At 30.6% G+C, this 60,948-nt stretch overlaps 2 protein-coding genes across 3 annotated transcripts; both read left to right on the top strand.

Moving 5' to 3' along the window:
* The first annotated feature begins 4,000 nt into the window (after positions 1–4,000).
* Positions 4,001–8,553, top strand: LOC103578527 (uncharacterized). The gene is made up of 12 exons (XM_014439779.2): positions 4,001–4,084; positions 4,390–4,441; positions 4,521–4,623; positions 4,682–4,765; positions 4,831–4,996; positions 5,095–5,281; positions 5,367–5,455; positions 5,575–6,146; positions 6,251–6,440; positions 6,529–7,101; positions 7,161–7,897; positions 8,437–8,553. Exons 1-12 carry the CDS (start codon positions 4,051–4,053, stop codon positions 8,551–8,553), a joined length of 2,904 nt encoding a protein of 967 aa, XP_014295265.1. The 5' UTR covers positions 4,001–4,050.
* A 9,587-nt stretch (positions 8,554–18,140) lies between these two features.
* LOC103578526 (carbonic anhydrase-related protein 10) lies at positions 18,141–59,028 on the top strand. 2 transcript variants are annotated; one of them, XM_014439784.2, is made up of 10 exons: positions 18,141–18,623; positions 38,863–38,910; positions 45,491–45,627; positions 47,619–47,810; positions 51,802–51,897; positions 54,298–54,364; positions 57,034–57,188; positions 57,470–57,595; positions 58,463–58,511; positions 58,598–59,028. In XM_014439784.2, the coding sequence occupies exons 1-10, from the start codon at positions 18,521–18,523 to the stop codon at positions 58,657–58,659; spliced, it is 1,035 nt and encodes a 344-aa protein (XP_014295270.1). In that variant the 5' UTR covers positions 18,141–18,520; the 3' UTR covers positions 58,660–59,028. The 2 variants fall into 2 exon arrangements, with proteins under 2 accessions (XP_014295270.1, XP_014295271.1); XM_014439785.2 differs by having other exon boundaries at positions 58,616–59,028.
* The last annotated feature ends 1,920 nt before the right edge of the window (positions 59,029–60,948 follow it).

Consider the following 60,948-nt stretch of genomic DNA (forward strand, 5'->3'; position numbering starts at 1 on the left):
TATATATGGTATATATCAGTAAAGTAATATATTAAATGACACAGTTTAAGAGACTTTTTTTATTTTTGTTATAGCAGAAATTTAAACTCATCGGTATGAGAAGAATGGATTGACGGGTCGTGCTGGGTGCGTCGAGAGCGTCGAAAGCATCGAAAGCGTCGAAAGCGTCGAAAGCGTCGAGAGTTTGCTGGTTTGAAGAATGGCAGGGCATCCGGTTTCACGTCGAAGCAACGTGATGGATCGCAGATAAATGGAGAATATTGACTGGAAATATTATAGATATTAAAAAGGTACCGGTATATTCCCTTTTCCCTTTTACCGCCTAGTAGCTTGACGTTTTCAGCTCTCGTGTTTCCTCAACCATCTAAATTGAAATGCGACACCTTCTCTATAAATATTTTATATATTAATGAATAATACCAACCTCTAATTATCTCTAAGCTAATCAATATAATAAAACTCAATTTCGATCTCAAGTTTGTTGGAATAGAGGACATATACCATTACATAAGATAAAGTAGACTTTTCAAGCGAGTTATCGCTTTGTGAAGGGTGGTAGCGAGCAACATTTCGGCGGTAATCTTCCCGGTATGTTAGACGTTACTTTTTTTTTTCATTTTTTTTTTTTTATTTTTTTTATTTTTTCTTCTTTCCCTTTACGGCAGACCTCTAAAAACCCCTCGACATATTCGACATAGAGACGATCCACACCGACTACTCTCTGAGACTGTTACAGTTAGTAACGAGTGAGCGAGGGTGGAACGACGTAAAACGAGAGGGTAAAACATGAAGAAAGTGAGAAAACAGCCGAGCTAGCAAGATTGCCTCTTTTCTAATTTATAACTAGCCATGGTACCGCCTTAACAATTTACGCTTTACTCTATATACGTTTTTTTATACTCTAGTACCATACAACTATTCAACTATATACTTGAACAAAACGACAATCCAACACACGAGTCTTACTAACGCGTCGAAACACCAAATTGCCCTTCACCTATATCACTACAATACTACAATAATTTTTTTTTTTTTTTTTTTGTTTTTGTTTTTTACAGTCTACAGTCGTCCTGAATTAAAACTCGCTTGGTATTTATTTAATTTGATAACCCACCGTCACGGTTTACGCGAAAAACCTTAAAAATCTTAAAAACGTTAACTTTGAGATATAATCTTGCTCAGATAATCCAAAAGGGAGTACCACCGGCACTAGCGGGATTGCTGAGCAAAACCCAAGAGCGGCAACTTGTAACCGAGCGATCTTTATAACAACGTTACAGTTTTAAAGATTAAGATAACGCCTGCTAGTTATATAACAATATAACCCAAGATCGAGCCTGCTGCCTAGTCTGCTGCATTGATAATAAATTTTTATCACTATCACTATTACCACCACCACCACCACCGCAATCACGGTGTAGTAATTAAAAGCCAGTTAATTAAGCGAATATAAATATTTAAAATAATTGATATTATTTTTTATTCAGCTATTGAAAATTTATAACTCATTATTTTTTTATTTTTTTCTTTCTTTCTTTTTGTTTGTAATCATTATTGAAAAGAAAGTAACATTTATGTGAAGGTAAACGACGATCGAAATGCGGAAAAACGCTTCCACAAATTTGAATTGCAAATTTCATTTTCTTAATGGGGCCTCTGGTAGTGCCTGTGAAACCTTGAAATGCCTTATATTTTCTTCTTCAAATTCAACCTGAGAACTTTGTGGTTAACCATTCCATATAGGTCATATCGTTTAGTCATGATAAGAAAAAAAAAAAAAAAAAAAGAAAAAAAAAAACTAGATATATAATAATAATAGTGATAAATTTAAATAAAAGATAAAAGTAAATACAATATTAAGTTATATAGTTAAATTATTAATGAGCTGATTCTCGGGTTGTCTTGTTTGTTTCCAGAAGTCAAACTTAATAAATTATATTATTCGATATGGAGGTGAAACCGACGAGATGACTAAGTCGTAGAGTGGACTTCTGGACAGTTGGACAGTTTTAGACAAACTTGTGGCAACTCTGGAATAGATACCAAGACTTTGCCCAGACTCGTTTTCGCTTCCCCATTGTTCGGATGTCTTAGGAAATCAACTTTGTGACATCCACATCTTTATCTAATTATACTTTCTCTTCTCTACAAAACCTGATCAACTGCTAATGCATTTTTTTAATCCATTTGAATAAATTTATAAATATTTAAATTTTATTTGTATTAAAATTTTAAAGAAATGTCGAATATCTTTGAATTTGAATGATTACTTGAAAAAATAAAAATAAAAACAAGATGTTACTTTACTTTACGTAAAGATCGATCAACTGAATAAAAAATTATAGTTTAAAACAAGATGCCTGTAAATATTTCACTAAGAGTTAAATAATTAACTACTGATGCTTTTTTTTTTTTTTTTTTTTTTTTAACTTACAGAAAAAAATTTTTTATAAAATAGTAAACTTTATATTATATTATAAAAATTTATGCTATAAAAAAGTTGTCACAAGTTATACCGAAAGTATTGATGAGATAAAAATTTTTAAGGTAAATTTAATAATATGATTTTAGTGTTTTTCTTAGTCATTTAAAATTTAGTCATGACCCGAAAACTTTTAAAACTCGATAAAGCTTTAAATTAATTTAAACAACAGTTTTAAATAGTTAAAATTTGATGATATATAACCAGGATATTAATAATAGTAGTAAATTACTATTGACCGATAAATAAAAATAGATTAGAAAAAGATGTTGATTTAAAGTTTAATTTTATAAAAGTCTAAGGTAACATTGAACATTGAACATTGGGCAATGAGCATTGAACAGGTACATGCTCGAATCGATACTTGAATTCTAAAGCAGTGAACTGCTAGTTTGCTACAGCTGAAACTCTCTAGCCTCCGAAAGAATATGAGCATCTAGACTATCTAGACAATCTAGAGTTAGCCAGAACCCAGAATTGCCTCGCCAGTGAAAAAGTTTAATAAAATAAAAGAATCAACCAACACGCTCAATAACATTAATTTTAGTTTTATTTATTTTTTTTTAAAATAAAACTATTAAATAACTCTTTACTTTTTGTAATTAAAATACTTGGTAATAGAAATAAGAACGTCTTTATAATTTAAATGTATATATAAAATAATAATATTTTAAAAATTTAACAGTGAATAAAATATCTGTTTTATCGACTGCTGAATTATTAAGTTGCTATTAAAAAGTTATCGACATTAATAAAGAAATATAAAAGTGACAAGTGAGATAGAGAATAACCGTAGACCCATAGTCATAGCCCGTAACCATAAAACATAAAGGTGTTGTTTAATTACCTAAATAGTTATTGACCGAATTGACACCATTGACACCGTTGACACCAACAATTATTTATAAATCCAGAGCATGGTTCAGACAAACTCTGATATACGCTGTCAATTACTTCAGAGGAAAATATATATATATATTTTTTTTTTTTTATCTTTTTAGCAGGAAAATAAATTTTGCAAATATTTTTTATAAAATTTATGTGTAAGATTGGGAATATATATTTAATAAAATGTAAACATCTTCAAGTATCACAAAAGAGTTAAGACTGCTATACATAATTTCCGGGATGAAATAAACGCTATCTCCGGCCAGGAAGTCAACCAGACAACCTAAAAAATATATTTAAATATATTTAAACTTCTAATGTTATTAAAAAAGAAAAAACAAATAAACGTCAAATAAATTTAAAATACACAATTGTCCTTAATATAAAAATTTTATTATTATTTTACCCATAAAATTTATTTATACTAAACCTTTTGCAATAATTTAATTAACTAACATAATTTTTATTTTAATTAAATAAATTACTGAGTTGATTTACGTATTTTACCGGAATTATACCGATTTTTTTTTTATTACAACGTCGCTACTGTCGTTAATCTATCTTAAAAAATATATAAATATATGTATATATTGTACATTTACATGTCATCTGTAACCAGTTTAACGTAACATAATCCAATCAGAAAAGGAAAAAAAATATATTATAATTAAAACAAGAAAATGTCCCAAAATAATTCATTTAATAGCGATGACTGTAAGTTTATCATTAAATCCTTAAATCCTTAATTACAATAATCCTTAATTTATAAATATTATTTTAAATTTAAATAAAAATAATTATTATAATTACTGCGGTTAATGGCTTTAGTAATAATGGCGGTTTTCTATTAGTTAATTATTTAATTACTTATTAAACTTTAAAAATTACTTGTCTATAATTTATTTATTTTAAATATATCAGTTGATAATAAGTTTTTTTTTTTTTTTTTTTTTTTTTTTTTTTTTTTTTTTAACAATTTAATTATCGTTAATCAGGGATTTAATTTAATTTAATTTAAGGGGAAAGTGAATTTGATGAATTATCTCGACCTATTCCTGATCAAGTTTTGAGGTAATTATTTTATAAATATAATTTTAACAAAACAAATATATTCTTTAATTTAATTAAAATTATTTGTGATAATTAAAAGTGTGTATGAAGTGTACGTAAAAGGAGACAGTCCGCAAGATGAAAGGAGTAATATCTCTAATATGTCTGGCGTTTCTAGTGGAAGTGATCAATCATTGGTTCAGGTAAATAATATTTTTTTATAAATTTTTCAACTAATTGATGAATCAATATTTTTAAAAGGAATTTGATTCAACGGATGGAATTGATACCAATGTCATTAAAATTTTTGGAAAGAAAATAGATCCGCAATTGACCAGAAACAAAGTAATTATTTTTTAAATTTATATTAAGAAATAATAATAATTGATGGTTAAATATTTATGATTCAGATACAATCAGAAGAGAATAATGAGTCGGTTCCCTTGTCGGAAATTTCATCAAATGATTCAACTTCTACACGTCTGATTGATAAGGATGATCCACGATCACGACTTCATTTTGTAAAATATCTTAAACGTGACGGAAAGACTTTAAAAATATGGGAGTGCGGTATCTGTAAGTAATTTATTTTGCTTCCTTTATATTTATCGATAGTTTTATATATATATATATATATATATATATATATATATATTTTATTTTACTTTATATAGGTACTAAAGAATTTCGACACCAGTATACATTGATGAGACACTTGCCGACACATACAGATGAACGTAATTTTAAGTGCGAAGCTTGCGGTAAAGCTTTTCGTCAACTTTCGACTCTGAGTCAACACAAAGCTATTCACAGTGACGCAAGACCTTATGTGTGTGAATTTTGTAAAAAAACTTTCAACAGGTTTGTTTTCATTTTTTTTTTTTTTAAAAAGAAATCAATAAAAAATATTGTACCGGGAACTGTAAAATATAAAACTTTTTTCCAGAGTTTCAACATTGATATCCCACAGAAAAACTCATTCTGAGAATAAGCCTCACAAGTGTAATGTTTGCGGCAAGGGATTTCATCAAAAAGGTCTTTATTTAAAAGTCTTCATCTAAAGCGTTGATAAAAAAAAAAAAAAAAAACACCTTATTCATTCAATTCAGTTCAATTCAATTTTATTTATATTATTGTTATTTCTATAATGTCAGGTAACTTGAGAAATCACATATTTACACACACAAATGAACGTCCCTATAAATGTGATCTCTGCAACAAAGGCTTCAACCAAATGTCCAATCTCGTTTGTCATAAAGTCAAGTCACATGCTCATGTAGAAAAAATGCAATACTCATGTGGTATTTGTGGCAAAGAATTCCCAAGACGATTCGCTTTGCGTTCACATGAAGAAGCTAATCACGGAATTAAGTATCGAAATTCATCGTCTTCTCAATCACGTGTCAATCAATCAAAAAAAAATATACGGATCGTTGAATTGCCTAATGCTAATGCTAATGATATTGATAATGACAATAATACTAGCAATAGCAATAGCAATGACAATGATAATGACAGTTTGCTTGATAGTGATGATAGAGTTAATAAAAAAGTTAAAGACATTACTGGAGACGCGATGGGAATAGATAATATTTTGGTTGATAAAATAGATACTAAAGCTATGGAAAGTACTATTGTACAAGGACAAATACCTTTTGCTTTGTATAAACCGTCTGAAGGAATTCCCGTTCTTGTTAAAGTTACTCAAGCTGGACTTAATCATCATGTAAATAACAAAGTCCAATTAAAATTAGATTTTTTGTTTTTTTTTTCTTTTTATTTATTATATATTTTAATATTTATATAAAAAAAAATAATAAATTTATATAGATGCTAATACCAGCAAGTCCTGAAGATTTACGAGTAAGTGGTAAAATAAGTCCATCATTGAATTTAGAACTTGATAATAAATCTGTGCAAGTTAAAGTCCCAGTGGTCGCAACAGTGACACAAGTTATTGATGATCAAGGAAACTCGACATTTAAAGTAGAACCGCCTTCAGATTGTGATCAAGATCCAGGTAAAGTTTTATTTTTTTTTTTATTTTTTTTTTTATTTTTTTTTTTTTTTTATCGAGTTTTATTTAAAATGAAATTAATTGCATGCAGATGAAATATGTTCAACGGATAATTTATTAGCGCGATTGGATTCACAATTAAATAAAAATTTAGTTGGAGAATATGAGCAATACAGTGAACCAAGTCGCAGTAGCTCAATAAATGATTGCAATGAATTACTTGAACTTGCAGCCCAAGGTGGTATTCAATTTGTCCGGGCGACCGAGGACGGTCGTTATGAAGTTATGAGCAACACCGAGGCACGCGATCTAATGGAACAGAATTCGCACGACGTAACGATACTTGATGGTGCTGAGGCTGAAGCTATTAACATATTTAATGCACGAAATAACATTACCGATGATGATCAGATGATTGTTGATGATCATAACGATAATCAGATAATGGTTTTGGATGCTGGTACCACACAAAAACATATTTTAACTGATGATATTGAGATACATGATGACAAGAACATTAGAATACTTAAATCAAAGGGTTTTGATGAACGTTTTGTTACCGATATGCCTTATTTTTCGGGTAATAAATTAAATGATTTTATTGTTAGTAACAAATCCATGGGATTTGACTCGGGAATTTCAATGATAAACACCGACGACGATTGTAAGTTTATTTATTTAGTTTAATAATTATTTATTTAATAATTTAATAATTTATTCCAGTGATGGCTCCCCATCAAGATTTATCAAATATATTAGAGCACAGTGATATGTCAATCCCAATAAATTCACAGCCCATGTTGCCCCTATTGGCAAATAAAAATGATTCAATGTCAATATTTGAAACCCTGTCGTATTTAAAAACTGCTCGTGGAATTACAGATGACTACAGTACTCTAAATGTCGATGGTACATGTATGGATAATTCAATAGACAATTATGACGATAAGTTTGATTTCAATGATACGAGTCTTTTGTCAATGGCCCAAGATATGAAATTATTTAACGGACGAATTAATCAACCAACAAAAGTTGTTTTGCCAAGTTTTACAGAAATGAAACTTCTTGGATCAAAGTATCAAGAGTTTGAGGCTGCTACGCAGTTACACGATATAAAGATATTTGGAGGTTATGATCAGTACTTGAGGCCTGTCAATGGCTATCATCCTATTGATCATACCATCAATAACATAAATACCATAAATAACATCCCTTCTGTTAATTCGGTTAATCCTATTCTGCCAACGGCAACAATACACGAGTCAATAGATATGCGCAAAGATATTAAAGTATACCAGAACCAAGATGCTTGTTATGGAAACAAGTTATTGGATGATTTACAAGAAGAAATTTTTATAAAGGTAGAAAATGAAATAGTCCCAGTAAGTTCTTTATGGGACGAATATGAGATCGATATAAATAATTATTCTTACTCTCATACAACTGATTTATTTTATCCAGTTTTTGTTTAAAAGGCTTTCATTTTTTTTTTTTTTTTATTTTATTTTTATTTTATCACAAAAATTATGGTTATTAAATCTATACTTATTAGTTTTGTTTTTATTAAATTTTATTTTAAATATTTTTAACTACATAAAAAAAAATAATAATAAAAATTAAATATTTATTTATTTACTGATTTATTTATTTATCTTTAATTAAAGGTCCCATCCTTCTTTAAACACCCTTCCATGAGTTCCTCAACCATGATTCCCGATTATCCAAGTGAAACCAGACACGCGGACAAAAATATACCGGACACCTTTTTCCAAGTAAATAACCCAATTATTAAATAATTAAATAAATAATGATCATTTAAGTGAGGACGGCCGTTGGCTTCAGTAAGATTCTGTTCTCTCTTAATATAATTTTTTTTTTTTTTTTTTTTTTTTTTTTTTTTTTTGTCAAAAACTTAAATTATCAGTTTAAATAATAATAATAATAATAATAATAATAATAATAATATATTACAATACGTATTTTGTATTTTTACGTACAGGCCAGTACTTCTTTCTGCGATTCCGAGTATCTCAATTTCAAGGCACGGAACGTTGAGAGTCCTAACAGCCAAACAAACAAAGTATTTACCCTCGATAGTCTACCAGACCTAAATTGATCGCCGGCTATAGTAATTGCTTTCAGCTAGATCCCTCTTACTTTTATTTTTTTCATATATACATATATTTTTTTTTTTTTCGTTTTTTTTTTTTTTTTTCACGTTTTTATTTTATTAAAATTTTTTTAAAAACACGAATTATAGATTAAATATTACAACAAGCGTCCGCGTTAATTATTAAAATAAGTGTATAAAAATTCGTATCTATTGTTGGTAAAATAAATTGTTTTAAACCGACAATTATTGTAGTAACTTTCATTTTTTATTTTATTCAAACATAGCATGTATAAAAAAAAATATATCTATAAAGAAAGAAATTCTGATTAAGTAAGTTGTTGAGCTTGATCGTGTGCGAAATACTTTTAACCATAAAAACAAAAGGATTATTCATATGATGAGGAAGATTTGAAAAAAAGTATCAACATTGGTGTTATCTCATCTTTTTACCCATGGGATGCAACCGTTGGCATTTTCACCTCAATTTTTTCTTATTCTCTTATTTTTTATACTCGTGGCAAAAAAAAAAAAGTTCCAGATTGTCATGAAGAAAGGAAGGAAGAAAAAAATATATAACATATATTTCTTTGGATTATTATCTGGACTTATATTCTTCATTATTTAACTTTGTTTATTTATTTTTGTTTTTCTTTTTATTTTTTATGTTAACTTGATTTTATTTTAAAACTTGTTCTTTTTGTCCCGGGTAAGGATAAAAGTGTACCCGAACAAAGGTAGATCGAATTTTCTAAAATAGTCGCGAACGAGCATTGAATTCCTGACGAGATAATTCACAGTACCTCATTCTCTCTTGGGAACAACAAAAGAAAATTCATGTCGAGCACGTGCATTCTTGTGAAAGAAGTGATCAACTTACTTTTAACTTTATTTTATTTTTTTGTTTTTTATATTGTTTTTTTTTTTTTTTTTTTTTTTTTTTATTATGATAATCATCATCGATTTTTTTTCTATTCTTGATAAATTTTGATGGATCAAAGGGTCGAATAATAATAATAAAAAATAATAAAATTTCAGAATAATCACCGGATGAAAGGTGAGAAAGCATTTGAACAGAATCTAGAGTCTAGAGTTGTAGACAATCCGAGGATAATCTAAAGCTCTGACGAACTGGACGAACATAAAACTGTTTTGAGAAAAATAAAAGTTATTCACTCTGTTAGCAAACTAATAGAAGCAAGTAAGTGTAAGTAAGTCTAAGCGGATAACCAAAAAAATGCACAGAGAAGAAACAAAAAACAAATAAATTTAAGGGTGATTAAAGTGATAGCAGTAGCGGGAGTGAGGTTAAACCTTACTTTTTACTCTTTATTCTTATTGTTTTCTTTGTTATTCCCTATATAGTATACTCATAATGCTTTTAAATTTAGTGAGTTATCTTTTTTCATCTACTTTACATGGTATTATTTAAAACACACATCTACTCAACTGCTGAGTAGCATCCACTATAGGTTATTCTAAATACAGAAAGGGAGAATAGGAGAGAACGGAAGAAGATGTTCTTAGCATTCGTATTCAGAAGAACCGTGAGAACAATACCGTTAACAGCGATGAGTCTGTTTGTATACAAAAGGAGTAAAGATGTTGAGGGTAAGTAAGAAACTTTAATTCATCACTGTAAAATCGCTATTAAATGCTTCACACGGCTTTCACGGGTTTCTCAGAGCAGTATATAATAATATATAATATAAATAATTATGCAAAACATTTTTTAATAATACTTCCATCAAGTAAATTTCAACAGGATTCGGTCTTTTGGTTAGAATTATTATTATTATTATTATTATTATTATATTAATATTTAAAATATTTTTATAACATCTTAAATCATATAAATCTAGTTAAAGTAGCACATCTGACGGTCAAAGTTCGTAAGGGTAGAGTATAACGGACTTGAGCTGACCAAAGCCCTTTCTTGCCCGGGGATCCGGAAAAGCGTTTTTACGACTGACGAAGCTAACTGCCTTTGGTTAAATCCAGTCCAAGAAAATGCCCACTAGATATATATATATATAGGTATAAAGTAGAATAGAAAAGCGAGAAAAGCTAAGAGTAGAGAGAGGTTACTCGCGTTTTATCTTTCTTTTCCTCTACATATATATATATATATATATATATATATATATATATATATATATATATATATATATAGGTTATACTAGTTGGGACCCGTGCGAATCTATATATCTACAGACCAGCTGCTGACTTTAATAAGTCAAATTAAATTCATACTAAAGAGATATATATACTCTGTTATATCTATATATATTTTAGTTGAGATTATTCGTTGATCTTACTCAGACATTAACGCTTATTTTTATTAATTATCTTGTGCATTACTTTAACAGTTGTCATTGTAAAACTTTGTTAATCTTCGTGTTGTATAATTTATCTGGATACTCGACTGGAATAAAACCATTAGCGATTTATTTAATTAACAAATTATATAATTATAACTCAATTTAATAATAAATATATATAAATATTATTGTAAAATATCCATCAGTTTATGTGTTTATTGAGATTAATATTATTATTTAGTATTTTGTGTAGGTAATAGTTTGTCCGAGTGTATCAATCACATCATGAGAAACTGGTCAGTCGCCTCGAGCAATGCTACACTAAATTTTCCTGAAATTTCATACTAATATTGACTGGACATTTGATATATGTATATATCATTTTATTTGAGTGCAGATCCATTCAAGTGATGTCTAGAGTTAATTTTAATAGTAAAATTCTATTGGATTTGTATCCTGAATAAAAAATATTAGGACACTGAGTGTTCAGTGTAAATCTTGTCCAATTGATATCGGATAAAAAATGAATTGAAAATAAGGTTGGATATAAATGTATTGATAAAAAATAGCGCGTGTAACATGGTAGGTACGTGTGTGCTGGTATCTGTGTATTCGGTGTATACCGGAGCAGCACATCAGATAAATTTTCAATCGGGTAAATTCTAAAAGGGCGTCTTTCCTTGACGGCGAACAAGGTTAAAAATCGATGCCGCTTGCCTACTGGCAAGTTACAGTGCAGCTGAATAAAAAACCATTTGGAGGTTTAGGGTGAGAGAGAAAATTGTAAGACGAAATGTGTAGTGAGTTCGGGCTTCTCGGGCTTCTCGGGCTTTTTGGGCTTCTTGGGCGTTCAGGTAGGAGCCCATCAGTAGCTAGGCTCTGGGTTTTACTCGAGTTGCCGAAGGTGGAAGATGCCAAGCCAACAACTGTATGAGCTTTGCTACAAAATTTTATAAGAAAAATATATATATATATAAGAGTATGAGTATAACCAGGTATAAGGTTGTCGCGAATTTTAAATTCACCGCACGTCGACGCTAAAACGCCCCCATGATTCAATTCGCATCAGTTCCCCCTCTTACCTTTTTCTATGTAACCCCATTCTATTTTATTATATGTTTTTTTCTTTTTTCTACTTTTTCAACTTTACTTGACTAACCCGACACACAAGCTTCCCGCTCTACTCCCTCTAAGACGTTTCGGGCGAGCGTCAACTCGTCTACTACTAACTCAACTACGAATTTTCTTCATCCTACTTTATTGCGAATCAAATGTACGTACAGCGATCGCCGTAACCTTTTTTTCGTCTTTTTTTTTTTTTTTTTTTTTTTTTTTTTTTTTTTAATTCTATTTTTATTTATTATTGGAAAAAATAAGAAGAAGAAATGATGGTTGCGCGATTCGAATTGATTCGAGGACTCAATGAAAGCTGGGAACTCGTGAAAAGGATGAAAACGTAAACTTTTAAACTTTGGTGCAAAATTTTTCATTCGTCTTTACTCCCTTCCTTTAGCTGCGTCCGTTTATCTCCTTCTTATTCTTTTTATATTTTATTATACTTTTCTTCTTTTTTTTTTTTTTTTTTTTTTCTCATTCAACAATATTTCATAAGTTTCTTTTCATTCTCGATTCCAATAATCACTTGGATTCATCCAACAACACCAACTAGATTAACTTAATAATTAATTCAACTTGATACATTCATTAAAGAAATATATATTTTGTTTATTTTTTATTTAAAAAAAAATAATTTGATTAATTTATTATAGTTTTAATAATATTTTATCTTGATATAGAGTTAAAAAAAAATTTTTTTAGCACAATTTTAATGACTTTTCCTAAAAGCTCGTTCATTCAGCTGGAGTTTTTTTTTTTTTTATTTTTATAAATTCTTCGAGTCAATTTATTTGGATTTTATTGGACAATAAAACCTTAAAAATATAACTGTGTAAAAAAAAAATCGTAGTTTTAAAAATTTTATTTCAGCTAAAACTCTAAGCTTTCTAATATTTTTCATGGATTTGACCTACAACTTTTTTTCTCCAACTTACTCATCGACTTATAAATTTATGAATTTCAACCCGAGTTACAGTTTTTAAAAGTTTAATTGTGATGTAAAAAAAGAAAAGGGTTTATTTTATATTAATGGTGAGTTTAAGAAATGTAAATCGTAAAATAAAGTATAAGATGAGAGAAATTGATAAGATAAGAATCACAGAAATCAAGGTTACGTAATGCTCGATGTCTGGAGGAGTATAACCCAGTGGTATAAACCCATTTGATGGTAAATTTTATTGTTAAACCAACGAGCCATTCAAGTAATTCAAGTATTTAAAGTAGTGGCATGTATGGTATGGTATGGTATACTTTTGACATTGTCGTTTAGTGTTACGATATATCATAATCAATAATGTCGTCGAGCGTCAGTAAATTTTTCCAGTCACGTATCTGGCATAAGGGGCTGACCCATGACTAGTTTGACCACTCGCATTTTATCGCTACCGGATTGTAACATTCACAGCATTCACAGATTATGACTTGATCTTTTTAAACAACAATTATAAAGATTAAAATCTTATAGATTTATATATAAAGATAAAGATAAATATTTTTAAGGAAAAGTTTTAGATTTGAAATAGAGGTGGCGGGCAGTCCAATAAATTCCCATATCCACATGACCAGTAGCTATTTCACCACGTGTGACCTGGATGAATTCGGGCAAAGCTTAATAACGGTGGGAACGCTCGTTGGCTAACATTCCACCGCGACCACCGGTATACGCGCGGTTAGCACACCTGAGGGATTTTGAGTTATGGCCGGAACAACCTAACCGGTAGACAATCCTCCTCTCTATCCTCTCTATCCTCTCTATCCTTTCTATACTCTCTATATTACTGAGACGTTATACCTTATATGTTATATGCTATATAATATATAGAGAGAAGGGAAATAGTACAAGGAGATACCTACCACTGGTTCCCATAGTTCTAGTGGCTAATGTGTTAACACATAACGTCCGTTTTACTCGAAAATCTCCATTAATTATTTAATATCTAAAATTAAATTTTCTCTTGAGCCGAATTTTCTCTTCTACTGTCTGCTGTCTGCTCTCTGCTACCAAACCCTTTACCTTTTTTATTAACCACCAACCAAGCTAACACTCGCTCGGTCTATTCATCCAAAGTAGGATTATAATTATTATTTTTATATAAATGAGTAAATGTTTAGCCACATTAGACATATTTAGGTCACTGGCGACTTGGTGGTTGATTTTCCAAGCTCACATTGTGAGCATGAGGCCAAAGCGAATTGCCACTGTCTCCTGTCGTTCCCGTACCGGATAGGAAACAAACTTTCTCGGCAGAACATTTGGATCACCGCCAGGATCTAGACAAATTCATTGGATGAGAAATTGCGCGAACTACGTCGATTGTCAAATAGAATAAACTATTGAGATTATTTTTTACCTTTAGCATTAGCATTAGCTCTAGCACTCATAATGAGTATATTAATTATTATACATATATAAATATATTTATAAAATCAATAGAGTAAACAAATTAAACAAATTAAAAGTATTTTTAAACAAAATTAAATCGATTAAATAGTTATATTTAGAATTATCTAAATTAACAACTTGGGTATAACTAAAATTGATTTTTTGTTGTCAGTTATTTTAGGATGCAAGAGATGTATATCTGTCAGCTAGGTTTAATTATTTAAATTTATTTCTAGTATTTTATCAGTATATTTTTAAACATTTCCATAAAAAAAAAAATTTTTAAAAACAAAAATAACAGAAAAGAATAGTAATATAGTGTATGAAGATATTTATGTGGTTGGCAAGTTAACACACTGCAGTAGGTTTGGACGAGAAACACACATCGAGAAACGCATATCGACGTCCGCGAATACATTAGTTTTCAAGCCCCGCGGACAGGGAATCGCACGCTCGTGGAATTGAATTTGTGTCTCGTTGGGGGATGAGGCTTGAGGTTAAATGCGGAAAAGCGAGGGGAATTGTCGAGCGTTGGATAGAATAATATGCATATGGATAAAGGATATGAAACGTCCGGCAACCAAATGATATAACCATTAAAAAAAAAAAATATATATATATATATATATAACGCTTCAACATAACTCTATATATATTTAGATAAATAATTGTTGGATCAACAAAGTAACCCCAACGCAGTTTGTTTATCGCAGATATTAGTTTATTATATATAAAATTTAATTGCGTGGGATAAAAGTACTGAAGAATAAAAGTTTTAGAGCTCTATCTTGAGAGTTTTGTCTTGACGGGCGATCAAGTGAACAGCATACGAGTCTACCCTTTGCTGAGAACTACAAGTGACTAAGTGAAAAGTTTGTTGTATTTGGACAGTATATATGTATACATACCTTTTAACGTTACCCAGTAGTCAAGTCAATATCAAGTTATATATATATATATATATAAAACATTAATACTTGACTCGTAGGATAAATCCCTAGATTTATATGTGTATTGTAGAGAGTATCAGCAGAAATAGAGGAATGGAAATGGTTCAATTGACAAGTTCAATTCAGTGTAGCGGGACTGAGAGAACTCAAAACTTGGAAATCCGTGAATAAACCACAGCATTCACGGTTGACCGGTAATAAAGAGTCGACTTGCCTAATCTCCATGTGCAAGTCATTTCTGCATACCAGCCCATTGGATGCTGCTACTGCTGCTGGACTTTATGTGGGCTCTCATATACTCAACTGGTACTTGAGCGATGAATAAATATAACCGTACTATACCACTACTCGATATCTGTTCATACGCCGACCTAGACCGCAATCTCGTATAACTATTTTTTAAAAAAACATCCATAAAATTTTATCATTTTTTGTACATCAAACTAACAATTTTTAAAAATTTATTTTAACCAAGGATTCAAATAAATATTTGTTAAATAAATTGTTTACTTGGTAAAAAAAAACAAAAAGTTATTAAATAAAAAAAAATAGTTGGGGATTTAATTTTTTAAACTAATATTTGTATATTTAAAAGAGGAGGTTGGACATAATTCACTTGAAAACTAATTCGTTTATCGTGGTGTTGGCTCGTGGACATTTGCAATTTCGATTAAAGCAGATGTTTTATACACGAAACATATCCCCGAGCGGGATCCCATTCGAATCCAATGAGAGCTGGAAAGCCATATATGGAAAGAGGGGAGTAGTCATCGACCAAGTGGGATAATGCGAAATGCAATCGTCACAATAATCGTCCACGGGCGAGTATACACTGTGGCTGGATAAGCCGCTACAAGTACCTACCAGGTCTATTTGTGGGCAATGTTGCTGGTGTGGTCTACACCCAACCCAATACCACTACCAACCACTATCAATATATATATATATATATATGACCTAGCATACCGGGAACTCTGGCTAGGCCTCATGTAATTACTTTATCCGTCGATGACCTGCGAGCTTCCTATTTAAATATATTCATATAATTTTCTTTTCTGCTCTCTTCTCTTCTCTTGTCCATATCCATTCTGCTGAAATAGACTCTACCAAAATCTGTACCAACTACCAACTAACAGATATTGGATGTATATAGAGTATCAATATATACAAGTAACTCGTATAAATAATAGGATCTGTAGATATATATGAATTTATATTATTCCTCTCTCGGTCTCATTCTCGCTGGTGTTCAAAATGCGTTTACCAAAATCTCCATATGTGCAAATAAACAGGCTTGAGTATATGCACACACCCTTTGCATGGGTTGAATCCAGTCAACGACAAATTATCTGTGTTCCCAGTTTGCTTCGAGGATAATCCGCTTTTCCTCAAAATCCTGAGTATTCAAAAAAAACTATTAAACAAAGACCAAGCTTATTTTTTTTTTTTTTTTTTTTTTTATTAAGTAATTAGGCAGCTTTTTTTTTTTTTATTGACTTAATAAATTAAGCTGGCATGATGGCAATAAATTTAGCTAGTGAATTTTTCATCATCTATGGTATGGAAAAAAATTTTAGCTGGAATTTGATACAATAGTAATAATAATAATAATAATAATAATGTATATTGTTGTTATCTTGATAAAATTTTGGTGAAATGAAGGAAATGTTGAATGAGAATAGAAATCTTTCATTTCCACTTGTTGTTTTCTTGTACCAATTGATTATTGTTATTATTATTATTATCAAAAGTAATTGTTGTTGTTGTGGTTTATTTTATTTATAATTAAATTTCGTAATTATGTAATTTAATTAAAGTAAAACAAGATTTTGAGGTAAAATGATTCTTTAAGATTGCACAAGAGTTTGTCGTTATTTACGGGGCCCAGCATAAGTTTATTCCGAGAAGTAGGCATTTGGTCAGTTAACCACTCAAGAGCTTTGTTGCCCTTGTTGCTTGTAATATTAGCCTTGAGAATCTTAGTGTTAGTAAGGCGTTATACTAATTTCGCGACCACTCTCTAACGACTCCCCTTTGAGGTCATAACTTTTCCCGCAAGCTCACAGGATCTACACTCTGTTAACTCTCTCTCTCTCTCTCTCTCTCTCTCTTATTCTCCATTTTTCCTTCTCTCACCTTCAACCTCTACTCTCTACTCTCTACCCTACTCTACTCCACTCTCCACTCTACTTTACTCCATTCTATTCTATTCTATTCTACTCTACTCAACTTGATATGTATATATATATATATATATATATATGTTCACGCAATTACTCTTGTCCTTTGCGCAGGCTCTCTAACTATTTTCCTTTTAGGAGGAGGAAAAACGTGTTCGCGCGCTATTCTCTGCCCGTTCAGTGCAACCCGCAAGCTCACAGTAGTAAGATATACGTCGCTTACTTCCAAGTGCTGCCAGAAATTAAACTCGGTTTTTTATTAATTATATAATTATTAATATTTATATTTTTTTAATTATGGACAACTATCATGAATTAGGCTAACAAGTGATTTTTTTAGTGTTAGACTAGTGACGAACTCATTTATTAATTTTTTATACTTTATTTTAATTTTTAATGATTTTTATATTGATCCTGAAACTCTGATAATTTTTTTTTTAAAAATAAAAATAATTTGTGATGAGTGAATTAAATTAATTAGAGAATAAAAAAAAAATTTAATTTGGATAAATCTTTTTCTTTAAGGAATAAGTAGAGTGTAAAGTATAAGAGTCATATGAGTCTGAAAATCACGGATATATCGGTAAAGTCAGGATAGAAAAAGAGGGAGAGAAAGAGAGAGTAAAAAAAAAAAAAAAATATCTCGAACCGAAGGATTGTGGATACTCCCAGGAGTAAAACCGAGGAGAGGAAAAGAGAAAACGAGTAAAATAAGTGGAAACTTGGATCCCTCGGCTTATCCGAAAAGTGGATAAACGCTCTGGATTTGCTAGTGCCTGGATCTTGAGTTTAATACCATTAACCGATAATTAATTGAGCTTAATTATTAATTGATTTATCCAGTAATCAATTGTGCGAAATTAACAATTCATCGTTGTCAATTAGCTTTGAGCTTAATTAAATCTTCAATAGTAGATAATTATTATTATTTACTTGTGGCGTTCAATTGGTCTGTTGATATTAAATCAAGAGCCAACACACGTCATCCATGAAATCCTTTCAAGATCCACCGATCGTCCAAGGATGAGGATGGAAAATATTAAAATTTCTGTTTCTCTATTAAGGACGAGGATGCGCTTACAGAGGCTGCTTCTTTGTTTGCTTGGACTTTTTATTTTGCTTAATGGTAAGTTTATATATATATATATTGTCTATAAAAAGAAGCTCTGTCTGAATATATTTGCTATCACAAAAAAAAAAAAAAAAAAATAGTAATAACAAGTAGACTTGATATAAAAGTTTAGTTTGCAAACCTCGAAATGAAAAATCGTTTGATTAAACAAATAAAGTTGGATCAGGTCATGAGAGTTTATAAGTTCTGGCAAGCATGTGAGTTGAGATTCGTGCAATACCATTAAACTGACCCCCTCACCGTGAGAATTCACAAAGAATAATCCATTTGTTTGTTTCCTGTATCTAAAATATATAAGTATATTAAATATAGTGTTGGATAGGGGGAAAAGACAAGGAATGGAGGCACCAGACGGTGTCTTGGCGAGGCTTTGAATTTTTTATCACTAAAACTCTGAGGCATATCCGGCTCCACGGCTCTACGGCTCCAGAGTACCGTTGCACTTTTTCTTGTTTTTCTTTCACGACAAAACTACGTCTTGTCTTATTCGCTCTGTCCTTCGTTGTCTCAAACATTCAAATGAATAATAACAAGTTTATTTGTCCTCAACAAAGTACAATCTCAAACGTTTTGATTTATAAATTTTTTTCTTTTTCTTATTTTATCCGTGATATCATTGAACTAGAGTTAAATCCTTTGACATTATAAATATCCCATGAGCATTTACAACAAGGGTGTCAAGCACACTTAAACACACTTAAACCTTGTCTTTAATGGCTCGTGTACGTGCGTCGATGAATCGAACTAAAAGGGTGAATCAACACCTATATATATATATATATATATATACACAACATACCCTTTCGAAAAGGGGATGAGAGTACGTCAATCAATTTGATTGAGGGCTCCAAATGTGGTGAATAACAATTTACTTCAAATGACAGCCTGCACATTCTCATTTATTATTATTATTATTATTATTGTCATCGTTATCATTTATACAAATTATATCCATTAAAATGATGGTATTTCTATGGGTGTAATTACACGAAAATGTCCAGTAAAATATTTTTATATTTTTTATCTAAAATTTACTTTATATATAAATGTTTATTTTACGAATCATAACCTCATGAGGCAGGCATTGTTTCAACGGGGTAATAATAAAATGGGTTGTACTCTAAAATCTCAGTCAGAATCCAACACAAGCTCGGAAAGTTTTCCGTAGAATTAATCCCTTGTAGCTTACATACCTGGTTGAATTTTATAAGTACTATTACGTGAATTCAACAGCGACTGCATCGAAGCACGCACGTGAGTAATTTTGAAAGCTTTCTGCATTTAATACTTTGTTTTATTTTTTATGTTATACCAACACTTAAAGTAGTTAATGATGTTATTAGAGAAAAGATTTTTAGAAATTAAAGATTAACGTGACAATGGTTAATGAAATAATTATTATTACCTGAGGGTGTCATTCACTGGATACGTATACGTATATATATATATATATATATATATATATATATGTATGTATTATAAAGCTTGGTCGCTGTTCCTTTGTCCAATTGCTGGAGAATGATCCAGTTGGGCGGCCTGGAAGGCTACAGAGAATTGAGACATAGAGGAATAGAGTAAAGGTGTGGTTGGCTGAGACACCAAGGATATGGGATAATAAGGAGTAAGGACAAGAGCGTCGAGAGGACGTGACTAGAATCGAGTGTAATGAAAGCTCAAATTACTTTGACAAACTTACCGGCTTACTCTTACTCTTGAAACTCTTACTTTATAACTAACGCAGTGAGATTGTCGTCATAGTCGATTGTCCTATATAACAAATACTTGTTTAAATTACTAACGCAGAATTATTCCATACCTTTACTATCTATAAAAAAATTTTTTATTTACTTACTTACATAAAATTTCAGCTGAAACTCGATAAATAACTATCTAACCACTTACGATATCTTTCCTAACACTAAATTAATTGACTTATTTTTTTTTCTATTAACTAAATATTTAAGTAAAAGAGAATCCTATGTAATATTATAAGCGTAAGAAAAAAAGCCAGTTAATATTTTAAAATTAAATATGACATGACAGATGTACAGATTTATATCTATAAATTTAATAATTAACTAAATGATAATGGAATATATAATTTTATTAAAATTATTAATGTACTTGTCTACTTTGTAACAAAACCATATAGTATTTTTGATAATATATGTTAAAATAATAAATTAACCGTCTGATAATTTATAAATTTATATAATAGATAATACAGTTGAATTTATCATGATATGAATATAAAGTTGATATCGACATTAACCAGACCGAGTTTCTCTGGTTTTATATGGTCCTCTTTTGGCAATATAAAAGACGAACAGACAAACTCCGGGTATTGTTTAATAAAACTTTTTGGCAAACTTGTCTTCTGATGAAAAAGTTTAGGTCAGCTGATGATCAAGTCGAGCTAGCTAGACATCATTACAAGTAAAAATAAAAAAATAAAATAAAGAAAAAAAAACAGGAAATAAAGGATACGAGGAAGAGTAAAACTATGGGAGGAAAATTAAAGAGCTACGGTGACAATAACAGTCGGACGTCATGACGGTAACGGCGATAAAACTGTTTGTGTGGTAGCACAACGGCAACGGGAACAGGAGCAGGAACGGGAACGGGAACGGGAACGAGAACGCAAGACGAAATGAGTTGGCAGTAAAACTCAGCGAACCCTACGATGCATATAAGTTTCCATTTGTTTCAATTTGCGTTGCCTCTACGGTCTGCTGGCTTTTTTCATGGCTTTTGCTTTTTATCAACTTAAACTCGTAAATCTCATGATGATAAAATATAATATATATCAAAAGTCAAATATTAAATTTAACAATCAATAATTTACAGTAAATTCAATTTTATTTACCATTTTTTTTTTATATATATATTATTTGAAATAAATTTAGTATTTACTTTTTTAGTCATTTTTTTTTTCTTTTTTTTTTTTTTTTTTATTCGTAAAAATCAACTGATGCTGACGTTGTCTCCGGTTAAATGTACTTGCACATTTAGCACTTTTTCCTTCAACACAACTATGTCCTCAAACTATGTTCTCTTTAATTTTATCCATTCTATCCATTCTCTTAACACAGAGCTCTGGAGTCTATGTGTGTCGAGTCAAAAAAAAAAAATAAAGAAAATAAAAGGAAATACTGGTAGATTAAAATTTAAACAAGTGTAAAAAGGTAAACAACATAAATGCCAGAGTAATAATTTATAAAACCGCGAGAAGCTAAACTAAATTTCAATGCTAAATACACAATTGGGTAATAAGTGCACAAATGACCAACTATGTACAAAACTAAGTAAACTGAGTATACTATAGTGTACAGTTATAGTTATAGTTTTGGTAACAATAGTTGTAGAGGAGTTAAACATTGTCACACACGTGAAAATGAGTATGCTGGAGTGAAAAGGTACGGAAGTGGGTTCAAACCACATTTATCTGGGCAGTTGGCACTGGCCAATAATACCAAGAGTTACCAACGTTACGTCGCGGCAACTATCCAACCACCAGAGTCACCAACATCCTCTTGGTTTCCCTACCTATCTCTTATATATATATATACATATATACATATTGGTCTATGTGTATGGTTCCTTATCTTACTCGGCCCCGAGAGCACATTAGATTTGCCCTACGACCCTCCTACTACTACCACCACCAACTTTTACTTGTACTTGTATTTTAGCATATATATCTATACCAAGTCCGCGGGGTAAGGGATATTTTACGATGAAAATTCGATATCCGCTTTAAAATGGTATCGCTATAACGATATTCACTTTGAGAATGATTCAATAATATTTTTTTACACATCAACTATTTTTTTTTTCTTTTTTTTCTTTTTTTTTTTTTTTTTTTTCGTTACAACAAATGTTTGGAAAATCAAAAAGTGCATACCTCGAACGTACAGGTATAATAAAAAAAAAAAAAAAAAGAAAAAAGAAAAATGCATACAGATATTTACAAATATTTCAAATAAACGCTATGGTAATTGTATTATTTTATTTAAATAAATTGTTAGTCAAGAAATAATGTAGGAATTTTTGAGCTAACCGGAAGTTATGTTTAATACATCGTAGTGGATAAAAAGAATTTAAAAATTGTGTAATATTGGGTCTATATTTTTATCGGATAAATTTCCTGAAACTCATGTGTTATGTTGAAAGAATGTGAGATAAAGTGGATGTCTGATATTTTCACATGTGCCGGAGAGTTTTGTAGCTTCATTCTGATACAGATAGTAACGTCGGCACTGACGGGTTTGGATACCAATGGAAAAAAAAAAAAGATTCGTTAAAATGGTGACTACTCCCGTGAAAAATTCTGCAGTGTCCGAGTTCCGAGTTCCGGGATTCGAGGAATCGAGGGATCGAGGGATCGAGGGATCGTTCCCTCGCTGGTGTACTGTCCTGTATTCCACTTGGTATCCCATTTATTCGAGTAGAGACCAGAAGAGGAGTCGGAGAAAAACAAATAGACAGAGATGGAAAAACGTTAACCCAGAGAGTAGATAACACCGGATGAAATGTGCATGGGCATTATTTTTCCGAGTAAATGTGCCGTAATAGAAAAAATTGTGCAACTTCCAGTTATCCCACTATCCCACTATAGGTATCCAGTATGGCTTATTCACTTGACTGGATTTTACACCTTAATAGACGACGCTAAGCTAAATAATTTTATCACATGTATATATAATCATATTGTTATTTTTTTCAACATTACTTATTATAATTAATTTAAATATTTTATTATTTCATAATCAACTGCTTTATAAAAGCTGATGTCTCTGAACTTGTATTCGCGTTGGAGGAACACTTTGTGTTAATAATATAAATAATAACCTATGAAAACAGCTCATAAACTTGACGATTAATAATTAAATTATAATTAATAACAATGTAATTTTTTGTTTATTAATGGATATAATTAAAAAGATTGTTGAGTAAATTATAAAATTAAAATCAGAGTATAAAAAAAGATTTATATTGGACCATAGATATAATGCACGAATGCGCTCCCTCATTAGGTTTTTTTACTTTTAAGTTTAGCGAATTGAAAGACTATGGTTGCGTTTTGTGTAAAGTCGACGAGATGGAATCAAGTGTACGAAGGGTGAAATTAAAAAAAAAAAAAAAAGAAAGAAAAAGAAAAAAAAAAATTACCGTGTCTCTCTTAAAGCCTTTTCAGATCAGGATAAAAAATTTAAAAAAAAAAAAAAAAAAAAAAAAAACTAAATAAATAAAATGTGTACATGTGAATAAAAGAGACACGTGATATTTATATTTTATCAATTTTATATATTGCGATAAAAAAATAATTCAAGATGAGAATGTTTGATTCTCAACTCGGGTACGTGGCGGAAAAATATGAAAAAATTCCAGGCAACGTTTTTGAATGCGGTCTGATTCACTGTTGCATTGCAAAGGACTGCGGTTTAACGGGGTAAAATGAGTGTGGGAGGTTACAGAGCTGGTGCGATACGTGAAAGAAAAAATAATAAAAAAAAATTTTTTTTATATCAAGTAAAAGAGGTTGAGACCGCTTCGGTCGGAAAATTTTTACTATATTACTGTATATATACTGTCTGAAAAAGTAGTGTAAGGAAAAAAAAATTAAAATAAAATAAAATAAAAATTTACTCATAGAAGAATTTCCGGGTAAAAAAATAATAAAAATAGACTGAGCGTATAAAAAAATTTGTGGAGAATAGAAGAGGATCGAATGAACGTGGCATGCCGGTTTGCCGAGTGGTTGTGGCCGTCGACGACCAGGCGCCAGTCCACGTTTGAATTTAAGTGAGGATGGGTGGTTTAGTTTAGTTGGTATATTCCAAAGAGGGAGAGAAACACAGTGTACAGTCAGAGACTTTTAAAATGTATCGCTGGCAATATATGCCGGCCACGCGGGAAAACCAACCGCCATTGCCAGTCGAGCGGGAACCGTTAAAAACTGTTGGTGGTTCGACCGGAAATGCGAAAATTAAAATAAACGAATGGCTGAGGGATGGAATAAAGTTTCAATAAAAAAATTGTCAAAAAAAAAAAAAAAAAAGATAAATTCATAGGATGAGAAGAAAAAAAAAGAAAAAATTGAAAAAAATTGAATAACTAAAAATGATAAAAATGAGAGCGGAATTTGGGTAAAAATATTATAAAGTTTAAAGTGGTTGTAGTGAGCTCGAGTAGAGCAAAGAGTACAGGCAAATTGAAATGAACGACATTAATTTCTATGAAACACGCAAGGGGACTCTCGAGCATGACATACAACATGGCGGCATAAAATTATGTACCGGTCGTACCGGTCATCACTCGCCAAGAAATTCTTTGAATAATTCTCAGTGGTCGTTTACTTGACGGCTATATACACCATAGACACAGAGGACTAAAATGATAACTGATAAGCTGCATTATTCAGAAAAATTAATCTTTTAAATATTTTTAGTAAAAGATAAAAATGTCTGAGTTTTTATTTTAAATAAAGGACCTAGACCGTTCATCAGCCTCAGTACTCCGGATGTCTATACATTGCGTATCGAACTATCGCGACTCGTATCTCACAGCAAATGGCGCCAACATCCGCAAACTCAAAACTTATCACTTTTCTCCGACGTTATGGTATATTTATAAAATAAATTTTCTTTATACACTCACATACTCAGCTCAGCTCAGCTCAGTTCAGCTTAACTTTGATATTTTTTATCCATTAATCTTTTTTTTTTTAACTCTCTCAATTCAATGGGTTCAATTACTGTATTTGTAATTTTTCAACGAGCTAAATAATAGAGATAGAAAAACCTAAAAGGTATTTCTTTGATCCAGCAAATGAGACAAAAAAATAAAAAAAGAGGCAATAATAAAGAGTATAAGTGTGATCAAAGGGTGAGCTTTATTGAGTATCCGATGTCGTGGAAATCCGTATCTGATTGGAATCCGATCTTTACGGCACGTAAAAGATAGTCCACTGTTGGATGATTCGTACAAAATAAAAAAGTATAAAATACTATCATAGTATTATATATGTGATGAGAGTGTGAATTTCCTTTTAAACTGTCGGATAATCCGTCTGCGGTGTTTCCTGTATGCATGCATGCATGCAGCCGGTACTTGGAACCGGATTCACCAGATTCTCATTCTCTTTCTATTATTGCATTGTCCTTACTCTCTTTTATCTTTTTTCTCTCTTTTCGCCCTTTTAACATTTATTCAGGTGGTAAGATTATACTACAAATAGGTGAGTGAGACCGAGGGTTTAGCATCCAAATGGTTGCAATTTCGAGCAGGTGATAAAGGTGATAAAGGTGATAAAGGTGATAAAGGTGACACAGCGGTTACAGCCAGTTACGGACATGCGGACTGAGTGAGTCTGAGAAAGAGGACTGAGGCTTGAGGCTTGAGGCCTGAGGGTTAAACTAAACTATACTTACCTACTCTACAACCCTTTACTACCCTCTACTACTCGTAAACCCCTAAATAGTAACCCTCTATCCCTTTTGGTTGTCGGCATTGTCGGTTAGTTGGACACCCTCTATTGTCAGATTTAAACCCATTTTTGTAATAACAAAAAAAAAAAGAAAAAAGAAAAAAAAAAGTTTTATTTTATTATTATAATTGAATGATAAGTGATAATATTTTTATTATAAATTGTTGAAATAGGTAGTGGCAATAAAACTATTTATAAGATCAATACGTGGATTGTTTAAATTTATCTTGAATCTTGATCGTGCAATTGTAGCCATTGGTATTGAGTGTGGAGTAAGCCAGGAAAGCTCAATAGAGAAAGAGAATGAGAAGGAGGAGAAGGACAAGGAGAAGAAGAAGAAGAAGAAGAAGAAGGAGGAGGAGGAGGAGGAGAACAAAGTCTCTGTATCGGAAAACAATTGGAAACGTTCGCACCTGTACTTGGGTGTGAGAATCTCCCCGAGGCAGTAGAGTACACAGAGCGACAAAGTGCGAAGATAATTTCCGTGGGATGGTTTGCTCGGTAATTAGGGACCAGCCTAATGACCTTTAGCAACTACTGCAATCGATTAATCTATACTGGTTAATTATTTTACACCGCGAGTGGAATTAAATTTTACCCTTGTCTTTTTTTTTTTATTATTTTATTTTTTGTAAACACGAAAATTGTTTGAGAGTAAAATAGAATATGGAATGGATGAGAATAAAAAAATAAAAAAGTAAAATTGATTGAAAACGTCAGGATGCAGGGTCCGTCACGTTACTTCCGGATCCTGCAGGCAAAGAGCTAGAAGCTTGGGTTCCACGACTTGCACGATAGGAGTTGAATACGAAAAACCGTGTAGGGAATCCGAGTCGTCGATACGTGCACATCGAGTAGCGAGAAGTCAATGCTCCAATGAGACGTTTTCGTCTCTTGTATATGTCGAGAAAACTACCAGAGACACGTCGATTCCAAAGGGAAAACGGAAACTTGCTCTCGCTATTCCGGTATGAGTGAACTGAGAAACAGCCAATGCTAAATATATACATATACATATTGAAAATTTGTTTTTTATTTAGACTACCTACGTTACATTTTCTTTCTCTCAAAACGTCCCATGAGTCATATATATTTCTTACCACAGTTGCTATGATATTTTTTCATATAAAAATTTGGATACGCCAACAAGTAAAGCTATACAAATGTCGATTTGAATTTAAATTAAATTTCTTTGATGTTATAATAAAAATCCACTCGTATCATCTTTAGATATATATATATATATGTATATACATTTTTTAAAATTATATTTTTTACTACTGTTTACACATAAATCGTCATATTTGTTGAAAAATTTATGAAAATAATTTTTTCAAGGATAACCCATTTTCGGTAAATGAAAAAAATCATTTCTGGCAAATTGCCCAACTTCAGATATTAATTTTTTGAAACTGATATATATATATATATATATATATGTTTTAAAAGTTAAATAATTTAAGTAGAACGATAACTGTTTTATCATGAGTTTTTTTTTTTTTTTTTTTTTTTTTTAACAGGAATAAAACAAGCGCAAATGAGAGGAATATTTTTGAGTGTAGTAGGGTTCAGAGACTAGTTAATTTAGTCACCTATTTGAATATAAATTTGGCCGTCCCCGTGAAATTCTCGTCGTCGGGTAAACGCACTGGCAAAGAGAACGGAATGGCTTTGGCCCTTGAATAATCAAGAGTCAACTGAATTTGTAAATTCTCGAGATGCCGAACGTCCGTAACGTTAAAGTATGCATCTTCAAAATATTTGAATATATAACACATAAATTTTGTTATTTTGTTTACATGATAAATATTTAATTTAAATAAATTTTTTACCTCATTTTATAACATCTAATGACATTTTAAAACTCTATATTCATTTTAATTTTCTATTAGCTGTTGAAAATTTATCCCAATAAAAGTTTTGTAAAATAATATATCTATATATGTTTATCGTATAAATAAAAACATGTTTTTATCAACAAATCACAGGGGCAAACTTTAAAACAGCTGGAATCGATTTATTTCGAGTGTTTTTCTCATGGACGATTTTATGTTGCCTGCTCAAGAATCACCAGTTTAAATTTATTTTTCTTTGCTACACACGATAAAATTCAACACACACATACACACAAAAAATTTAATACATCAAATATAGATTATTAAATATTAATAAATATATCAACCATTTTTATATTTTAAAAAAAAACTTTTTTATTACGTTATAATTTGTCACTTTATTAAATTAAATCACTTTACAAATTAATTCGATCTAATAAAAAATTTAAATGCTAATTAAATATTTGGGTCAAGTAAAAAAATTAATTTCTCGCCACTAAATTTGTCAATCGATAATTAACATTTTAAATAAATTTATTATGATTTCACATTTAAATTGACATTATCAAGATTTATCCATAAATATTTTATTACACGATATATATATATATATATTTTTCATCGTTTACCAATGACTAATAATATGTTATATCACATTTATATATAATAAATAATATATCAGATTGGAAAATGTGAAAAAAAAAGAAAAAAAAAAATTGTCGAGCGGTGGTTAACGTTGACACGTTTATCGGTATAAAATCGTGCCGTTCAATTTCACGGGTCGAAGAGTCCAGCCCAGAATCGTGAACTCTCGGAAACAAGATCTCGCGTTTGAAAAAATTCGCTTGTGAGAATATTTAAGAAAGATGCTACGTTGCAATATTTTTATAACTTTTCCTATAATAATAATAATTATTATTAATTAATAATTAATTTATAAATTAAAGTAATGTTATGAAAAAAAAAAAAAAAAAAAAAAAAAAAAAAATTATGAAGAATTTTTCATTAATTCGTTGGTTTAAAATTTTTATTTTATTTTCTTTGCTCTCACGGTCAAATGAGAAGAGTGTGAAAGTTTTATTCCTCCATTGGGCAAATACCCCTTGGGATAAAAGTAGCCCAGAGCGAAAAATACCCTCTATATTCGTATATACGTAATCTTAGAGCACCAACTCCGAGCTCTTGTACAAACAACCAGAAGAATTTATACTGATGATGACTTTTCTTCTGTTTAATTTAGATTTTTATTTTGTCATTTTTATTTCATTATATAAATTTAAAATATTTAAAACTTTTATTATTTTATATTTTTTTTATTATTAAGAATTAACAATTAATTTACTGAGTAAATGAAAAAAATTTATTTCATTTTTATTTAAAATTTTTTTTAAAAATTATCTAATTTATTATTAAAATAATTAACTATGATATTTTCTATCATTTAAACTTGTAGACAGTTACTGCCAATTTAATTGAATTAGTATTTTTTTGTTTCCAACATTAGCCTTCAACTGAATCCTTTGAACTTAAAACCTCAAAGGCTCATTAATTATTTTATAGAATAATACCGTTAACTATTATAGACTATGGAATTTTTTTATTTATTTTTATTCACTAAATCTAATTACAATTTTAATAAAAATAATTATTACCAATAATATTGCAACATTCAATGCTATGACAGCTGATAAAAATTTATAAATTATTTTTCATTAAAAAATAAATACACGCTATCGTCGAAAGGTTTTTTATAAATTTAATAATATTTACACCAAAATTTTGCTTCGCTTTTTTTTAAATTACTATTTAATAATAAATTCCATTATACTGGAATATGATATTAACCAAAACAAAATAATCCTTCAATTACATTCACCAAAATTAATATATTTTATAAAATATTATATTAAATCAATGCCATATGGCATGTGTTCATTTTAACTACAACATATACATATGTTTATATTTATGTGAATTTCAATTTTGTGTAATTGATTATAAATAATAAACTCGAGCCGTAGTTATTTATATTAAATTTCAAATTATTATTATTATAGCTAATTATTTATAAAAAAATCCGGTCAAAGCTTTTAGTCTTTAAAAAATTAAAAAATATTTACAAATAATCAGTAAATAAAAGAAAAAAAAAAAGAAAACTAGCCGAGTTTTATATTAAAATAGAATACCAATTCAAATACGTCTATATTCATAAGTCATATTTTATTTTAAATTAAATATTTGCCTGACTATAATTTTTTGTTAAATATTTAATATTCTTTGATCTGAATTTTTATTTTTAAAAATTTTAAAAATTTAAAGAGTCCACGACTCAGACCCCCTAATGAGTATTAAATTTTAATATTTCTTCCTCTCAATCAAAGTGACATCTCTGAGTCAATTTAAAAATATCTTAATTTCATTAAAGGAATAAATTTTATTAAAATAAATCTTATAAAAGTTTGGCGATTTATTATTTACAAGATTTATTAATAATTTTTATAAAATTACTATAAAATGACGTACAATTTATTTAAATATTAAACTCTTGGAGTTTTATTTCACACCGAGGTTTTGTATTCATTGTGGTGGTTGTCACCTTTGATTAACGTCTACCCTTGGTATTAGCCTATAATTAAAATTTTCAACTGGGTATTAAAAAAAAAAAAAAAAAAAAAAAAAAAAATCAGATAAATTAATTTTTAATTTGTTGTTATTCATAAGCCACAAATAATGTAATATTGAAATTAATAAACGGACATTTGATATTGATCAGTTTCACTTGTTAATAATAAATATCAGAAATATGTTTATTAATTATAAATAACTTAAGTAATAAACAACCAAAAATAAAAATTATATTAAATAAATATTTAGAATTGTATTTAATAATATCCCAATTACAAAATGAATATTTTAATGAATCTTTAATATAATTTGTGAGTTGGTGAGTGCTTTAAACATTCCATGAGTTCCTTTCCCGTTTTCTCGATCCGTCTCCGGCATTATTCAAGGATTTCCTTGATAACTTGACTTTGTTAAACTATTTGAAATTTTCTCATGCAGTGCTTTCGTTAAATCCTTCTAAAATATTATTATTTTATCAACAATTCTTCCGAAGAAAATCATTAATAACCAGGCTAAATAGTACGTTAATTAATTTGAATATATATTTTTAATATTATAGAAATTTCTCTAGGTCTGGTTAAAAAAAAAAAAAATAATATCCTATTGTGGTAATACAGAAACCAACGAACGTGACTCTGAACAAATTTTCAATCACATTTTTCTACATATTCAAGTAAATCAATTTAATGTGAGTGCATCAGGCTCAAAAAATATTATTTTACGATATAAATTTGAATTGTTATTATTATTATTATTATTTCTATCAATAATAGGCTCTGATAGTTTAATTTAAGTTGGATAAAATAACTCGGCACTTGGTTTTTTCTCAGCATCTTCTTGACGTTTTACCTAACCTTAAATCGAAACCTCATTCTTTCTTCTTTATTTTTTATTTATTTATTTTTTTTTTTTTTTTTTCTAGTTCTTTCTCTTACGACTTAAATATTTTTATTTTTAGCTTTTCTTTATTCTAAACTTTCATCACGATCGTCTCTTTTCATTTTGTACGACGACAAAAGACCGCGGGCCAGGCGTAATCTAAAGTTCGAACACCCGATCAAGTATGGAACTTGCAAAGAAGGACAGAGATGAAGAAAACGAATGAAGGAACCAACCAACCAACCAACCCAGAAGTGGACGACAAGAACGACTGGAGTTGAAATAATATTTCTACCGACGTCGAACTAGAAGAAATTTTATAAGAAGCCAGTAAAAACTCTCTCTCTCTCTCTCTTTCTCACTTTATGCTATTTGTGAATCGACTTTTTCATTTATACTTTTTCACATTTGCATTATTATTATAAAAATAAAATTAAACTTTAAAATTTATATTAAATAAATAAATAGAATAAAAAAAAAAAAAAAAAAAAAAAAAAAAAAAAACATGTGTCTTGTTGTGTAAAATAATGATTGTCATGTTAACGATGAGACTTGAAGCAGTGGGAGAAATTAACTGTTATGTTTCGCCAACCCTTAGATTAACCCTTATCGCTCGACCCAGTTGCCCGTTGGATTACCTGTCGCTCTGTAACATCCCGTAGAAATCCCGTGGCTCACGTATATATCCGCAGAAGATATCCGCGTAGTTAAAACGACAGGATCTACTGTAAAGCTAACGACAACAACAACAGCAACAACAACAACAACAACAACAGCAAAAACAACAAATAGCTCTTGAACTTTTATTGCCAGCAGGCAAAAGGAGAAAAAAAATTGAAATAAATAATAAAAAAGAATAAGTTTAAGTAAAATAAAATAAGATTTAGTTAACGTACACAAAGGAAGGACAATACAAGAGTTGAGTTGATGATAAATTAAATAAACTATACGACTGTTGAATAAGTAATTTGAATTAAAATTTTTTTTGGACAACCTTAGCTGGAACCTATTCTCTATGGAATAGAGAATAAAGAGAAAGAGAGTAAAATATATATATATATAAAAGATAAAAGGAGTGAAACTAATTAGGACGTTAGCCTTGTAGTGGAATCGAATTTGGCCAGGTGGCTGGTCACGCGGGCGTGTAATAAGCCACGGGATGGTCCATTCCAGAGACAAGAGGACGCAAACCGAGATGCAATAGTAGAAACGGATTACTCAACCGTGTTACCACGTTGTTAGTCAGTTACGTCACGCCCCAGAAATGTACGTGCTCTGAGATAGCAAGAACTCTGGGTTTCCTCAATCGTAAGCTTTCTCTTCTTAGTCGAAAGTCGTCAAATGATCGGTATGGTAGCAACTCGAGTTATTGCTCAATCCACCATCTATATTCTCTGGTATACATCAGCTTTTGAGTTAGACAATTTTCAGTCATGATAAACAGTGGTATTTTGATTAGCCAATGTGTCTGACTAGTTGACTGGTCGGCTAGTCTACTACTGATAAACGGATCAAGGATAAACCCAACTCGTTACTCGTTACTCGTTACACGTTACTAGCAACTCTTAACTCGTTACTGGATCATTGTGCTACTCAACATGAGGTACTATCATCAACGGTCTTTATTGCCGTGACGATCGAATTGCGGTTATACGTATTTCTGGTATGGGTTTGAGGTAGTAAGAGCCCTAGGTAGTGACAAATCCAGCAGATAGGTCAGCCTCGATCACCAACCTGGTGACCGAGCTATTACTGGACATCAATTGAGCTTCGACCACGCGTCCGTACCCTCGATGATTCTAATTGGCACATAGTACCTAGTACCTAGTACCTAGTAGCTGTTGGCTGGCTGTTGGCTGTCTGGTTTCGCGTGCGCACCATCGCCGCAGAGTGCCAGCCAAAGTGGATTACATATTCGTATCCCAGAGCATGGTCGCTGTATTCCTGGTTAGCTTCGGGCAGTCACTGCTCCTACACTTACTCTAAGTTGTATGTTGTATGTTCTGCACAGAGAACGGGACTAACCCTGTGAGTTAATTTAATTATCAAGCTAACCCTATAACTCTCCTACCATTTGCTATAATCAATCTTGTTTACAGTATGCTCACGTATTTTGGTTATCTACCAATTACTTCATTTATTATTATTATTATTTTTTTTTTTTTTTTTAAATTATCATTCATATCTCTTTACTTGCTTTTACTCAGTCAATAATGATAATAAATAATCGTGTTAAGATTGACCTTGAAAAAATTTAATAATGCGAAAAAGCTTTTTAACATTTCATGCCGAGATATAAAGCAGAGAGAAAAGTTTAAGTGGTACATTAACAAAGACGTCAAAGAGATATGCATACCTAAAAAAATTAAAAAAATTTTAAAAATTAAAAAAATAATACAAAGAGCTTGAGGATTGACTCTGTGACGCAAAAGTGGTACACGAGGATATTTTTTTGACCTAGGAGTATATATCAGTTAAAGCTATTTATAATACTCGTAAAAATAAATAACCGCTTATTCATAAAAAAAAAAAAAAAAAAAAAAGAAAAAAAAACAACAGTATGACAAATTAATTTTACAAATGGAGTTCTCCCTTTCGGAAGACGTTAAAAAATGTTGGCTGTGCGTGCAAGTGTCGTTTGCGTGACAGTGACACTTTTTTCGCTAAATTAAATCTTAATTAAAGTATATGTTTATTTATTTATAACAGAGATATTATTGATGAGATTATAATGGGTAAATAATTAAAAGGTGACAGAGTAAAGAGTAATTTTATGGTGGCAACAAGTTTCGTTTTTGACTTGTTCTGGCTTGCTCTGGCTTGCTCTGGCTTGCTCTGGATATCCCTGGTGACACATGACATCTATCGTAGATATTATACGAATTTCATTGGGTGTCATGGTCCAACTTTAATAACTATGTGACATCTAGTCTCAAAGTTTCACAGACTTTTCATGTATCTGTATATAAGTGAATAGACTCTATTTGGTAGTCAGTACGACACTCAACAATAACACGTATGCTTACGCTCAGATATGATAGTTACACATACGATACCTTAGCTTATAACTTGTTGTGCCAGTTTTGTCAGACACGTCAACTCAAACTTAAATTCAACAATAAACATAATATCATCATATCATCATATCATTGTTTAGTTGATAAACTTATTATCATAATTTAATAAGATTCATTTTTAATTTTATATTTAAACAACCATTTTACCTGCTAAAATATATAGACTTAGTAATATATATGGGCTTGGAGTTAAATTAGTTGGTTCTACGTGTCTGAGCGTATTTTGTAAGCTTTCGAGCTACCATCGCTTGCATCTCCACTTGTCCAGTTCATGTAGCATCCCCTAGTTCATATACCGCCACCCAACTCTCGTCTCATCCCTAACTCTGACCCCATCCTCAACCCAACTCGACTCGACTCGACTCGACTCGACTCGAGCCAGCCTTTCCAAGCCAGCCTTCATTGAGGTACTTTCGTCCAGCACATACCACTTGCTGCTGCTGCTGCTGCTGCTGATTCTGATTTTGATTCTGATGCTGATGCTGATTCTGGCTTGCTGCTGGGATCTCGAGCGCAGATCCCGGAAAACCCGCAACCAGTTCACAGATAAAACATTATAAAATTATCGTGTTTTTACATTGGTCTTTTGAATTCATTACCAGTCTACGTAATTTGAGAAAGACATCAACATACATGATATAAAGTAAAGATTTTATTAACGTAATTATATAAAAGTATTTTGATGATTTTTACGTCTTACTAACTTGATAAATCAATTAAGACTACCTTATAAATTATACAATACATATATAGTATGTGTGTGTGTGTAAAAAGGGTGACGTTAATCGAATTTCTTAATCGTTTCTTGTTTTTCGTTTCTCACTCTTGTGTTCTCACAACGAGTTTTCTATTCGAGTACTCAATCATCCCCTAATTCCTTTCGCCTTTCGGCTTGTTCTCTCTCAGGCATTGGGACTTTGGTTCACGTCGACAAGGGATCCAAACGGCTTCAAGAGCCCTTGAAGTAAACAAAAGTGGAAATGGGGTAAATAAAAAGCAACTCTCTCTCTTTCTCTCTCTATTTCTTTACAGTCACTCGCGAACTCACACTTACACTACTACAACTTCTACTGACTTCTTACTCCTCGTTTGCTATTCTTCGTATATACTTTGTATTCTTTAGTCTTCATGCGCATGCACATCATCCCCTTGAGTGTACACAAGACGTTAGTTTTTTTTTTTTTTTTTTCTACCATAAGGGCACGATCAACAAAAGACCGTGTGCCAACAAAAACTTTATTAAAAATATTTTCTACTTTTTCTAAACAAAATAACTTTTTTTTTTTCTATATATAGATTGGTTGTAACGAAAATGTCAAGACATCGGATGTAAAGTATATTGAAAGTAAGTCTTGATCGGGTGATTGCTGAAGTGAAACAGGTACTTTGTTCTCTAAAGAATATTAGACAGCAGACTGGTTGTCGGTGGTAAAATAAACCAAAGTAAAAAAGTATAGATCTTTGGAGATGGTGGACACTTGAGTAGAATAGACGCGTAGTGTAGCCTATCTTTGTTGCAACAAGAAAGTCAAATAAGAGCAAGTAGTCCCAGTTGAGTTTGTAGTAGTGACGGACGACTTGACTTGTATGCGGGTTGAATCGTAAACCGGAGGTACTACTTGTTCTCCCTTTCTTTTATTCTTTAGCCTCAAGGCTAGACCTTATCCTTCTTATCCACCTTATCCACTGTCTCTATCATTCACCAACCAACCAACCAACTTGGTTTCTTCTTTAAATTACATTTGGCTACTCGTTTCGCGACTCTCATTCTCTCTACCTTCTCGACCCTCTCGACTCATCCTCTTTATTTTTCGCTTTTCACTTTCTCTTCACAAGTCTCTCTCTCTCTCTCTCTCTCTCTCTTTTTTTTTTATTTTCTTTGAAATTTTTTTTTTTTTTACTTTTTCTTCTTTTGAAACCCACTTGGAGAACTCGTTTACCAGGAACCACTCTCGGGTCCATCTATCTACTTCCTTCTGTTAATTTCAGGACGACTCGTCTACTAGAGAAAAATCTAACCAACCTGCAACTTTCAAGATTTTATTTTTTACCACTTTTTATTTCTTCTTTTTCCTTTTTTTTAGTTTTTTACTTGTTTAGTTAACTATACCAGTATCGCCATTTTGCTTGTTTTAAAAAAACTAATCTTGTCTTTTTAAAATTTTTATACTATGAGTTCCTTTTAGAGTTAAGCTTATTTGTGGTTGTTTTTTAAACAGTCACCATTTTTCTTCAGCTCATCTCTTACATCAATCTACTAACATTTCTTTTAAAATTCTTTAAAACGATTTTTAAGTAAAAGTATTTCTTTGGTCAAAAATTTTTGCAGCAATCACTCAATCTCTTATTTAAACAATATTTTTAAATCCATGTATCTATATTATATGAATGATTAAATTAAAAAAAAAAAAATAAGCAATATAGACATGACTCTAATTATCTGTTTGTTGAAGGAAAAATGATTTATTAAAATAAATAAATAAATTAGTATGATAAATAATGAGATAATATATCGTAAAAGCAGATATTAATTTGTAAATGTGATTTCGGAACATCTCGAGTATTCGATCGAATGGGTTCGTTTAAAACTATCGTAGTCCAATCGACTGTAAAATCTCAATTCGTTCAACTGTAATTGTTCGCTTTTGTTCCTCGGTATATACAGTTGTTTTAAAACTCCCTGTCTATTCACCTTTTGTTTTGTTGTTCGCTTATTTTTATTACATTTTACTCATGAAATTACTCACTTACCTATTACTACACTATTTAAATTATTTAATTATAAAGTTTGAGAAAATAATAATTATAATACATGAGAAATTCGTCGGAACAAATATAATCGATCGATATTGTTGTGTATGTATATTTTTTCTAGGAGTTATTTGCATACCGACATTTATTATATTTTTATAATGGAGTTTTAAATTACTGGGTGATTTTAAGTTAATCGTAAATCATGATCATAGTAAATAATAATATGGTTATGTTTCATTTATTTCTATAGATAAAACCATAATGTTTTGAATAAAATAAACGGGTGAAAATCGATGCAACACAAACTGATTACATTATATTCACTTACTTATTTAGAACTGAAAAGTTTTATAATTTGATGCAATTAGCCGATGGCGGAGGGCGCGGCGTAACTACCGAGATAGTCACATGTGGGTCGGGTCAACTCTCATGCTACCAGACGCAGTTTAATGATTCAAAACACGCGACATTTATATGTCTCATTTTTATTTTATTTTCATTTTTCATTATATTTCTTTCAAACTTTTATTTTTTTAATTTCATCAACAATTTTTGATACTATCTGCTGGTAAATATTTTAATAATAGATATATAAGTTTAAATTAAGGTATTTTTTATATATTTATATTATGATTAAGCGGATCTCAAAAATTTTAATTATTATACATAAATATACAGATATAATGTTACTTTATCATATAGATAACCATACATGATCATATGTAAATTTATATCTGATTACACATGAACATATATATGATGATATCTGAGAGTTTTTTTTCGCAGAAATCTACAAATATATATCATTAATTACATATATATTTTGTAATAAATTATAAAAATGATAAATTAACAGATAAAAATTAATTCCGTTTTCTCTGGTTTTATAATTCAAATTTCCGGGGTAAATCCTTTAAATATATAAACAGCGTTAATGCTCACTAAATCTCAATTGGTAATCAATGAATTTAAATTTAATATAAATTTAATGGTATTTTTGTTAAAAATTATATAAATAAAAATAAAATATATATATATCGAAATGACAAAGATCCGAGTGTATCGTCGAGAATGCATCGAAACTCGAAGACACTGTGGCATATCTATCTGACGTTATTCCGGTATGTTTAACATGCCAAGTAGCTCTTAGTGGCTTTACACACACTACAAGCATACGAATTCCAACCAGTTCAGCCCTTTGTTATCGATTAATAACTCATCAGTCACGAGATAACTTAACTATTATTTTTATTTTTAATAAATTTACTAGTATATATTTTAGATAACGTAAACAATGGAAGAAAATATATATACGCACGTATATTTACTGAATTTTTTTGTTTTTATATTTTTTTCCGCGTGGTACTATTCCATTTAACGATAAGAAACATTCTGCTACGCATAAATATTAGCATTTGACTCTCTCGGAGTACAAAAGTATAATTGTGATGAAAAAAAGAATCTAAATATTAATATTAAATAATTAAATTGTAATAATGATAATAGTTGTGATAAAAAGAAAAAAAGGAATAAAAATTATAGGGGATAATTAACTTTTATCGTTTAATTTTCAGAGTCCGAAGCCAGCTGGGAAGAATGGTGGACCTACGATGGTATTTCTGGTAAGTCCACAGTTATTTAATAGACTTAATAATTACACTAATCGATAATTCAATATAATTGTTAATAAGAGATTTAAATACTACATTATTAGATTATCAATAACCCGAAAACGAAAAAAAAAAAAAAAAAAAAAAAAAAAAAAAAATATATATATATATATATTAATAATAATTGCATTGAAGTAATTAATATTTAAGTTAAATTAAATACTAAAGTAAGGGTATAAATAATTTCAAAAAAAGAAGAAAAAAAGTCTTTAGTAAGTTAATTTCAGGCAAGCATGAATTTTTATCGCTGGCTTTAGCAACACCCGGTACAACGTTCACCTTGGAAAAGTTATTACTGATTTTGAGTTGGTTCTAGTCAGGTGGTAGGTTTTTAGGGTCTAGAGTTTAGTTTCATATTCTTGGCAGATGGTCTACTCTGTTGTTTTACAACCAATAAGCCTTTCAAATTTACTTTTAGGACAGTTTTTTTTTTTTTTTTTTTTTTTTTTTTTTTTTTTTTTTATAGATTTGTAATATATTGAAATATAAATACTACGCGAATTTTTTAATTAAATTTTTATTCTGACAATTAAATGAATATTTTACGTAGCATAACTTTTTCGCGGGCTCCAGTTTATTTCAATACGCTTTTAAATTGGACGTATATATGATTTTAAATATAAACTTGACAATAGACGAATTCATGATAATTATTTAATAATAAAATTTTTATAAATATCCTTTTAATTAAATAAATTTAATTTTTTTATGGAAAACTTTGGTATTAAAATTATAAATAACTAATTTTATGGGAAGATGAATTTTTATTTGTCAAACAAGTAATTATATATAAAGTATATAATCTGGATAAATATAATATGGTGACACTGGTGAAGAAGACGGTTAAGTAATTTATTTATAATATAATAAGCACTGGCAGTGAGAGTATATATGATGGGATGAGAATTAAACCCCGACACAAAAGTTTAAGTTGAGAATCAGCAGGCACTGAGCATTTGAGTCTCCGAGCAGTCTTTCGCGAGTTGCTTTTCCTATCCCAGGCGGAATTAAGAAAACGGAATAAACATGCAAATGCAACCTGGGCCACTTTCCATCTTTATCACTTCTCGCTGAATACAAGTGGGCCAACTTAAGACCGCCATTGGGAATAAAATATACTAAAATAAAATAACAAAAAATAATAGTAAATAACAAATAATAGTTTTTTATTATTATTTATATTTGTTATGCTAAAGTTTTAATTTAAATAACTTACGAATTATCAAAAAATAATTTTTTTTAACAAATTTAATTCTATATAAATTTAACAATACTCATATTAATTTTTATTTTTAAATCTAAATTCTAACTAAACTATGGAAAATATTATTAAAATATATAAAAATATAATTTTTTCATAAAATTAAATAGCTTAAACGCAATTTAAATTTAATTTATTAAAGAAATAAATTTCTGCTGAATTTATAATTAAAATGTTTTCTAATAAAATAATTAAGTAAAAATAATATTAGATTGTTAAATGTAAAAAAAACTCGTTAAAATTAATGAATTATTTATAATTGAATAATAATGAATAATTCATATATTTTAAAAATTCATTCGTTATGGAAATGAATTAAGAATAAAATAATAAATAACAAAAATAAAATTTAAGTAACTCAATTATTTATCAGTTAATCCATTAATGGAAAGAAATTATTATCAACTTTTATGATGATGAATAATTATAAATTTATTGAACTGGATTAAAAGTGATATTGATTTAATTGATGAGTAAGTAATTAATTAAAAAGTCTGTGGTAGTTAAAAATAAATTCCATAGTAAAATCTATCGGTCGTGTATTTAAAATAAAAAAATAAAAAAATTTAAATAAAATTATAAAAGTAATAATATGATTAAGCAACAGGCTATCGTGATATGAATTTAGTTGTCGGAAAATATATTTTCCGTGACGATGGTGGCGTCGGTGTCCAGTCGGTTATCCGGTAGCACGTAACGAGACACGAGAAGGTGCGGTAGAATTATTAAGACTGAGAGTTAGAGGAGTAAGAGGAATAAAACCGGGTCTTATACAAGCGCACAGATTAAATGAAATTATTTAAATGCTGTAATTTAACATCCTGGCCAGTGTACACCACCGGACGATGGTTTGGTCTCAGTCCTTTCCCAGTACTTTTTCCCAGTCATTTTGACCGTTGTCATTGTCGTTGTCGTTGTCGGAACGTCGTCATGTCCTACTGGCTCTCTTAGGTGTTAAGCATGCATGTATGCATAGAATATGTTTCCGTAAAAGCAAATGCTGAAGAGCTACCAGTATGACGGTTTCTGTTGAATGCTATATGCTTTTACCTTCATTTTACAACGTGAGTACGCATAAATTATACAATACTCTATATACCTTGTACAGACGTACTCAAGCTTAATTCATGTTGACCATACGAATCCTACCAACAGTTAAATAATTTTTTAATTCATTTTGACTTTAATCAAATTAATTATTTAAAAAAAAAAAAAAAAAAAAAAAAAAACACATTTTTTAAAATTTAAATTATGCCCTGAATTTGAGACATAAAGTACAGAGCTATAATTACATATGTCCAATTAAAAATAATTTATAATTTGATTAATGTATTTTGTAAAATAAAACCTATTAGTATTAATATCGAATGTAACTTGAGAGGCGAAATGTCCAATGATACGGTATATATATTTGGATAACGGATTTAGCGCGTAATTGGGACTACAGGAGCAATTACCTTAGTTAATTAACAAATTTACAGGGAACTACATATCGCGAGGATGGAACGTGTAAATCCGCGGGACGAGACACATTCATACACATTTATACACACATACATGTAAAATATATATGTAGAGGTCTATAGATACATAACATAGGTGATAAAGTAGAAGAGAGATAGGGTTATCGTTATCGTAGTTCGATAACAAGGTGATCCGCAACGCGCAACACGAATTGCATTTCGAAATTCGATTTGGACACTCGCGAGCGACATAATATTTTTTAGCCCTCGATTCGAACAATCGACAAATTTACCCGCTGAAAATCCATTATACATGAGCTTTACACTCATCTGCTGACAATAAATTTTAAAACTCAAACTATATCTCGTCATTAACGAATTACAATTAATTATTTTACAAATCCTTTATACCCAAATGCATTCATCAGATAACAATAAAATATACTTTTTTTTTAAAATTTACCTAACAATTCTAGCAATCCATCATTAAATTCGTCAGCTTTATTTTTCATCACCACTCGATTTTCAGTGGGAAGGGAAGAAAATTAAAAAAATAATGAGAAATTTTAATGATGGATTTAGGGAGTTGGGAAGATTATCATAACATTGTTTTAATATAGTTGATAGTTGATAGTGGATCGTAGTTGTCTATCAAGTGGAATAATATCACACTAGTCAAGCAAACTCTAGCTAGTACGCGTTAAATGGCCCAAGGATTAGTGTCAGGCACAATGATCCTCGTTCGACGTCGTTAACGTTGTCATGCTTAAAATTAATTATAGTTGTCCAATTAATTACCACTGTGGTTAAGAAAACGGATTAACAAGTCTCATATCTACAAATTTATATTATTTTTTTTATAAAATTATTATCAAAATATCGAATAATCGAGGTTAGTTAAATAATTTTATGACAAAATACAGGATGATAATAATAATAGTAAATAAATAAATATATATGTATAAAAAAAAAAAAAAAAAAAAAAAAAAAAAAAAAAGTTTGGTTTCTCTGAAGGGGTTTGTGCTCGTTAATGACACACCGTGAACGAAATATATATATATTTCACAAGCTGTCTCTCTTTATTTATATAGGCCGGGACAAAAGTTTATCCGTTTGGGGGTCAGGTGGTTGAAACTCATCCTCGCGATCAGTTTATTGCGATATCAGTAAGAAAATAAAAATAAAATGAAAGTATGAAATTTGAATAGAGTAAAATAATATAGGTATCAAGGCTCGTGACTTAAATAATTGTATGAGAAAAAAATAATAATAAAAATAAAAAGGGATATAAATAAATAAAAGATTTTTGAAACTAAATAAAAAGTAAAAGTAAAGTGGAATGACAAAGAGTGTACAGGATTTCATGAATGTGTTGATATTGTTTGTAAAATAAATAAAATGAAAAGGGAGCGAGTGATATGATAGAGCTGTGAGTGGACAATAGTTATACGAGAACCCGACGGTCCTCTGAAACATCCGGTCCGGGCTTGATTGGAGAAACACTGAAATGTATTCATGTATGCATATGAATTCAGGACGATAGGCTGGGTTGTGAAACGGGCGCGCGAAACGCTATCACCTAGATACCGAGATGTCTGCTGACTCTAAAGCTCCGGATTGAAAAACATCTTAATTGGACTTGGCGCCCATCCTACCGACTACAGTTATATAGACATTCTCAGTAAAGAGGCTAGAGAGGGTAGAGAGGGTAGAGAGGATAGAGAGGACACTTCCAATCTGACTACGCTACATCTTTATTCTAATGTCATCATCATCAATAACCAGTTTAAAAGCTTCAACCTCCAACCAATCAAGAAATAGAGGAGTGAACAAGTGGAGAAGTGGAGAAGTGGTCTTCAGATCTGAGCGAAAATTCTTATCATCATCCTTTCTCTTATTCCTTATAAATTACAATCTCGCTGTCGGATCCAAAGACGGATAATTAAACCGGTTGTCCAAAGAGACAGCTCCGAGACGATTGATTCTAAAGAATCGCTTTTAAATTCCGTCAGAGAAATACGTCAAAAAATAATACCCTTATTATTTATTCACACTAATGATTTAATAATAATAATAATAATAATAATAATAATAATAAAATTAGTGATTAATAATGTGTGTTACTAAAATATGCAAATGAAATGTTAAAATTTAACTTGTCACCCAAAAATTATAATGTAATTAGTTTATTAGTGAAAATGATTAAATTATCAGAATAGTGATTGGTAAATTTTATAAATTGATAATTCATATGCTGATGTGTTGTTGGATTATTGACAATACACATGAGTAAAAACAAATATAGCCTAGACTAAGGTCAAATTCTAAATGAAAATGAGATTATGGATTTAGCTAGGAAACACCATTACGAGAGAATGGACGTAATTAAACGTTCATATATTATTATAGATGCATTGTATATTCTCCAGAGTAATACTCCTAAACCAACAGAAACACCACAGCCGTACGTTTATCGCTTGCTAATTTTTAATTATACTAACGTGCGCTGAATCTAAATTCAATCTGATAAATATATATATATATATATATATTCTCTATATTCTCTATTCACTAGTCATCTAGTCAGTATTTATCATTATTTTACTAAATTTCTGCCCAAGGCGCTACTACCGTAATCACCCAAAGTTTATAATTATTATATAAATAAATTTACTTTACTAAAATAGTTGATTTTTTTTAGCGGCTATGAAAATGAAAGTCTTTGTAGCTGTAGTCCTCCTAACGGTTATTTTTTAAAACCACGCTCGTGAAAAAAGCTAATTATAAAATTTATATTTTTAAATATTGTCAACTGATGACTTTCATTACTGCACGTATATTGCTTTATTATAGAACCGTCGAAATAAAAGAAAATAAAAGAAAAGTCAATGAAAATACTGGAACCTTGGAGATATAAATTATCCCGTTCGACAGTCAACGACATGATATATTTCTAAAGCAAACGCTTGCTTTTAGTTATTTTTATTATTATTTTTTTTTTTTTTAATCTGCACTAGAAAATGAAGCATATTTATCAGTTGCCGTAAAAATATTTTTTTCTTTAATATTTCTTTTTATATGACTTATCGATAGTAAAACTATTGATTTTAAAAACACTGAAGATATAGCTCAAGTCAAAAGTTTTACTGTTGCTATAGAAAAATAATTAGATAAATAATTTATATTTTCTTTAAGAGTTTATTATTAAGTTTTAATGTACTTATAAAACATCAAGATAAAATAACTCTGTGTTCAAGTGTTAGAATAAATTAAATACTTTTAATTATATAGCTTGTTATTTATTTACTGTTTTTTGTTTTTTTTTTTTTTAAATCTCAAAGTTATTAAAGATTAATTTGAAAAAATAATAGTGATAATAATAATAAAAAAAAAAAAAAAAAAAGTTGAATTTGTAAAAGAAGAAAACTCATTAAGACCTTGAGTTTTCCGTATCAATTTTAGAAGAGATAAAGTTAAATTTATCAAGCACAAGTCCAGAAAACGCGAATGAAATGATGAGGATTGAAGATAAAAAAATGAGAAAATTTCATGAATCTCTGGTAGAAAAAAAAAAATTAGAAAAGTTTTTTTTTTTTTTAAATAATATTAACTCCCCGGTGTCCAAGAGGTGTCGAAAAATTCTTTTTAGTCAATTGGAAAAGTTGAAATTGTAAAAATTTGAAATTTTCTTTGCTGTCTTACAAAGTATACCGAACTTGACTCTCAACTTGTAAATATTTTCCCATGAATATACTTTATATGTATATGTATACAATAATAATAATGAAAGTGAATTATTTTGTTTAAGGTCCTTCATTCTGGGGTTTAATAAATCCGCAGTGGTCTCTGTGCAGCAAAGGAAGACGACAAAGTCCCATCAACATTGAGCCAGACAAGTTGCTTTTCGATCCTCACCTTAGGCCAGTCCAGGTGGACAAACATAAAGTAATTTATCAATCCCATATATATATTATCCAACGTCCATAAAACTATTTCACTGTTGGTAGCCTCGTGTGTGTCTTATGGGAATACCCGTCACACTCCAAGATCTTGTTTTTAAAAATACTTAAAAGAAAAAAAAACTTTTTAATTCGAAACATCTTACTAAGAAAGTTGATAAGATCACGTCGTAAGAAGATATCAAACTTTTATTTAAAGTTTATACTTTTTCACCATTATATATAATTCAAACGAAACTGTCGAAAATTTAATATTTAAAAGGACTTTTAATAACTTGACATCCACTTATAAATCTATTTAACCCTTAACTAGTTTGTTAAAAAATTCAGCAACGTCATTACGCCATCAGCAATTTCATCATAGAGTATGTTAATTTTATGAGCCTATTACACGATCGTTCGTCAAACAAACCGACCAACAAAGAGGCTCAAGTTAATTTTTTATTACCACGAGAGGTCAACAACAGTCATTTGACAATCGATATAATAAAATATTAATTTAATTATAATTATAATAATTAATAATTAATTAAAAAATTAAAAGCAAAATAAAATAATAAATTATAAGCATTTATTTATAATAGGAAGCTCGCGACACATGACCCGTTTAAAATTATCCGGATGTCCCCGAGCGATGAAAGACACCAGGATGAATAGTGACAAAGGAAACATTCTCCCGCAGATGTTCACCCAGCCAGTACGCACTGTTTTAAACTCTTGATGCATCTCGGTGCTTTCCGGGGCTTTTTTTTAAAATTTTTTTTCCATCCTCCCTCATCCGTTAACTCTACCATCTACAACTAACCTCCGGGGTTTTTTTCATTCTTAAACGTTCGCGTGAACCCCATTGTCCTATTCTTTTTACAATTCGCGATTCTCATTTCTTTTAGATAAAAAAAAAACACAAGTTTTAACAAAAAATGAAACAGAAAAATAAAAGAAACAGGAAGACGGTATTCGGAAGTGCCCCGTCAGCCCACAGAAGCTCAACCACATCCTGGCTGACGACGTAGTTGGGGGGTTAATCGTGACTACGACGTAGGGCTAAATTTATACCCCCTCTTTTCTGTTCAGTTAAAACTTTGGCACTTAAATTAAACAATAGAACGAACTCATTTGCGCGTCTCTTTACTCTCTTTGCCTTTAGAGAAACTCAAGTCGTTTCCGCTGACTATGTCTTTTCTTCTTTCTTGCATCATATCTGACTTGTACCCATTTATTTTTTACTATTTTCACCATTTGTACTTTACTATTCATTGTTATTTGGAAAATTTTATTTATTTCACTTGTTGACTTATTTTAAACAATAGGCCAACTATCGACAGCAGCTATACAAATTTTAAAGGCAGTTAATAAATTATAAAATGAAAAATAAATATAATAAGAGGGTGTGAAGAAAAACAAAAAATTAATTGCGGTAAAATAGGCTAGAGCTTGAAAATTTGCTGACGTGTCTCTCTGCCCCTAGTTGCCTTAGTCGCCTTAGTCGCCCCAGTCCAATCCGCACTGAGGTTACCTCATTATTTCTAACTGATGATGTCATAATTCACATTCGCGAGACGTACAAGAAAATGGACTTCTCTCACCAGTCGCCTCGTTTTCATCGCTTGCTTCCAGCTCGGTACCTTCACCCACCTTCAGCCATCTACAACCACCTACAGCCATTTTCAACTCACTATCATAGTCTATACTGTTGGCAACCAACTCAACCAACTCAACCAATTCAACGAACGAACGTTCCTTTTGTAGTTGTAGTAGTACCAACGCCATTCTGTCCAATTAAATCCCTAATCAATTACCCTAACAGTTCCGAGAGCACCCGAGAGCTTCGTTTTTGTCAGTCAAAAAACCACTTAATTCTACTCTTTAAGCCACAAAAACACATTTAACTAAATTTAACAATGATTAACTTGAATTTTGATAAACTTGTCACATTTTTCCTTTCCTAATCATTTAATTTGTTATTTATAATTTAAGGTTGCTGGATATCTACACAATACTGGACAATTTTTAGTATTCAAAGCTGATAAGGACGCAAAGACACGGGTAAACATTACTGGTGGACCACTCGCGTATCACTATCAGTTTGAAGAAATTTATATTCATTATGGGATGACAAATGAACATGGATCTGAGCATCAAGTTAATAATTATGCTTTTCCAGCAGAGGTAATTATAAATTTAAACATTTTAATATTTTAAATTAAATTACAATAGAATGAAATTGAAATATAATTATTATTTGCTCAAGAAATTTTTACCAGAGTATTCAATAAATCGAGTAAATTTATTTTAAAATCTATAGAATTCATTAAAACGAATGTATGAATTGGATTTATTTCTAATATCAATATGTACAGTGGAAATAGTTATTTAATAACAGATTGATTTGAAGCTTACTCAAGTTAATCAAAATTTCGACTATGTTATTTGTAATTTGAATTGTAAAAGGGAATATAATAGGACATAGGACAGTAGACAGTAGAGATACTCTGGAGAGGTTGATCGTGAATATGATGGTGAAGCTGAGAGTGGTGAGCTTATGATGTAGAAACACACAAGAGGATCATGACATATATGTGAGTGTACGGAACTCAGAGACACTCAAGCGAATCTAATTCATTATCGATGTACTTGAAGGACGGTTTGCTTTGATGCCAGAGACCGAGCATCGAGTACCACTAAATGGAGGAGTAGTCGTGGCCATTTCTCTCCCTCTAACTGATTAGGATCTCATCTCTATACATATATATCTCTATACCAGAGAGTACTGTAGTATTGAACTAAGCCAAAAGGGCTCGATTATCCGATTAATCTTCCACTAGAACTGTCCCAGAGATATTTTCCATAGTCTTCATTATCATTAGACCGCAATAGGGAACAATTTCATCAAAACTTGATGGCCAGTAAAAGGAATTCGACTGACAGGATAACCACACACAAGTACTATAACCCAGTACCTTCGGTACTCTACTAGTATTGTGCTGTTACTCTAATAACTCTCTAGTAACTCTCTAGTTACTCTAGTTACTCTAGTAGTATTGAGCATTGGTATTTGCTTTCTATCTAACAGTAGACACCAGCGTGTATCGTCAGGTGTCCACTAATGGCCAAACAGTACCGTGATACGAGTGGGATTCATTGGTCTGTAGGATCTACGAGAGGTGTGTAAATTGACAGGTATAATTGGAGCAATTTGCCTGAGGGACCATTTAAATGTTTCTACTATCTCTGTCATTTCGATGATCGTCTTTATCATCTTTGATTGTCTTAATTCATCAGCATAATTGTATCTAAATACTTAAACTTGTTATATATATATAGTCATCTTCACCAAAGTTTATTTCTTAATTGAAAATAATTATTAAATTGTTTGAATCCCATCGGATGATTGAAATATATTCGGTCACTTGGAAATTGTTGATTTAAAATCCACCCTCACAACTTTGGTTATCATTTAATCTGTTAATAATTCCACCGAAAATGCCGATCCTAAAATATCTAGTACTAAATTGAAATATCTTAAATATCTATATTATTAATTAAATGTTTATAAATTTATCTCAAGTATTATTTGGAGATTTATCAATTAAAGTAAATTTAAAAAATAATAATTGTGGGTCTAACCTAAACGCAAATTTACTTAATTATTCCAGTTAGGCGCGCGCGTGTGTAGTGGCTGCACAACCCCGTAATTGTAGTGGTCGTTTATAGTTGAACGACCCTCGTCGCGATGCGATTGTCTGTCGTTCTCAAGTATCCTCTTATTCCACTTCTCGCTTTCGCTCTTGCATTCACTTTTAAAGACAACTAAAAATTTATACTATTTATTATTAAAACTAATAAACATGACAACATGAGTTACTTTAATTTTTAAATTACTTGACAAAATTACATATAAAATAATTCCGTTTACATGGATTTATATTCTGTAGAATATCACAGACCGCCCCTTTTGAGAGTAGGTGATCCTTCCGACTATATACTCTAGATGACCGGTTAATATAGAGCTGGCCAGCAGTCTAGCAGTTCAACAGTTCAACAGTAGAGAAGCACTAGGCTGCTAGAGCTAGTAAGGCTGGAAAGGGGGTTGATTACGGTCGTATATCTATCATAGGAGAATAGAGTATTGTGCCAGAAATCGTGATGGCATGCCCATATGCCACGGATGCAGCTTCTGACATGCCAATTATTCTTGACTCGATGATACAAGAGAGGCATTACACTCAGTATTACAGGCAGTGCTCAGATTAGATGACATTTTACTGACCAAAGGGCTAATAATCCCTAATATTAATAATCATAAATAATTTATTTATTTAATGATAATAACATATATATATAAATGTATAAATGTATAAGCTCCTTGGCGTGTTGAGTTTACTCGATGAAAGCTATCTGTGAATAAGGAATAATGTAAATATAGGTGAAACTAGAAACCAAAACTTACCCTTAGCAGTATATAGTATATAGTATATTGTTGCAACTTGCTTAGGCGTTCATGTTTCTAAACTATTCTAGGGGATTTGTTAGTGGCTTTTCTAGAGTATATTCAACCGCAATGTAATCATTGTCATTTTCAACTGTTATTATTATTATTATTAATTTACTAAATTTTTTTTTTATTTTTTGATTAAACAAATTTTAGAAAGTTTATAAAAGACAGAAGTAGAGAAAAATGTATTGTAAATCAAAGAAAATAATAAACGCACGTGAGGTGATTGAGTAAACAAAATAACGTTGTACAACGTAACAAACCATCACTTTATCCCTTTTTTGCATCCCTACTCACGTTTTTTACTAGTTTTATACAAGAGAAATGACAGTGGACAATTGAGAACCGGAACGAAAATCCCGGACACTGTCGAGCACCATTGACTTTCCAATCGCTCCCAACTCATTCCGATAGTTTCAAAAAATTTTCAAAATCAAATATATAGTGAGTTTGAGTTTACTCTTGGCACTTTAATTCCTGAGTTATTTTTCCTCCACCTGCTAACCTTTTTCCAACTATTTACATACTTTATTATTCTCATACGTTAACCGTCCCATCATACTATATTATTGGAGTTATTTCAAAAAATGAAACTTTATGGTAATAAGAATTTAATGAAAATATTTAGTATATATATATATATGGAATTTGAAATTTGTTAAAAGATAGGAATTTACAAAACTGTCATTATCGATTATTAACATGCCAAACGAGCTTTAAAATTTAATGCTGAATTCCCTGGGTCTCTTGTGGATTATAATTTCCAAGCGTCCATGAAACAAATGTAGATATATATATTTAGTAAGGAAATTCTTTAGAGCATACCCAGCAGCAACATTATACCTCTCGGGATTTTTAGTTCTTCATTTCTTTATATATTTTTTCATCCCGCATTCTGACAGTTGAGAACGCGAAAAGGCGTCACTACAATCGACGTTTCGTCTGCCCAAGGGAATCTTTCTGTTATCTGAGGGGTGACTACTGTAGTGCCGTTGGGCTCTGCTTATATACACATCTAGAAAAAAATAAAAAAGAAAAAAAAAAAGTTTAGTTCCGTTTCATGATAGGAAATGTTCTCTTTGATCAGATATTCAGCCGGGCCACGATAGAACCAAAGATTGAAATATTTATCTTGATAATGCCCGTATTTTTTTGCTCATTCCCGTCAAATTTTCGCCTCGTTATACATTTTAAATAAAGGAGGTAATAAAAATAGACTGTGTAAGGAGTTATAATTATTATACAGAAATATAGTGTGTTGTCGTCGTCGTCGTCGTCGTTGATACTGTGAAGGAATCTCGTTTCAGTAGTTCTTGTCTTACTTTGATCAGACCCAGTAGATTTAGTCTCATCCTCTTGTTTCCTTACTCTTAAAACGTATACCAAAGAGATTGGTGCTGGTGATGGTGCTGGTGGGTGTCTTTGAAGCATGCCTCGTCGCATCCCTGGTATTTCATCCATCCCAGCAAGGGTCTCTCAGTCTTATCCTCTTATCCTCTCATCCTCTCATACTCGATCCCGGTTCAACTCTCTCTACTCTTTTTGGATGCCCACAAAGTGCCAATAATTTATTATATTTATGCTATATCTCATTCCTTTCCTCTTTACTAATACTCAATAGTATACTGTTACATATTATTATTGTCTATTGTTATATTATTACAGATTCAAGTATACGGATTCAATGCTGAACTTTATCACAATATGAGTGAAGCACAACACAAAAGCCAAGGTTTGGTTGCTATTTCATTGATGGTTCAGGTATGTATTCATTTTATTTTTCAATTCAAAACGCAATCCATACAACCGTTTTATATATTATAATTATAAATATTTTTATTTTAATTGTGTGTAATAAACTTTTTTGATGCCGAATATAACAATGCACTGGACCTATACCGGTTATTTTTTTACAGTGTGATATTTGACCAAAAAAAAAATAATAATAATAGTCATTGAAACTCGGTTAAATTTACATAGTTACAAAAGTTTTAACGTAAGAGTGTGTACATGAGAATCTACTGGAAGGTTTAATCAAACCTGGGAAGCTCCTAAATTGACAATTATATCAGTAATTAAGGTGTACTCTATCTATACCTTGTCTCTTATAGTCTGCCTCTGAAATTCTCTAGTCTTAATGCGATGATATACCTAGTATCATCATATATATGATAGCTCTTAAAACTACTGCAAGTTAAACTAAAAGTTATTTCAAAGTTACGTATATGTATATTAAATATTGTTAATTTATTTAATATTTATTTTAAAATTAAAAGTGTAAAGTTTCAAAAGGATATTAATATGCATAATAATGATGAGAAAACGACAATGTGGTGATGATTATCATCTGAAAGCAATTATTTCTCAAGGGTAAAGATGATTAAAGCTCAATAGATAAAACCATGTGGTTATGCGATGCAGCTGAGGTAGCTGAGGTAGCTGAGGTACCGTCAGCAGGAGAATCTGCGTAACGGTTTGCATGAAGAAGAAGAGTATATATACGATATACAAGAGCAAAAGCACTGTGTGGTTTTGCTGGGAATAAATTCTCAAGTTTCCGAAGAGATGTAGAAGCTGTAGAAGCTGTAGAAGCTGTAGAAGCCTCCTTGCTCCCTCATGTTCGTTGGCTTTTCACCTACTACCCCCTTCTTTTTATCTCTTTCTCTTTCTCTTTCTCTTTCTCTTGTATCTTTAACAGTATCTATATCTGAAGGTATCTTCCTCTTGAAAACTGGTTATAACTTTTAAGTCAAAAAGGCTGATGTGTATATGAGTAACAATACATCAGAAGTACCGATCCTATAAGGCTAGAAATAGAGCTCAAAAGTTTATAGAAAGTGTTAGAGGACACGTATAAACAGAGACACAGGATACATGGATAGCTTTTACTTTGTAGCACATCACCACCATTGCAACCATCACCACCACCACCACAAACTCTCTTATACACTTTTGAATATTCTCCAAGCTGTTTATAGTTTTAGTTTAAAGGCATTTTCAAAGCAAAGGAGATGAAACTTACTCACTTGTATCAACTAAATGCTACTGAGTTATCCAGAACTACCAAAATTTTATTTAACTTCTGTATTAATGCTGTAGATTTTTAAATTTTACAATTGGCAATTTCCACTCAAACAGTTTTTAAATAAAAGTTATTGTTAAATAGATAAAAATATGGACAGTATTAATAATGACATAATGAGATATAGTGAAATTAAAGTGGTGGTTATAATGACACCTTAATCAAGAGTCATATAAAAGCTTAATTTGAGAAACTGAAAATTAATAAATAAAGTCTCCAACATCATCTCTCACTAAATATAAATTTAACTACAGCCCCTGGGGATTTTAATGATGAGATGGGAATATAATTTTAACTGGAGGTTGCTTTTTAATAGTTTACTACGACGACGCCACTTTAAAGAAATATTTTCTCGTTTATTTTAAGAGATTGAGTAAAAGATGCGGTATGTATTCAAAAAGTCATAAATCCATTGAAAAAGAAAAACTTTATTTCTTTTCATAAATTTCGTGATGGAAAACTTTTCTTTCTTAAGTATATACTCCATTCTTGTTCTTCTTTTTACATTTTTTTTTTCTTTTTTATTTATTTCTCAGCTCTTTCTCATCGTCTTTTCTCACCTCTGGCGCGAGCTTTCTCTTCTTGAGTCCTTAACAGGTGCTCGATCTCTCGATGAATGGATGAATCGTAAAGGAGCTCTACAAAGCTGCTCTGACTACTGTAATTCAGACGAATTACACTCTTGAGATTCAAGCTCATGCTACCGTTTACTTTCTCACTCACCGGGACTAGACATCCACCGAGAGCTAAATGAGCAAGAGCTCCCGAGATGCTGTCATTCAACAAAACTTTTGATACTAACACAAGATAGATCGATCAAATTCTCTAACTACGGGGAATTACTAGCTAAAATACCCTCAATGGACAACTAATTTTTTATCAATAATTATTATTATTTTCACCTGAACAATTTATTTTTTTTTTCTCTCATACAGAATAAAACATTTTTAATAATTTATGTAAATTATTAAGTGAACTAATAAATGTTTTTGTTTGCTAGAACATTAAGCAGAACAAATAATCAATAAAAATCAAATTAGGGTTGATGATAGTTTTCTTCTTTGTTTTTTTTGTTTTAGCTCGGTGACTCACCAAATCAAGAACTACGAATAATAACCAGTGTATTCAATAGCGTACAATATCGATGTAAGTATACACAATTATATTTATATTAAAAAAAAAAAGTAGAAAAGATAAATAAGAGGCAACAATAAAATTACTAGAGGGTAAATTTGTACAGGTTGTGAAAAAATAAAAAAATAAAAAAGTGGGTCATCGAGAAAGGATGACGACTGACACTAATTCATGTATAATTTGTCCCAAAATGAAAAGTCTCGGATAAAAGAACGTGTGGTAACTGTTGAAAAGAGGGAAGGTAGAAAAAATAAAAAAAAAGAAAAAATAATTCAGAGCGCAATTAGTAACGGTTTTCCAAAAGCCTGAGGATCTCTGACTTTTCTCCCAGCTTTAAGAGTAATGCCACATCTGATGAATACGTAGTTCACGGGCCAGATAACACGTCGCGTCGCGTTGCGCATATCCAGTACACACTCTCTGTAGGGCCGCACACAACCCCCGAGAGCAACGAGAGCGAATGATAAATAAAATACCACCAGAAAAATAACATTTGAACAAAAATATAAAAAGATGATGAAGTTGTGAATCTACCATTTGCCTGAAGATGAATGTAACAACCTGTTTTTTTGTTCATTTAAATATAAAAACAAAATTTAAAAAAAAAACTAGATGATGAGTGACTTTCTTTACCTAACAAATTACTCTGTGTACCAAAGTCTTTATTTGATAAAATGTTACTTTTTATGACTGAGAAATGCTTTTACGATGGAGAAGAATTTTTTTTTTTTTGTTTTCATTGATACTTTTTTTAGAAATTATATTATACAGTGAATGACTTTTTGCAGTGAATTTATTTGTTTTTATTTGGTTATATCATGAATTTTAATCAATACTGCCTTTCCACTGTTTTACTTATACGGGGTGAAGTAAAACAAAACAAAAGAAAAAAAAAAGAAAAAAGGAAAAAAAAAGTTGTGAGAGAGTCCTGACACCGTCATAAATCACGAGACAATGGAAAATGTCGTGCCAAGAGGGTGTGACACGAATCTAAGTATTCCATTGTTGCATAAGTATACACGGCAAGTGGCAAGTGGAAAACAGAATTCGCAGTATAGTAACAGTGCCGTCCTCTCTTCGTCCTCTCAAATTGAAAAGGTGGGAAATTTGAATTTATTACCCACGCAGCATAGGCCAAGGGTGGCATTTCCGACCAGTATCGACACCAAGCTCTCGAGTTTGCGTCAAGTATGCGCTAGCTACCCAAAATCTATTTACTTATACCTATGCGTCGTTGGTCCTCTAATGCACCATTCGTTCCTCCATTCCTCTTTCCAATCCTCTTACCCTCTCACTCTCTCACCCTCTTCCTGTTACCAAATTCTGATAATAGATGAAATATTTCATCGTACGGTCTTGCATCGACATACTGAAAATTATGTTTTATCGGTTATTTCGTTGCTATTTTACCCCTCTTCCATCATCTTCAGTCATTTCTCGAGTATCAAAAAAAATATAAACATTTAATCACCATAACAATAATGCCTGAGAATATATAAACTCATTTTGCTTCAAGTGCTTGAAAAAAAGTAATCGTCTTATTCACAGAGTAATCTCTGACATTAGACGCGGTAATAAAAAACTTTAAAGTTTATTATTATTATTATTATTATTATCATCAGGATGTCTATCATGATTGTGATTATCGCAGCGGGTGGTTTAACCATTAGCGTCGGTCAATTTTCCTAAAAGCACTTGTTGTAAATTCTTAGCGGTATGACCTTATCCCTTTTAAAATAACCAGCTAGCGACAAATGCCAAGAGCATAATGTTTTATCAGAGCGTTAAAAAAAAAATGAAAAAAAAAAAAAAAAAAAAAATGAAATTACAATCTTGGGAATGAGAAAGAGTAGAGTCACGAAATAGTGTAAAGAATTTGTGAGTGACGGCATTTGTGTGTCTCTCAGTAATTCATGCTCTTCTACCGCCTCACGAGTGCCTGGAAGAAAGTTAATGCGTCTCATTAATCATACGAGCATCTCTCATATCCCTCTGAACCCTCCAACCCCTAAAACTATATTCTGTACAATCCTACCCACCCACACTAGATAGTAACGTCAGTTGATATTTCTCCGTCGACGGGTTCTCTGCTGGTTATTATTTGTCATTTCCGTTCCTTCCTCGTTTTAATGTTACAACCTTTCCTTCCCTCAATATATATATATATATCTTTTTGATAATATTAAAACAAGTTATTTAAATATTATGTATATAAGTACTGAGGACTCTGGACTATCGTAAAAGTGAGGAAAGGATATATATACCAACGAAGTTTCTTGACTAGTTACATTAGGTTAGATCGAGCTAACTCAACTATCAAACCGCCTTCTAAGAACCTGGTTTAGTTAGACAGCCTAGAGTTTGTAGATCTATAGTCTATATTTTATGTAGAGCAACACAAGACTTGGATAGGATACTCTGGTACCGCAACTTGAAAACCTTTACCTGCAAATGTTTACGTTGGTTATAAGATACTGGATCTCTGTTTTACAACTCCCTTTAGATTCTCAGAGTTATGTTTACCACCCGAATTATGTCGGTTGAACTTAAGATTTAAATGTGTACCTTCAAATAATTGTATGTTTATTTATTTACTGGCAATTATTTTATTTTTATAATTAATTGAAAAGTAAATAAGATATATATTAATCGATTTTTGTAAATAATAATTATGATTTTAGCTCAAAAAGCTCCAGTTGGTCATCTGTCCCTTAAAGAACTGCTACCGGATACTGAGGGATATATGACATATGAGGGAAGCACAACACATCCGGGATGTTGGGAAACGACGGTCTGGCTCATCGTCAACAAACCCATCTATATGAGTGCTCAAGAGGTAAAACGGCTATTTCTACTACCTCCTACCTGCTAACTCATATATTATTCAACAGTTTTACTTGTAGTTGTTGCTGTATGTTGTTCCTGCTGCTGTTGTTGCTTTAAATTATTTTTAGCGTAACAATTTTCTTAACCATAATTTACAAAAGTTAGTCAACATTTTTCAAACACCGGTACAACTATTTAATGCTTCTTGCACGTGTGGTGTTACTTTCACTCTTTTTTAAATTAATTTATATAATGTACTTATTCAGTACTATTTTATTTGTTTTATCTAAGCTTTACGCATTAAGAAGACTGATGCAAGGAACTAAAGATATACCAAAAGCACCGCTTGGAAATAACGGAAGGCCGATTCAACTTCTCCATCATAGAACCATACGGACAAATATCGATTTTCGTAAAGTAAGATATAACATTTATAATATATATATATATTATCCGATTGGGTGAAAGAGGCTTTAAAAAGTTTTACTAATTTTAATATGACAAGTAAATAATATATTGTCTGTTACTTTTAGATAACTGAATATTTAAATATACATCAAAGTTTATCAAAGTATTAATTACATTAATATTTAATTAAATATTTATTAAAAGGATAATAAACCTTTAAAAGTTTTGAACCATTCGAGAGTTTCATTGGTTTCCTTTGCATCAATGCCCTTGGCAAGCTTACGGTTTAAATAAAAAATGGCATTATAATATTTTTGTAGCTGGAAAATTTATTAAATCCTTTGATTAATTGAAACACTCTCAAGCTCAACAGAATACTTTGTTCTTAAATACGAGATATATTCAATTTTAATTACTTAATTACCATTACAATAACTTGTAATACAACTTGTTGATAATTAATAACTTTGTAATTGATTAATTAATTAACTTGTATTAAAATTTATATTTTTTACTATGATAAATTTATTAAACTTTTAAATTGACCAACTATAATTTGTTAACTCAATTTATAAATTAAAAAACAAATTATTTCGACAGCTGGAAGTTTAAATTAAAGTAATAAACTAATTTGTAAAGCAATCAATGACGTTTTTGTCATCGATTTCAATCAGCTTCCGTAAATGGGTTCAGTGTCATATATATGCATATATATGCATTTATAAATTGTCACGTATTGTTGGACTCGTAAAATGTTTACATATGTCGCAATAAATAAAATAATTTTCCATTACTGGACAATTGATAATTATTTTTATTAAAATTACAAATATTTTAAAATTTTTATTATTTTATATTTTTCTTTTTGTTTTACAGGCACCAGACGCTAAATGTCCATCCATGGTACCAAACACCCATTACAGAGGTAACCCATACCCTTTTCCATTATTTTAATTTAATAAAATAAAAATGTTAAATGATAAGGAATAATTTCGATTTAAATTTAAAAAGACGAATTTTTTTTTGCAGCAAACACATGGTCTGATGGAACAATAAGTCGAAATTCTCTCTGAACATTTAAAATATCAAAATAAAATGAATAATTCTAAATAAAAAAGAAGCAATTTTGCTAACAAAAAATACAAAAGGCTTTAGTGCACGTTCTTTGTCCAGAACGTAACGCTAAAAAAAATTATTAAACATTATTATCAAAAAAATAAAAAAAAATAAATACATAACACAAATCAATAATCAGAGCTTTACGTGTTTCGATAAATTCCCTATTTATTTTATTTTCAAATAAAAACGATGAAAAGATGTGGCGTTAATTGCAAGAACAATAATGATTTTTAAAAATAAAATTGACAGATTTGTCGATTGTTTTCTAGACGAATAATGTAATCCGTAAGGATATAATAAAATTTATAAACTGAAAGGTGTGTCGGTAAAAAAACAAAAAAAAAAAAAAAAAAAAAAAAAAATTAACAGCTTTGATAAATTGACAAGAAAGTTTTGAACCCTGACAAAAAAAAAATCGAGACATTTAAAAAAAAAATGTAAACTAGACCAAGAGTGAATATTAAATTGGTAATGTAGTTTAGCTAAAGGAGAAATCCTTACGCTTTTGTATATAATTTATCGATAGGCGAATAAAATTAAATGAAAATATGAATTTAGACAAAATGTATAGTAATAAAAATAAAATTGTATATTATAAAACGTAACAACATTTAAAATGTAATAATTGTGGTTAACGAATATTGATAACAATAAATATATTATATTGTAATTTTAAGAAAAATAATTTATTTTCCCATCTGTTATAAATAAAAATATAATAAGAGTTAGAGTAAGAATAAGAAAAAGATTAAAATCAAATAAACGAGTTAGTAATACGTTGATTAATTTCCCCCAATGTTATAGAACCAGTATGTAATTTGTCTGGTTCTCAAGGGGTAACAGTCTAAAGGATAATTCCTTGGGCTAAAATTATAGGGGAAAATAGGGGTATGTAGGGGTATGTAGGGGTATGTAGGGGTATGTAGGGGTATGGTTTGCCACGATAGTCTACTTTAATTCGACGGAGGAGAATTACAGGATTACGAGCATACAAATCTCGATGCATATCTTAAAAGTACCTTCTTTACAGCTAATTTTAAGAATAAAAATAAAAATATAAATTTCCTAGCAAAGGTAAGAACTGAAATAATTCAACTACTGTTAAAACTTAGATATTTCAGTGGCTTTTTTTATTATAATAAAAAAAAATGAAAGAAAAATATAACGGTAGTGGTGGTAGTATAAGTTAAAGTATAAGTAAAAGTAGATGTAGCGTTGCGGTATATGCGTAAAAGCGCAGATTACAAGGTAAGTAAATAAGAGTAGAGTGAGGCAAGTGAGGCAAGTGAGGCAAGACACAAGTACACTGAGTGGTAAAGAACAAGAAGAAGAAGAACAACAACAAAATGATAAAGTTACAGTAGAAGAAGGATAGAGCCAGGGATAGTGAATATATGCTTACGAAGCTTTAAAGCTCATGGTGCGGTAATGGTAACGCTTAAAAGGGGTTGAAGAAGAGCCGTCGACGGATAGAACAGCAACGGGAGTTGTTGGGTCAGGTCGGAAGGAAGAGGGTCAAAGAGTGAACGATGAGAACCAGAAGAGCTAAGAGAGGACTTTGCGGTCTCCTTGACTCAAGTGACAGGTTTTCCCATCCTACTTTATACTCATACTACTTATTCATGTAGATTAAGGGTGCGATTTTTAAGTTCTCACAAGTTTTATACTGATGATAGGCCATTTTTTTATTATTATGCCTCTGTGCACTTTTAAACATTCTAAATCATAATCATATCTTTATTGATTTTTTATCGTTCAAATATTTATAACTTTTAATTCTTCTTTCATTAAATGCTTACGTCATTGGTATTAAAAAAAAAAAAAAAAAAAAAAAAAAAAAAAAAAAAAAACTTATCGCCATTTCTTCTCAATATGAGAAGATGAGTCACAAAGAATATGACATTAAAAAAAATATATAAAAATATAATCCATAGCCCGATCATGATTCCATCACAACGCGCCTTGGAGGAATTATGGATAGCATTATATGCCAAAGATTAGAGAACCTCGTAATATTTTTATTACCGTATAAGCCAGAAAACGCACCCTTACTTCTTACCTCTTAGCTCTTATATTCCATTTCTTATTGTCGACATTCGTGCACCACGAAAAAGTAACGATAAAAATGTAGTGAATTGGAAAAATAAAAAAAAAAAAAAAAAAAAAAAAGAGAGGTAGAAAAGAAGAAAAAAAAATGTATATTGTAAAGCTTTGGATAAAAATATACTTTTAATGAGACGTTT

Source organism: Microplitis demolitor, chromosome 2 (genome assembly GCF_026212275.2).
Source record: "Microplitis demolitor isolate Queensland-Clemson2020A chromosome 2, iyMicDemo2.1a, whole genome shotgun sequence".
Classification (NCBI taxonomy): domain Eukaryota; kingdom Metazoa; phylum Arthropoda; class Insecta; order Hymenoptera; family Braconidae; genus Microplitis; species Microplitis demolitor.

What these genes read in the sequence shown, in the direction of transcription:
- LOC103578527 (XM_014439779.2), top strand. Translation starts at nt 4,051, where the DNA reads ATGTCCCAAAATAATTCATTTAATAGCGATGACT. An exon ending in CAAGGGATTTCATCAAAAAG is followed by an intron (nt 5,456 to 5,574) that starts GTCTTTATTTAA and finishes CTATAATGTCAG; the next exon opens with GTAACTTGAGAAATCACATA. An exon ending in AGATTGTGATCAAGATCCAG is followed by an intron (nt 6,441 to 6,528) that starts GTAAAGTTTTAT and finishes AATTGCATGCAG; the next exon opens with ATGAAATATGTTCAACGGAT.
- LOC103578526 (XM_014439784.2), top strand. Translation starts at nt 18,521, where the DNA reads ATGAGGATGGAAAATATTAAAATTTCTGTTTCTCTATTAAGGACGAGG. An exon ending in ATTATGCTTTTCCAGCAGAG is followed by an intron (nt 47,811 to 51,801) that starts GTAATTATAAAT and finishes ATATTATTACAG; the next exon opens with ATTCAAGTATACGGATTCAA. An exon ending in CAATAGCGTACAATATCGAT is followed by an intron (nt 54,365 to 57,033) that starts GTAAGTATACAC and finishes TTATGATTTTAG; the next exon opens with CTCAAAAAGCTCCAGTTGGT.